A 70,166-nucleotide genomic window follows, 5' to 3' on the forward strand; every position below is an offset into this window, starting at 1 on the left:
GTAGTGTCCCACGGGACAGGCACAGGAAGATCGATGGGAGCCATCACGCTCCACACACCTCGCCGCCGCCACCACTTGGCAAATAACAAATGGCTGGGATGTGCATGGTGGGGCTTAGCAATTGCTGAACTAGACTTCCGGGAGTGGGTCTCTAATGAATGGCACAGGGAGAGCTCAGAGGCGGTGGTGGGTGCAGCTCCTACAGTCTCCACACAGGGGCAGTTGAGATAAAACCCAGTTGGATGTGGAAGCAAGCACCTCGAAAAACAGCACCAAGGAGGACTTAAGTTCCAGGCCAGATGGGTACTCAGTGAGCACTTATCTTAAAAAAAAAAAAATGAGAAAAAGAAATAAAAGGTGGGCTGGGAGTGTGAGTGTGTCTAGTATGCCCAGCCGCTAGGTTCAGTCCCGAGCAGCACAAAAATCAACCACCTAGCACACAAGGAAAACTTTTCAGGTACTTGGGCAAGCGCACCACACGATGGCGGCAGAGGACAGTAACAGCCTTTGCGGCACTCACCAAGTTACAGAAGTAAAGCTCTTGGGGTTTCCTGGCCTCCATGGCAGGGATGGGAATTCTCAGCAAACCTCTGAGAGGCTGCTTCGGAGGAAAGGGGGACCTAGACTCTTTGCAAGTGAAAATGTTCCTCTTTCTGTTTTCTTCAGTAGCCGTAGTGGTACAAAACAGGGAGGGGGTTGGAGGGAACCGCACATCCAGGGAGCTGACAGGGAAGTATGAAGTCCCGTCTCCACAGCAGTCCTAAACTCCAAGAGGACAAAAGTGACTCTCGGAAGAAGTCATCATAATTTAGTAAGGAGTCACCAAGGAAGACGAACTGAAGGAGGAACCTTGGTAGGTGGACACTATTCAGTTTCTGTTACAGTTCATTATTTGTTTATTTGTGGGAGGGGGGAGCTTGAAGATGTGCAGGAGTCTTGCCATCTCGTGGGTCTTTGGGATCAAACCCAGGCTTGACAACAAGCACCCTTACCTGCTGGGCCGTCTCACCAGACCCAGTGTAAAGTAAGAGGCACGGGTGTAGAGGCCTTTCTGGAAAACGTACCTTACTCACTTTTATAAATTGAGTTTAGACACATCAAACTTGGCTCCAAGCTAGAGGCCTCCTGTTAAGACTGCAAGTCTGAGCACAGACAGTGTAAGTCACACCTGTGACCTCAGCACTTAGCAAACTAGTGCAGGAGGATCGTGAGTTTGATTCCAGCCTAGCCTACAGAGTGAGCGCCTTTCTCAGAGAGAAAGAACAAAAGTTCAGTTGTGGTGATATTTTGTTTGCGCTGTAACAAATAAAGCTTGCCTGGAGATCAGAGTGCAGAGCTAGTCACTAGAGGCCAGGCAGTGGTGGCGCACGCCTTTGATCCCAGCACTTGGGATCTCATGCCTTTGATCTCAGGCCTTGGGCGGCTCACGCCTTTAATCCCAGCACTTTGAGAAGGAAACAGGAAGTGATATGGCTGGACAGAGAGAGGAATATAAGGTGGGAGGAGACAGGAGCTCAGCCCCTTTCAGCTGAGGAGTTGGTGGGGTGAGAGGTGTCTGTGGCTTGTTCCTTTGTCTCTCTGATCTTTCAGCGTTTACCCCGATATCTGGCTCTGGGTTTTTATTATTAAGACCATTTAGGATTTGCACTACATTCAATGGCTGAGGATATAACTCTGTCTACAGAGCTTGAAGATGCTGTTTTCTTGCAGTCATTCACCTCTAGCTCTTTTGATCTTTCCTCTCCCTCTGCCTTAGCTGGGTCAGTGGGCAAAGGTGCCCGCCACACAAGTCTGGTGTCCTGTGCTTAGTTCCCAGGATCCACCTGAAGGGAGAAGGAGAGAACAAAGCTGCCCGTCCCCGGAACTCCACACAGTGCTGTCATGTATGTGCACACACCCTGTAATACAAAATAAAATAAAGACAAGGACTGAACTCAGCGGAAGGAAGTAGATCAGCATTGGCTCAGGATCCCGAGACCAAGTTCTCAGCGCAAAGATTTACTTGCCCCAGAGGGACAGAGGCCAGGGACAAGAGACAAAGACGGGAGAGCGAGGATGAGGGAGGGAACAAGGGAGAGCGGGAAGGGCATTTGTCCCCCTAGGAGACAGAGGACTGCCTCTGGATAGAGAGGAGACAGACGTGGCCCACAGGAAAATGGCGGTTTATAAAGGTAAAATGGGAAACCCCGTGTTACGATGAGGTGTTTAACTTTAATTAGCCGTGTTAATTAGGTGAGCCAAAGGGGGCTTTTGATTGCTGGACTTCAATTCTTTGATATCTGGACCTGGGTAGTCAGCCTCAGGAGGACGAATTGGCCAAATAAGGGAATAGAGCTTGGTGTCTGGCTTTAGGAATGTAAGGTAAGGGTTTTTAACTAGGCAGAGGGAATTGGGGAGAAAAGAGCGTGTTTGTCAGGCCTGGGCTGGCTAGAGTCCTTTCAGGAAAAGCATTTAATTACCATGCACATAGCCCGGGGATGCAATTTCCCCACACTAATAAATATTTTTAATGGGCACTTCATTAATTTTATCCATATTCCATGCCTACTCTGTGCTAGCCATTGAGATCAGAATATTAAGTAAAATCATTCCCCACCACTATGAAAAAGAGTAGTATATTTTTAATTATTTAGAGAGTCTAGTGTAGCCCAGGCTAGCTTTGACCTTGGCCTGTAGTCTAGGATGGCCTTGAACTCCTGATCCTCCTGCCTCCATATCTCAAGTGCTGGCATTAAAGGTATGTATGTGCCACTACACTGGGCTTATGTAGCTCTGGGCACAGAACACAGGCCATCGTGGGTACTAAGCAGGCAGACACTTCAGGCATTCTACCAACTAAACTCCGTTCTCCTCACCCTCCCACCCCCCATTTGTTGTTGTTGTCTTTGTGAGTCAGGGTTTCTCTGTGTAGTCCTGGCTGTCCTGGAGCTTGCTCTGTTGACCAGAACTCAGAGATCTGCTTGCCTCTGCCTCCTGCGTGCTGGGATCAAAGGCATGCACCACCACTGCCCAGCTTTTATTTTATTTTAAAAACAGGGTCTTATGCCACCCAAGCTGTGCTCAGACTCACTAAGTAGACAAAGGCAGGCCTTGAACTCTGGTCCTCCTGCCTTCACAGCTCAAAGTGCTGGGGTGACAGACTTGTATCACCAAATCGGGCCTGTATTTCACCTCAGATGTTCTCTTGCCAAAATGGAAGGCACGTTGCATCAGCTGCCTGGAGAGGAGCTCCTGCCAGTCAACCCCACTTTAGATAGAGAAAGCCCCTAAAAATAGCCATCTGTGTTCCAGCTCAACAGGTGATTGGCTCAGAGAGGGGAGGAGATCCTCTAGGCTGGGTGAAGGAGAGAGAAAAGGACACTGCCATTCCCAGCTTCTCCTCAGCGATGGCTCTGCCTCTTAAGGTCCTGAGTCGGGGCTTGGCCAGTGCAGCCAAAGGAGACCATGGAGGGGCTGGAGGTAAGTGGGGCTAAATCAGGCCTGACTCTGATTTAGCAGCCTAGCCCATCTGTTCTCTTGTCCTCCTCTTTCCCTCTCCCTCTCCTGGCTACCCTCTCCTGATCCACCCAGCACTGATCTCTCAGGCCTCTAGGCCCAGGGATAGCTTCACCCTCACCTCTGCTTCCCCCAGCCAACACCTGGCGCATCCTGACCTTCGTGCTAGCCCTGCCCAGTGTGGCCCTCTGCACCCTCAACTGCTGGATGCATGCTGGCCACCACCAGCGCCAAGAGTTCATCCCCTACCACCACCTCCGCATCCGCACCAAGGTACACCAGAGGCTGAGGGAGGGCCGGCAGGGGAATCCCAGGGGAGGCATTGGAGTGACCTGTCTGCTTTCTCCCCACAGCCCTTCTCCTGGGGGGATGGCAACCACACACTTTTCCACAATCCCCATGTCAATCCTTTGCCCACGGGCTATGAGCACCCTTGAAGTCCCAGCAGACACACTTGTTCACAGTCTCCAAATTGACCTTCTGCATCCCGGCTATGAGAGCCCCTGAAGTCCCGGTGGACGGTCCTAAGTGCAATAAAGGTGTGGAACTTCTGTGTCCTGTGGCTCTTTGGGAACGGCATGGCGAAGGGAGCTGGGCAGACTCCAGAAGGGAAGTTGGTATCTGGGCTCAAGCTCTTCCATACAAGGAAAATGTGGAATTTCCCTTGCATTTTCGTTTTATTAAAAAACATTTCATCCAAGCAATACATTGTATGTCGAGCATATTCTCTTCACTCTGTGTTGCACGGTAATTCTTATCCATATGAAAATGTATGCTGACCCTGTGCCTGCTCCTGGATCAGCACTGAAGTCTAATACATGGGCAAAAGCATAAAAATCTCCCGGCTCAGAAGTATGGCATCACACCTGGGAAGTTGCCCAGGCTAGTCTTGAGCCGTAGAGAGCTTGTTCCCATGCCAGTAGATTCATAGGCAGAAACAAGACCAACCCCTCCTGGCAGAGATACATGGGAACGCGGATTCCTAGGACTGAAGCAGGTGTGGAGTCTCAGCGCTGCAATCGGCCTCACCGGCTGTGGGAGGCGCCGCAGGCTGGCCGTCCAGCATTTCTTTGTACTGACGTTTGAAGAAGCCAAGCTGTGAAATGCAGTCAGAAAACTGGGTAAGAGGGCGGGGAGGAAGGTCGAGAAGAAGAAGTTGAAGCCAGGAGAACTAAACTAACTTCCAGCTGTGTGCCAGAACACGCACGTAAACAGCTGTCCCGGGGTGGGACAGATGGCGTGCCAAGCAGTTAGACCCTAAGCCGCAGGAGAAAAGCACAGGTTAATTGGCAGGTAGATTCGCACGCACACCCTGACTTTCTGTTTCACTTCAGCCGATCTGTGATGTGAGTCTTATTGTTACTTCAAAAAACAAGAAGCAAAAAAAAAAAAAAAAAAGAGACCCCAAAAGGAGAAGCAACTTGCCTAAAATTAGAGTGTAGTGACAGAGATGGATATGTTCCCAAGCCCGCCCCGCAACCATGATCCGAGTTTCTACTATCCTATCTGTGCGTGGCAGAGCCGGGGGTGAGCACTGGGAGTGTTAGGAAAATGACGGGAAAACAGCTCACCTTGTACAGTGCGGCCGTGATGAGGGCCAGGAGCAGCAGGCCTCCCACGGAGCTGCCCACTAGGAGGGGGAGGGGATCGTAGACCTCATATTCTTCAAGCATTGTCTCTACCTGATTTGAAAACCAAAGAGTGCTCTCTCTGTCTCTCTCTCTGTCTGTCTCTGTCTGTCTGTCTGTCTCTCTCTCTCTTTCTCTCTCTTTCTCTCTCTCTCTCTCTCTCTCTCTCTCTCTCTCTCTCTCTCTCTCTCACACACACACACACACACACACACACACACACACACACACACACCAGGCTCCCAGCCGTTAACCTTCCCTCTTCTTTGCCAATGCCCTATGCCAAGCATTGAGCTGCAGCGGCACTTGCGCACCGAGTGCCTGAGGACCTTCATCCATCCTCCCCCCAGGCTGGCAAATCCCCCAGCCATCACTGCAGACTGAGCATCAGGAGCCCCCTCGCCAGCCTGGCCACCACCCGCCACACAGTCACTACCTGGGCTCTCAGAAAGGCCTCCTGTCCTGGCAGCTGGGAGTACACAGATGTGTTGAATGTGATCTCAGCCGCACTCGTGACCACCACCTTTTTCTGCAATGTCTGCAAAAGAGAGGGTGGAGCAGAGCTGAAGTTTGGACCTGTGAGGAGCTCAGGGTTCGAGAACTGCCCTGACCCAAGGGTGCTCCAGACCCATCAGGTGCTGTGGATATCGCTCTATATAAATAAAACACTGATGGCCAGTGACCAGATAGGAAGCATAGGTGGGACAAGGAGAGAGGAGAATTGGGGAAACAGGAAGAAGGAGGGGGAGACACACTGCAGCCACCACCAGGACAAGCAGCATGTAAAGACGCCAGTAAGCCACCAGCCATGTGGCAAGGTATAGATTTATAGAAATGGGTTAATTTAAGATAAAAGAACAGTTAGCAAGAAGCCTGCCACAGCCATACAGTTTATAAGTAATATAAGCGTCTGAGTGATTATTTTATACGTGGATTGTGGGACTGCGGGGCTTGGTGGAACCTGGAGAGAAGCTCTCCAGCAACAATCAGGCACACATGGACGGGGTGGGGGGGGACGGGGAGGACGGACACACCTCTGCTATTGGCCACACACCTGGCTGACCCAGCCGAAGCTGAGGTTGCCCTTCAGGATGAAGTCAAGCTCGTCCTGGATGCCCAAGGAGGGGATGTCACAGCGGAAGTGCAGGCAGTCGGCAATAGAGCAGTCCTGGGGCCAGAGAGGAATAAAGGTGAGGAGAGGAGCGGGGAAAGGCTCTCCAAGATGGGGTGGGGGATATAAAAGTACAGGCTGACAGCACAGCCCTGATTGACAGTACTTCCCTCTGTGTCCCCCAGTGCACAGGCTTTTCTCACCAGCACAGAGTGCCTTCGAATCCGGGTCAGAACATCAGAATGCTGAGGTTCCCTCTGCGACGATGCACAGGAGACACCCTGGGAGGTGGGGGGACATTTTCCTGATAAGAGCGTGGTGTCGTTATAGACAAGAATTCGAGAGAGAGAAAAACTTCAGGCTGGTACCTGTGCTGAGGTCCTCACAGCCACATCCCACACAGCCACACCGTTCAGGAGGATGGGGACCCGGAAGTTAACGCTGATGGCCAGCTTCCGCTGACTCAAGTTAGTCACCTGCAGGAAATGGAGACCCGATGTTGACATGATCCCTAGGACGCCCCATTTATCTCTTACCCCTAGCTCTCCAGTCTCCCCCACCCTCAGCCGAGACAGACATGCATATCCTTTAGCTTCTCACACGATATCGATGTTCTGCCTCTTTCCCTCTGTCCCCGTCGAAAGATGAAAAGTTGAAATGCTTCGTGGAATCTTCCTGCCTGGAGAAAATGGCGTGTTGGTGAAAAACAGCTCTGGCGTCATCTCCGTCCAAGCCATGGCTTGCTGCAAAGGACTGGGCCCAGCAGATGATGCAGGAAAATAACAGCCGTCTCCATGTGCATCTGCAGTCTCAGCGTTCATGCTACTCCTCTCCCTGCAGTGTCCTTTGCCGGGTACTGTACTTACAGCTCTTCCCTTGGTGGCCTGGCTTCTTTATACCGCCATGGATTGTTTCACTTCTTTCTTTGGCATGAAATGTTCTTAGTCAAGTTCCAGGAATTTTCACCTAAAGACCCAACTTCTGCATATCTCTTGTAATGTTCAACATTACAGTGGAGAGAAAGCATTGATATATTTCCTGTAGCTGATAGAGTCTAGCAGATAGGGAGTAGCCCCAGGAACTCCTAGGAAATCTTCTGCCAGAACAAATTATCCCATGGGGGTTCTAGGGAGTGGAGGTTAGATTACTTGGGACAAATGGAGCAAGAGCCTATCTCTGATGGCGGTAATGAAAGCAGATATGGTCGTGCTGGAGCAAGTGAGCACATATGAAAGCGGGTGGCCCAGGAGCTCAAGCCAGGAGGGGCCCCCTACGCTGACAGAGGTTTCTGTCTACTGGTTCTTTGTTTTTGCTTTTGTGAGACAGGCCTCCAACTGTATCCCAGACCAGCCTTAGATTTGCAGCCAACTTCCTGCCCCTGCCTTCCAAATGCAAGGATTACAGCTGGGAGCCAACACATCTGTCTTATCCATGACTTTCAGTTGGCATTTACTGTCACCAAAGAGAGGAGGGAGGGAGGGCCACAGGGGGAGTAGGAAGAGGGAGAGAGAGGAATGGAGGCCATGTAACTATGTCACTCATGCATGAAAGTATTGAAAATAAAAATTTAAATGAAAAAATAAGGAACACATTTACTTTTGAAAATGTGTTTATGGTATACCAATGCTGATATAAATAAAAGCATCACACACAAAAGTTTTCTCCAGGGTATTTGGATTGTCCTGATGATTTCATTAGTTAAGTTGTAATTCCAGCCTTCCCAATGCTGGCTGTCTCAGAGCTCAACAGAATTAAGCAGGCTGGGCATAGTGATGCCCATCTGTAATCCCAGCACTTGGGAGGCAGAGGCAGATGGACCTCTGTGAATCTGAGGCTAGCTTGATCTATATAGAGAGTTACAGAACAGCCAGGACCACATAGTGAGAGCCTAATTTAAAAAGAAGAAGAAAGAGGAGAGGAGGAAGAGGAGGAGGAGGGGGAGGGGGAAGAGGAGGAGGAAGAGGAGGAGAAGGAGGAGGAGGAGGAGGAGGAGGAGGAGGAGGAGGAGGAGGAGGAGGAAGAAGAAGAAGAAGAAGAAGAAGAAGAAGAAGAAGAAGAAGAAGAAGAAGAAGAAGAAGAAGAAGAAGAAGAAGAATTAGAATTAGAATTGAAGGGCCAACATGCTTCACCACCCAGAAGCCAGATCATCTGCCCAGAACCTCTGCATACCCCACCCAACAGTTTTCATGCTATCAGCTTGACATTTAAGAGCCCCTGGAATAGACTGAGGTTGTGGCTTTGTGGTAGGGTGCTTGCTTAGCATGCACTAGGCCCCAGGTTCGAGCCTCAGAACTGAGGCACTGGGGACAAATTTCATGAGTTCCCATGTCAGACACACTACTTCCTACCCAACGATTTAACCTCACTAGAGTCTTGCACTTTTTCTCCCTAATGAGGGCCGTAGCAGCACCTAGCACTCGTGAGCTCTCCATAAACGCTGGGGTTTTTCTCGTGCTAGCTGGGATTCCTCTGTGCTTCCCAAACCTATTTTCTCTGTGCATCCATTTTCTTACTTTTAAATCTCTAGTTCTAAAGGTCTTTTCTTTTTAAAAATTTTACATTGATTTGTTTATCTGGGGGGAGGGTGTGTGCCACCAAGCTCATTTAGCAGACAAAGGACAACATACAGAAGTCTGTTCTCTACCTCTGCCATGTGGGTCTCAGACATCAGGCTTGGCAGCTGGTGACTTTACCCACAGAGCCTTCTTCCTGGCCTTAAACCTCTCTTCAAACCGAAGCAAAACACTCAGCCTTCCTTCCTCAGTCTTGAGAGGTGTGTAGCACGTGAGCATCGGCACAGAGCCGCTCTGGAAGAAGCCTCGGGGCTTCACCTACTTGCTTTGGACCACATAAGCAACCCTGTTATGCAAGCTGACTTTGTGTGAGGCATTCAGTGGTGCTTACCTGGTCAGTACAGGGGTGAGCTATTTAACCTCCAGATTTTTTTATTTGGTAAAAATAGGGATAGCAATATGGTTGTCCAGATGATTAAATGGATATAATTTAAAAAAAAAAAACTATATTACTCTTCCCAAACCCCACAATAACCAAAAATGCTTCAGATATCCCCAGTATGGTTGACTGTAAGCTGTGTTGTGTTTTCCTAGGGATAAAAGAGAAAACTCACGCATGTCGTCCATGGGTCATGTCATTGACAACGACGCATTTGATCCTGACCCCCTCCGGTTCTGCTACATCCTCAGCAGCCACGGCAGCAAACCCTGTCCTTGGTGTTCTCACAGGCTTCCACCCAGTTCTCTGCTGCCTGCCCCTGCCCCTGCTCACCTACCCACCTTCAAAACCCATAGCAGCAGCTTCACACTCGACTCTCCCGCCAGCTCTACCCTTCTCTGGCCTTGTCTCGCCTCTGTGTGGTGACAGACCTGTCCTGTGAGGTCACGCTCCCAGCCCACGATGCCCAGAAAAGCCTTAACCTCAAGCTAGTAACATCACTTGGTGTGTTCATGTCTAGCAGCAAAGCTTCATGGGAAAGAGGGACCAAACACTGGAGGAAGGAGAGGTCAATAATGGCGCCGAGGTGCGCGAGTCCCCTCAAGGCCCTTTGTAAGGATCCTGCCTCAGTCCACCACCATAAAACAGGCTGATTCAGATGCCAATTGCACAAAGAGCCAGCTGAGGAAGAAGCAGCTGGCTTGGAGGAAGGTCGAAGGGCCAAGGGAAGGGCTAAGGATTTAGTACCTCCGGATCACTGTATACACAGTGTACTTCACCGGGAGCTCCAGCTGGAAGGCAGTCCTGTTGGTTTCCCGCTTGTTATTCTCACTGGAGAAAAAGAGTGGAAGACGACTGTGAAGGAATCTGGGTAAATAGTAGCCAGCTGGGGTATAAGACCGGAGGAGGCGTGGCACCAACACTCTCCTGGGCTCACCTGCTTGCATTGGCCCTCATAAGCAACCTGTCTCCCAGGAAGGCCTTGTAGGAGACATCAAATGTGATTATGAAGGTGCTCTGGGGGGAGAAGGAAAAAAAGAGACGGAAATGGAGAAGGTCGTGGAAAAGTAAGGGAAGGGAATGTGTTGGGACAATGAGGCCGGAGCTGAGGATCTGGGGGTGGGGGCGGCACATAGCACTGACCTTCGAGCCTTCTCGGAAGATGGGGTGATTGATGCTACAGCTGCTGCTCCTCAGGCCCTCCGTGTCAGTGGGCTCAGCCTCACATGCCAAGCGGAGTGGGTGCTGGTGAGGTTGCTTATAGGAGAACAGATGAGTTCAAGTTACCACATTGGTTACTTTTCTGTGGCTGGGATAAAACACCATGGCCAAGGCAACTTAAACATAGAGGACTTTATTTGGCTTCCAGCTCCTGAGAGACAAGAGTCCATCATGTCAGGGGAGAAGGGCAGCAAACAGCAAGCATGGCAGCCAGAGCAGAAAACTGAGAGCTCACACCCTCAACCACAGGATCAAGCAGGAAGTGTAAGCTGCAAGTGGCCCGAAGCTTTTACTCCTGACCCCAGCCCAACAGTGATGTACTTCCTCCAGCAAGGCCGCCCTCCCCCAAACCTCCCAGACAGTGCCACCAACTGAGGACCACGTGATAGCATTCCTAAGACTCTGGGCAACGTTCTTCATCCAGTGTCCACAGTTACCATCTCTGTATATATGGGACTCACTTATGGCTGGGGTAGCATTGAAGAGCAGGGAGAAAAGGCAGACTTTTCAATAAGTGGTGCCAAGAGAATTCATCCCATATTGAAAAGGAAAGGTCCAGAGAAAAATGAAATTAGATCCCTACCTAATTTTATACATTAAAATACATTCTAGTTGTTTAAAGACTTTTATGTACAAAAGTAAAACCAAAAAGATTTTTAAAGGGAGTATAGTTTATCATAACCTTGGGGTAGGGAACCTCACTCAAGCATGTTAGGCAAATTCTCTACCACTGAGCTACATCTCTTCCCTAGGAAATACTTGTTTTTTTTTTAAATTAAATTAATGCTTCTCTCTCTCTCTCTCTCTCTCTCTCTCTCTCTCTCTCTGTGTGTGTGTGTGTGTGTGTGTGTGTGTGTGTGTGTGTGTGTGTGTGTGTGTGAAGTCAGGGGACACTTTGCAGGAGCTTGGTCTCTCCTTCCACGATGCCAGTCTTGGGGACTGAGCTCAGGTCATCAGTCTTGGTGAAAAGTGCCCTTAACCACCTTTTTCGACTGGGGGTGTGGTGTAGTTGTTTCATGCCTGATTCATGGAACCTCATAAATTGGGCATGAGGGCACATGCCCGCACTTGAACTCAGAAGTTCAAGGCTAGCCTGTGACCACTTTGTCATTACTGAGTTTGATTTCCATACAAGTCCTGATTGGGATCAGATCTTGCTGGAGTTGGCCATGACATTGCCTCAGGGGTGGCAGGAAATGGGTAGACACCGAGTGGCTGTAGGCAGGGAAGCAGTGACCCTTGGTGTACAAGTCTGAGAGATAGTATGGACTTGGGGAGAGGGACAAAGAGAAAAGGCCCCCTGAGGTCTATGGGTAGGTGGAAAGACATACACACTGGGATGTTAGGATGTGAGGAAGTATTTCTTAAACAAGGTTAATATACAAAAATACTGAGAATAGAGGAAAAGATTGATAAACTCAATTGCAATTGAATTAAGACACCTTTTATAGTATTAAAAGACACAAGGGAGAGACTGAAAGGGAGTATGTAGAGAACTCCTGCAAATCACTGTTTGAGACTAGGTCTCCCTAGGTAGTCCTTAATGGCCTAGAACTCACTATGTCCACCAGGCTACCCTCAAACTCACAGAGATCCTCCCGCCTCTGCCCCCCAAGAGTTCTGGTATTAAAAGTGAATGCCACCACACTGGGGTTTTTGTCCCTTTCTTTCTTTCTTTGTTGTTTTTGTTTTTTCAAGACAGGGTTTCTCTGTGTAGTTTTGGCTGTCCTGTAACTCACTCTGTAGATCAGCCTAGCCCCGAACTCACAGAGATCCGCCTGTCTCTGACTCCTGAGTGCTGGGATTAAAGGTGTGTACCACTGTGCTGGCTAATTATTAAAATCCAAGCACGAACAGGAGAAAAAAATGTAGATAGACACATCCCCCTACAGAAGACCCAAAGGACCACAATATGAAACTGCAAGGAAATGTGTGATCATATTGACAGTTGAAAAGTCTGATAGCATCAAGAGTTGAGAGACAGGCACAGGAACTCTCACATGCTACCCATAGAAGTGTAAATAGACAAAAAACAATTCTGAAGATGGTCAGTTTATAGAATCCATGTGTGGTATAAATCTTCCGAAGTATTATGCATCATGCGCCAGGATACCAGCTCGAGAACAGTCATGGCTCAAATCAGGAAAGCAACCATTGTAGTATGTACTGTTACATTAGGGTGTGAATGTGAAGGGTTGCTCACAGGCTCATCTGTCCTCAGAATACAAACGGGGGGGGGGTGTTGTAGAACTTTGGGGGAGGTACAGCCTAGCTGGGATGATCCAGGCTACTCTGAATGGGTCTTGAGGTATACAGAAACCTGCTTGAGTTCTGTCTATTCTTCGCTGCTGAGGCATAGTCAGCATCCTTACACTACAGAGACCATGCTGCAGCCACTGTGCCTCCCATGACATGACAGACCTCACCTTCTGCGATGGCTGCTAATCTTGGTTGTCAACTTGACTACATCTGGAATCAACTAAACCCCAAGCTGATGGACTCATTAATTTGGTCATTTGATGAGGGAAGACACACCCTAAATCTGGGCCACATCTCTGGTAGCAGTCCACAGAAAAGGACATTAAAGAAGGAAATGTTGTCCTTTGTCTGCTCTCATTGTAGTGTGACAGGCCCTGGGTTCTTAGCATACCTGACACTGTGTTAGGGGCCACATTCTGATCTTAAAACCCAGCACAGAGGCTCCAACACCCGCGAAATGAGAACAAAGACCTAATCCGTGGTTTCAGGACCCAGACCAGTCCCTAAATGTACTAACCTTGCTTTAGGGCTCCTGTAGCTTTGCTTCTTGCTAACTGCTCCTGCCAACTAAAGTGTGTCAATCAGGATGTGGTTTTTGTTCAAAAAAAAACAAAAACAGTAACACTCAGGGCTACATGATTTGGGCAAGTTCCCTATGCAGCTGCTAGCCAGCAATAGAGCTCAGCTTTAAAGGTCTCCGTGTGTTCTCTGGTAGAATTACCACACATCAGCTGGCAAGTTCATCTATCCTGTTGCTGTGGCCAGTATTAAATCCATCTTTTTCAGGATTTCAACACAGACTGAAGACAGGCGGCTTTCCGAGGGTCCCCCACGACTCTATCAGCAGACTGAGAGTGCTGAGATGTCAGCTTCATGACTGACAGCTGCCATATCCTCTGCCTTCCTGTCCGGAGTCAGCCATTACTGGACCGCCCTGACAACATCCTAGAAGCTAGCCTAATCCGTCCCCTTTTAATATATGTCCATTATTTCAGTTCCATTCCTTTAAAAACCCTTACTAACATACATTTTAAATTGTGTACCTCCCCTTTTAATATTTATTCACTCTAGCTCTGTCCCTTAGCAGACCTGACTAACACACTTTCTAAACTGTGAGCCAAATATGCCTGTCCTCTTTTAGGTTGTTGCTGGCAGATATTCTGTCACAATGGTGTAGCTACCACAAGCCCCCTGCCGCGGCATGGAGGGGTCTCACAGACAACACAGGAGGAAAGGGTCAAGACATAGAAGAGTACATATACCATGTTTCCATCCACATAAAGTTCAAGAACCAATGAAACTGAACACTGATTTAGGGACACACTCATGGATGGCGAACATACAAATACCTGGGAGTGATTCTCAGGAAGTTAAAAATCTGATTATCATATGAGAGAATGGGGTTATGAAAGGGAGAGATACAGAGTGGGGGAAGGTGAGGATGCTAGTAGTTTTTTTTTTTTAACTTTTGACTAGGTATTGATTTTTATGGCTATTTGCTCAATATTATTTATTAATTGACACATAGGCTTAATATACTTTTATCTGTGTAGTTTTCTAAGATTTTGTGTGTGACGTTTAATCCCCATTATGAGATATTAAGAACATAAAAATTTAACCAGACTGTGGCATTTAGAAGTGGGGCATTTGGGAAGTGATTAAAATTAGATAAGGTCATCAATGTGGGACCTCACGATAGAAGAGGAGAGAACACCCCCCCCCCCACACACACACATACACATATCTTTGCCATATTATTCCTTGGACTGCCTTGAGACTCTGCCAGCAAGGCCACCACCAGATGTATCTCTTAAGTTTACACTTCCGAATCATGAGCCAAAATGATTATAATTTCTTTATAATTAATCCAGCCTGTAGTATTTTGGTACCAGGGACAGAAGAGGCCCTAGATGTCTAATAGAGTCCAAGGGGCCTGCTTACCTGTATTTCCGTTATCCGTCGATAGGACAACCCTTCTGGGTAGTAGAATTTGACTAAAGTCCCATAGCTGTCCTCACCCTCATTCCACACAGTTGCTGTCACGGTGAGCTCTGGGGAGCTTCCCACCACCAAGATCTGCAGGCTGAGGAGGGAAGGTCAGGCCTGAAGGAGGGACTCCATGGAGAGAAGTCGAATGTGGATCAAGGGCAGAGGCAAGACAGTGGGAACTCATGAACTTTGCGCTGATAGTATTTCAACAGACTTCATTTTTTTAGAAAGACACTCAAGGGGGGTGGGCGGTCACAAGTGGTTCACCACATGGAAGGAGACAGCACTTACCCTGAGAAGTTAAAGCTGATGCCCAGGTCCCCTTCACACAGGAGTTCTTGCTTACAGTTCTTCTCAAATGGGAGCTGCCACAAAACGGTTTGCTCCTTTCTCATCCATGTTCAAATCAGTCTCTAACCCCTCACTGGACTATTAGCAAACCTCTGTCCCCAGCCCTCAGAGAGACACTAGCAAGGAATGGGCCTAGGGCTGAAGGTTGGGATGACAGCATAAGATCTTGGCTTCAGCACATCCAAGTCTAGTCGGGTCAAGTCTCATATGCAGCGCAGCAGCTATTCGGCCAACACTATTAGATGGTAGCAATAGGACGGGAGATTCCAACTGGTGGAAGTTTGGGGAAGCGAAAATGACAGGCGAATTAGATATGGCTGCAATGCTCAAGAAATGTGTGTCCAAGACAGTCCCCAATGCACACACAGAGTGTTTCAGTTTCCAGGACGTCACTTGAAAATGGGATGGTCAGCCATTTAGGAGCCAGACTTAGGAGCCACAGGAAAAGTGGGAGCTGGGGCCGAGTGTGGTCAGAGATGAGGTGGGCACTTTCTTCGCACAGAAAGAAGGAGATGTTTTTCAAATGAGAGCTACAGCAGACGAGAGAAGAGGGGCAGTGTGCAGAATGTGGTTACGTCAGGGCATAGCAGGACTGGCTGGGCACATGCAAGGGTACCAGCTAGGCCAACCTAAGAAGCTGAGGGGAACATGTGGGATTTGCTGCCAGTGTTAGACAATTAGGACCTGTTGTGAGTTCTTAAGCACAGAGAGACACAATGAAGCCCTCCTGTCCTTGGACTCCATTGGACGGCTACTCACAGAAGCTGTCGTGTGGTCTTGGGAGCCCACAGCCAGCACAGGACGAAGATTCCTGGATGAAGTAGAGTCTCCCACCAGGGAAAAGTTGAGGCGCAGGATGATAGGACTCACCACATCCTCCACACAGTCCTGAGAAAGAAGGAACTTTGGAGAACCACCATTCTTCCTCCTTCCCATCACCGGGCTCTTCCTCTGCCTCCAGGCAGTGCCACATCCAGGCTAAGCAGACCATACTCCCAGCCTTTCTCCTCTCTGGTCTCAATGTCCTCCTTCTGCCCACTTCACACAGTAGATAGCAAGGGACCTGGCAAGCTAGTCTTGGCTCTTTCCCCTTTCCCCCTCTTTCCCCCAAATCCCCAAATCCTCACTGGCAAAAGCAGCTTTATTGTTTCACAGTGAATGCCGAGCCCCAAAGTCTTTCTTCGAGCCAAAGTCCAGTTCTTGGTCTCATCAAAAACAGCACGAGAAATCAGACGGCCTGGGTCCAAGGCCAAATCATACCGGATGGAGCTTTGGACGTCACCTGGAGTGAAAAGGAAAAATGCAAAAGCAAAGAAACGGAGAATTTCCTGCTGCCATTTAGTTTTTAAACCTGTTGAGTACTTTCCATGACTGCACCAAGTTTGGGGAATACACACGGAGACAATGATAGGTGGATGGACGGATAGATAGATAGATAGATAGATAGATAGATAGATAGATAGATGAATAGATAGATAGAAAGATAGATAGATAGATAGATAGATAGATAGATATAGAGAGATAGATATAGATAGATAATTGATAGATAGATAGATAGATAGATAGATATAGAGAGATAGATAGAGAGATAGATAATTGATAGATAGATGATAGATAGATAATAGACAGATAGATAATTAATAGATGATAGGTAGACAGACAGATAGATAGATAAATGATAGATAGATAATAGACAGATAGATAATTAATAGATGATAGGTAGATAGATGATAGACAGACAGATAGATAAATGATAGATAGATAGATAGATAGATAGATAGATAGATAGATAGATAGACAGATAGACAGACCACTCATGAATCTCATCTAGTAAAGGAGCTAAACACATGGACCATGAATGAAGCCCAGGGAAAGAACGGCTCCAAGTTTTGGTATTCCTAAGACTCTGGGGGAGATAGAGGTTGGTACATTCCCAAAAGTACACGGAGGAGGAGAGCTGGGATAAGGGGGGTGGATGTTTCAAGGAGGGACCAAAGCAGGAGGGAATTGTACGAAAGGATTGGAGTCTCCATGATTGTAAGAGAAAGCGGTTTAAGGGTGTTTAGGGCTGGGGCAAGGAGCCTAGTTTCACATTTTGGGATCAATCAAGTCTAGTTTCTCACTGGACAGTGGGTGAGGGGGTGTAAGGACAGGCGTGAGAGCCACCGAGAGAGTCTCTGCTTCTGTGTAGGTAACCAGAGATGTGGTAGCTTAAGCAGGGGCAGAGACTGAGGTAGGGAGGAGAGGAAACGGGCTGTGGGTCTTCCTGGACAGGAGGCCTGGGGGCATGAGGAAGGGGAAGAAAAGAACTCAGGCCCCTGAGGAAAAGTCAAGAGATTTGTGTTCCTAGGATTGCTCTGCCCTGTACATAGCTTTAGAGGCCTCTAATGGGACAATGTGGGACCCAATTTTAGGAAAATACTCACCCAACTGGTCAGGTGAGGCTTTGTGGATAGTGAGACAGACAATGGCCTTCCCAGCTTCAAGGGCAGTGGGAAGCCTTCTCCAGCACTGGTACACAGCTTTTGCCACCTCCGCAGGGACAAATCTTATGGCAATCCCCACTTTCAGCAAAGGCAGACTCCTGGGGACATTAACAAGGGTTGAGGACGTGATGCTGACCTCTGGGAGAAGGACCAGCACAAGTGACTTGGACACAGTGGACAAGGGTGAGGTAAGGGTGAGTTCTCACCTAAGCAGCAGCACGTGCCCCAGGGCTCCCACAGCCAGGTCCACCAGGCCATCTTGGGTAAGGTCCTGACCCCCACTTAGTGACTGCCCAAAATATTGGAGCCTCAGGGAGAGTTGGGAACCAGCGACCCGCTGATCAAGAAGAAAAAAGAAAATAAAAACCAATAGATGACGGTACAGGGATTATGAAAGGGGAAACGAAGGGTTAAGAGTTGAGAGCAAGCAGTACGGGGGTCTTAGAAGACCCTCACAAAGAGAAAAGGGGGCCCTCTTACAACTCCAGCTTGCCCTGCAGATATAAGCTGCTGTGAAATAAAAATACAGCCGCAGGATTAAAGTAGACGTATTTGTTCATCATTTGTATGTTCATCCAGAAAATACATGATATATGGAGTACTTAATGCACTCACTGTATTATCTTTACAGGAAGGAGTCGGCTGGATCGTTTCTGTTTCACAGGAAAAGACTAAAGCTTGCAGAATCTAAGTCAATCATTTATACAAAGAACATAAAGCACATGATGGCTGCTGTTGCCATGGATTTGACTCAAGAGTTTAAGTTCCAAGCTTGGTCTCTTAGTCAGAATGCTGTTCACAACAGAGTGGAGGCTGTATCCACGCAAGGATGCACGGTGCTCAGTTCAGAGGAACAGACTACTGAGAAACTGAAAAGCGACCACGCCTGTCACCAGCAACCAGAGGCTGCCTTTAGCCAACCCCTGACATGGAGACAGGGAAGGAACTAGAAGAGACAGGTGACAAGGCCTCACCTGGCTGGGCGAGGGGTTGATGTCCAGTTTCGAGGCTCCATGAAATAGGTACACAGCACCCCTGTTCTCTTCCTCTCCAGGTGCACCAATAGCCACATCTGTCACACTGTCCCCATTCACGTCCCCTAGCACTGTCAGGGCTGCCCCAAAGCGGCCCCAAGGATGGCCCTGCTCCCCATGGAGAGTGGCCTCACACTGCCACCTGATCCTCTGCAGAGTAAAGTCAGTGTCAGAACCAACCTGGGCGGCCCTCCACCCACACCCACACCACCAGCCGGGACCCTTCACCACTTACCCCGCTGGGCATTGGGCACACAGATACCTGCCCCCCTCGGGTCTGCTCATAGTAATGGGGGGCTCCGATCAAGACCAGGTCAGTGCTGCCGTCTCTATCCATGTCCACAGAGCAGAGGGAGGCCCCAAAGTAGGAGCCGATCTGGTGGGCCGAGCCTGAAGTCATCTTACAGACGCCCCCTCTGCGCCAGGTCCTGCCCCCCTCCCAGCACCACAGCCTCCCCCATGGGCCCCAAAGTCCCTTCGTCTCCTCCTTCTCCACACTGCCCACTCTCAGACTCCACTCTGGCTTCTTCCATACCCACCTGTGTCCCACTGACTTCAGACTTGGGCCTCCATCGCCTGGATTCCTGGGTAAAGATGACAACCTTCCCCGTGTGCTGGTGGCGAGGGGCCCCCAGGACCAGGCTGTGGACCCCCTTCCAAAAGGCCAGTGCGGTGGAGTAACCTGAGGGGCCCAGACCTCAGTGCCAAGGTTTTTCCTGTCTTCAGGCAGCTCACCCCGCCCCTTCTCCTCCCACAGCCTCTTCTTACCCAGGTAAGCGTCCCTCATGTCCACATTCTCCTGAGACATGTTGATGAAGGTGGGTCTCATATTTGGGGGGTATAAGAAGGCACCTCCAGACCACCCGAAGCTTCCCACAGCTCCCAGAACTGGCCCATCCTGGGAGGAAAGGATCCCAGGGCTCAGCAGGCTGGATCAGGATGCCAGCCTAATCCAAAGAAGCCTGCCTCCAAACATCATTTTGATTTTTTTTCACTGGCTGTCTCTGCACCTTAACTCCTCAGTCTCTTGATACATTGTCATCCAGTCACTTCTCTGCCTTTCTGCCTCCTAGGTGCCTGGCATCTGTCCTGCCTCCTCCCACCCCTGCATCAGGCCTCCACAAACCCAGTAAGTAGGTAGCATTATGCTAGGAGACCATCCCCGGTCCCCTTGGAATGCCAATATGGGTTGCATCTCAGTCGAACCTGGGCAGTTAATCTCTGTTCCCAAACATACGGGAGCTTTGTCCTGACCACCCCCTGTCCCTCTCTCAGCTCCTCTGTGACAGAGTCAATCTCCTTGTCACATCCTCACGAGGTCTTTGTCAGCGCCCTCAGGTAGCAAAGCTTCATGCTCCCCAGCATTCCTCATTCGTTTTCACACTTTCGAACTTACGATATTGGAGAGCTTAGAAATATAAAAACACCGAAGGAAGTGTCTAATGGCCCTCCCAGCACCTTTGACGTCGTTCCAGGGACCAGTTCAAAACCAACCTGCTTCCATTCCTGTCACACTCTACTCAATCCAGTAACTAGGAGAAAATCTCTTCAGACATCTACTCTCAAACAAGTCTTGTTGCACTGTTTTCTCTCTGGTCCGTGTGGTCTGGGCCCTCCTACCCTCCAGCTGCTCGCTGTCCCTAACTCACTCTGCGCCCGCTGTGTCCACACCCCCTCCTCCCTCTCCTCCTCCTCCTTCTTCCTCTCCTGTTTGTAGCACAACAGCTGTATTTCTTCCCGGAACCATTCCAGTAGCTTTTCCCTCTAACTGCAGAAACCGTTCCTCAGATTTTCTCAGGACCGGCCCTTTCTCATGACTCAGTATCACCTGACCATCTTTCTTTTTCTATCCTGACACCCGGGAGAGTCGGAGGGTGCTTTGTGTTTGGTCTCTACCCACTAGAATCGTGCTCCAGGAAAGTTCAGGCTTTGGCTGTCTCCTGCCTTTCTTGGTCCCCAGCACCTTAAGAACCAGGGATGACACTCTTCACTCAGTCAGAGGACTTAAGGACAAATCTGCTCCTAGTCCCTTCTGGGTCCCATCCCACCCACAGAAGGCCCAGAGTTGACATCTGTTCATCAATTGCACATTCCACCCACCATTGTGAGAGCCGAACTGAAACCTTCTTGTGACATCTCGTGCTGAAAGGAGCTGCTTGTCGTTGATTGAGTTCCTGTGGGGAAACATGTCACTTAGATTCTCCAAAGCTAGGGGAGCATGAGGACTCAGGTCAGGGATGGGGTCTGGGGCCTGAGTTCTATGGGGCATTTTGGGGTGACTTGTGAATAAGGATGAGCATCAAGACAACATGGGCAATTGGTAGCCATCCCTTCACCTCCAAGGCTGGAGCTTGTTCTCACTTACCCTCAATGGCAAAGATTTTCTCCTGAAGCTGCTTCTGGATGCTACCCAGGGCTATGAAGTTGCCCACCTTGAAAACGTGGTCCTGTGGGGGAGCTGAGCCAATGGTGTTCAGCTCCTGCAGGGCAGTGGGTTCCTGGAAGGCATCTCCCACCTGCAGCAGAGTGGCATCTGAGCAGTAGAAGCCCACTGGACCTTCTCTGGGTGTAGAGAGGGCTGGGTCTGTGCAGGCAAGAGGGAAGAGACTATACCCCAATAGCATAGCGAGTGATGTTAGCTTTCTCTGCCTGGGGGATGACGTCACTGTACTTCAGAGGGTCTCTGTATTTCTGCCCATCGGTGATGACAATTAGGATCTTCTTGGCATTTTTGCGGGCCCCATTCTTGCTATGAAATAGCTCTTTCCTGTCCGAGAATAAAGGGAAATGACTATCGAGACTTAATTGATTCTGGAAAGACAGTTTACGAAGGCCGAAGCTCATCTGGATACACTAGAAAGACTGTGCTGGGCATGCTATAAAATTATCCAGAGTTGGCAATGGTGATGCAGGTCCACCACCATCTCAACCTTTGGAGGCTGAGGCAGGAGGAGCATGGTTTTCGGCCTGGCTAGGCTACATAGTGAGATCTTGGACACACACACCCTCACCCTGACTCTCACACCTATTTCCTTACCTCTTACCCACTCCACTAACACCTGTGCCCCCCAAAAAAAGGGGGGAAGAAAGGAAGGAAACAACAAAGGCTCCCTTTTAGAGTGCTATACTAGAAACAAAAAATAGTAAAGGTATTCATATGAGATATTTGCTGAAGTCTCTCTGGCCCTGAACTTCATCCCTAGGAGGCAGTATGGGTTGGGGCACCTTTGGAGTCAGAGATCCTTTGTGTTCTCTAACCTCTCTGAGCCTCTGAATCTCTCCAAGCAAAATGATAGTGATTGTACCGTAAGCATGCTCTAAAGATGGCTCCATGGGTCTCCCACAGAGAACCTGGTCTGCCCTGTGACTCACTTTCATCCGGATCAATGCAGTGGCTTATTTTTGCATTGCTGGGCAAGTACTCTCAACCCAGATCTAGATTCGTGGCTATCCTTTTCAGCCACAGTGAGAGAAGTCTGGCTAGTTTGTTAGAGGTACCAGGAGCAGCCCCTGGAGAGAGACCACATGGAGATAAAGCCCAGCCATGCCAGCTGAGCCCATCCCCTCCAGTCAGCCCTTGACGAGCACCAGGTAGATGAAGGAGCTCTCTGGGTTCTGGCTGTGTGAAAGAACATCTGCAGAAACAGCTGGACCCGCCATCCTCACCTGGATTAGGAAAAAAAGAATATGTGCTGTTGAAGCCACCAGATTTGGTGACTGGCACAAATGGTGCCTGATTATGGGAAAGATTATTTGTGACAGTGATGGCCTGTGGGAGAGTGTCAGGCAGGTGGCAGCCCTAACAGATGTTTAAAAAGTACCTGTGTACCTTCACACTCAAGTCCAGAACGTACCAAAAACACCTGCCAAATATAACTGCTAGAAACTACCCAACCGCCCAGCATCAGGGAGGGAATTTGACAAATCATAACTCGGTTTCTTCAGCTCCTTTGTCGAAAAGTAAAAGTCAAAACTGTAGCAAAATATGGAACATGCTATAAATTTAAGATTTCCTTTAAAAACAGAGGAACATTCACTTTGCCCTGTTGTGATCATGTACCATCAGTCTACATAACGGCAAGTGATAGAATTTGGACGGTGCCAGGCAGCTGGAACTGGCTGATTCATTAGCATGCACCGCTTTTTGGTTCTAACATTCTGTATGGTAGAATACCTAGAGGGGTTATGGGTAACCCTTAGTCCTGTAATCTTGTTGCCATCGTTTTGGGGTTTGTGAGTTGTTGTTTGACACAAGGTCCTATGTATGACAGGCTGAACTGGTCTCAGATATCCCAAGCGGATCTCAAAGTCGGCCTAGGACAACCCTGATCTTTAATCCTCCTGTCTCCACCCCGCAAGTGCTAGAACAAGAGGACCACCCACTCCCTACTAAATGCAAAGACTAAGATAAATCACCATTTTGTCTTTTTGAAATGAAATGTCTTAAGGGAGAGAAGGGAAGGAGGAGGGAGGAGGGGGGGAAGGGAAGGAAGAAGGGAAAGAAAATTAACTCAGCACTAGAAAGAACCTAGCAGTAGCTGAGTTGAGGGCGAAGACGAGATTGGCTCTGGGATACGGGCTGCTGGAGAGATGCAGCACACTCTGGATGTGGGCGACGGGCCTGGGGTTGTGAACCACTGTCACTCTGCTTCAAATGCTTTCTCTTCCAAGGCCCACGAGTGGGGAAGCACTGAGTGCTTAGGGAAGGACTCCAGGACGTGTGCTACAGCATGGCTTTGAACCCTTCGGGTCTTCCATCTTGTGTTCAAGGTGCGAGAGTCACCACAAAGTAGAGGGAGTGTATTTAGCCAGAGAACTTCTTGTTTGGGATGACCCTATCACGTTTCAGCGCAGCACCCAAGGGTGTGCAGGAAGCCAGGGACCCCAGGCACTCAGCCTCACGCCCTCACAGGAGAGCCACACCCTCGGCCAGACCCACCACCTTAAGTGAGTTTTGTAGTGACCACCTGGCTCTAGGGCTGGCCAGATGTCTAGAAGAAAGGGCTTGTTGAGGTCCCTAGAGCCAGGCACAGGGAGAGCAGCTGCAGAGGAGTCTAGTCTCGCACACGGGAACTGGGCGCTGGGACGCATTGTGCCCACAGCCTGTCCATCCTCTCCCCAACAGTCCTCCAGAGCCTCCCACGGCCCCCAGAGAAGAGCCAAGAACTAGGCTGACTCGGCATTAAGCAGTGGCGTGGGTCCTGCCTCTGAGGCGGCGGCAGGCTGGAGGGACTCACACCACTTCCTGGATGCCTGTGGCTGTGAACGTCAGGCCCTGCAGCTGGACGATGGGATCCACCAGGCTCTGGGGGTTAGGGGTGCTCCAGAATTTGGTGAAGGTAAAATGGGTCTTCAGGATGTTTGAGTACTGCATCAGCGAGAACTGCAAAAGCCAAGGGAGCCCTGGGCTCAGGACCCTCTACAGTCCCTTCCCTGCGCCACCCATTTCCCCTCCTCCTTTTCCCTCACCCCTCCTCTGTAGTGTAGCGTGTGTGTGTGTGTGTGTGTGTGTGTGTGTGTGTGTGTGTGTGTGTGTGTGCAGGTATACACATGCCACGATGTGCATGTAGAAGTCAGAGAACAATGCCGGGCGGTGGTGGCGCACACCCTTAATCCCAGCACTCAGAGGCAGAGCCAGGCAGATCTCTGTGAGTTCGAGGCCAGCATGGGCTACAGAGCGAGATCCAGGACAGGCACCAAACTACACAGAGAAACCCTGTCTCCAAAAAACAAACAAAAAAGAAGTCAGAGAACAACTTTAGGAGTTGGTGCTCTCCTTCCGGTTCCAGGGACAGACCTCCGGTCCTCGGGCTGGTGTGGCAGGCGCCTTTACCCACTGAGCCGTCTCTCCAGTGGCCCTGCCGTTATTGTCAATCGGCCTTTTCTTTTGGAATAGTTTTTGATTTACAATGCATTTCCCATATACCTTAGGATAAAGATATTGGTCGGCCAGTGGTGGCGCACGGCTTTAATCCCAGCACTCAGGAGACAGAGGCAGGCGGATCTCTGTGAGTTCGAGGCCAAGTCTGGCTTACAGAGTGAGTTCCAGGACAGCCAAGGCTACACAGAGAAACCCTGTCTTGAAAAAACCAAAACCAAACAAACAGAGAAGATAAAGATATTGTGGATTATACAGAAAATACAAGAAAGAAACCACTCACTTGCTTGAGTTACCGACAGTGAGGTTTCACAGCTAAATTGTCTTAAAATCCTTTGCTGTTGTTGCATGTTTATTTATTTTTTTTTTTTTTGATTGGTTGTTCTTTTGGTCTGGAAAGGGCCGTGTTTTATGGTCCAGCCGAACCTGAAGTCACATGACCCTGCTGCCTCAGTCTCCCAGGTGGGAGGATATCCAGCATGCACTATCATCCTCCGCTCCTTCAGTGTTTTTCAACAGCATGGAACATGTGGATACATACAAAATGCCATAGGAGAACTTCCAGGTTAGGACTTAAATGAGCCCTGAACTAGCACCTTGCCCTTGGCTCATAGCCCCGCCGAGAGCTCTTCCACTGGACTCTCTCTCCCACCAGCTGTGTGAGGCCGCCCTCCGACATCTGTGCCGCCCTTCCACAGGCCACCATGTCCTCTACTCACCGAGGTGCTGGTGCTCGCGAACTGGCCCATCAAAGCTTTGACAAAGGCCTTCATCTGGCTAAAATCACTTTGATCGATGCTGCCGGAGCCATCAATCAGGAAAGCAATGTCCATGTCTTGTGTTGGACACTCTGCAGTGAAAAAGAGAGGAATCAGATGCCTGCATGGGCCGCAACCACCTCCTGGGGCCCAGAATTCCGTCTTACTCAACAGAGCCAGGAGCGCAGTCTTGGGTTTCCCAGGCAGAGTGGGCCCTTGCCTCTTCTTCCCACAGGCAGCAGAAGCCCTGTCCTCACTCACCCCCAAAGAGGCCGGGAAAGTGGGGAGGGAGAAGTAAAGGCCAGGGACCAAGCAGACTCTGCAGTAATTCAGTCAAATCCTCGTTACACACATCCCCTCGGGCGTTATAAAGCACAGGAGGTAATTTAGCAAGGTGGTTCAAGGTCACATTCTGGCACCAAAGAGCCTGTCCTTGAACCCCAGCTCTGCTTCTTCCAAGCTGACGGATTTAGGCAAGTTGTTTAATATCTCTGCACGTCGGCTTCCCTAGCTCTAAGATGGGGAAAACAGTAAGTGCCTACCACATCAACAAACACATTTAAATTAATACAGGGCATGGCCCCGTGTGAGGATTCCCGTCACCGTTATCACATGTGCCAGGGATTCTCTAGGCTTGCAGAACACACCTGCAAGTGAATAATGGGTGTGCCCCCCAGGTCCATCCCCTTGCAGCGAAGGCACTCACTACCAGCTACGTAGAGTTGGCCGGCAATCGCTCTCAGTGTCCCGAGAATCCCTCTGGACCAAAGGTGTGTTACCTAAGGTTACGCCTACAGATGGGGCCAACTAGTGCCCAAGCTCCCGGGTCAGGGAAGCGTCTAAAGAACTGCCTCACCGTTTATCTTGCTGTTGTGTGACAGACTTCCTGGTAACACACAGAATCACGCCAGAAAGTGAGCCCCAAACAGACCAAAGTAACAACTGCATCAACGTCCAGCTCAGGGTTACTAGCAGGAGTATGGTGAGGGGTGACTCAAGGGCCACTGTATCCCCAGCCCAGGTGACTGACTGCACATGGAAACTGCCATCCTGGAGCTCTCTGCAGCTTGGAGGCAGCTCGATCCATCGAGTCAATGCACCTCTTCCCAGGAACTCAGTGTCCCTCCCCAGCCGTTTCCTAAGCTTTCACAGCCCTAGGGAGGGTTCCTGGGGAATCTTGGAAGTTTCTGCTCTCTCAAGGTGACATTTGGTCACTTCCACAGCCACAGGGGCCTCGCTCCTCCCTGGAGAGGATGCTTCCATAGGAAGGGAAGTGCTGGTTAACCAGCACTCGCCTTCTGCCCAAATCGCCTTCCTCTTGCTTACCAGCAATACTCTCAAGAACATTCTCAAGCCTCCGAATCTGTTCCTGGGAAAATCAGGCTGCACAGCCCTAACTTTCAAAAAGACACTTATTGCTGGCCTCCTGGAGGCCACACTGTAAGAGGAAAGACATGCCGCATGCGCGTAAATAAACAGGGACTTTCAGATTGTCCCCATATTCACAGTGGAGTTGTGGGCTCTGTGCAGGACCCTGTCGTTGCCTCCACCAGCACCCACATCCTGTGTTAGCCACGGGGTGGTGAGCGAGCTGACCAGCACACCCCTGAGATGTCACATGCCTTTCCTCCCCCACACCGTTAACGTAGAAAGACTTTTTCCTCTCCGCACTCTCCTCCCCCACTTCATCTGCTCCACTCACCAGGACTTCAGGGGTGCCTGTTGGGAACTGTGAGGTCTGGTTTCTGACCAGTATATGAGTGCTTGTTCAATGGGTCCCAGGTGGTCAGTCTCAGTAAGTAAGGTCCAGTGGACTTCAGTAGAGCACAGAATACTGGGGGGATAGCGTGGCCTGCACCCTCTCTTCTCTCTCATAATACTGATGATTCTCTTGGCGGTTTTTAGTGCCACTTTGTCAGTCATGCATGGGACAGATGTGATCATTCCCGGAAACCCCATTTTTTTTTCTTAAATATTTCCCCCTAAAATTCTTCGGGAGCGATGCTTCTCAAGTTTCTTGTCTGGGGATGTCAGCTGTCACTCCAGACCCTGGGAGCTGTTCTGATTCAGGGCTGACAGGATCAGAGGCAGATCACCCCTATTTCTGTAAATATGCTTTGTTAAGTTTTAAATGATATTATTGTTCTTGAGAATGAATGCCTATGTGTATCACCTTTTAGCTTTGTCAAGACAGGATGTACCTGGCTCGATATTTGGCCAACCTAGCAAAATGATAAGCATTGTTTTTGGTTTAAAAGATGTTTTGATGTAAAAGTTGGGAAAAACGTATTTGACATATTTGTTTTTGCTAGGGAAAAACATGTTTGTTAGTATGGGAAAACATGCTTGTTTTTGAAGTATAAATAAAGATGGCTGGAGCTATTCGGGGCCGGCCACTCGTGTGAAATTCATCTGGTGGTCGGGCAGGTGCTGGGGAGAAGGATCACCACTTCCCCTTACTTCTGCAGTGACCACAGTCCAGCCTTCCACACAGAAGCCTCTGGAATCCTCTGTCTGCAGACCTAGATATTTCTGCTGCATCTGATGATGGTGACCCCAGCCAAGCGTTACAAAGAGGCAGACAGACCCTGTATTCATCATCTATATACATATTGATTAATTTTATTGTTGCAATAAGGGCTGGAGAGATGGCTCAGCCGTTAAAGGCTAGGCTCACAACCAAAAATATTGTTGCAATAACAACACAGTAAGCAGGACAGCCACCCTCATGACCCTGCACACACCAGAGTAGTCGCCAGCCTGGAATTTTGTCTGTCTTTTCAGCCTTATAACAAAACAACCATCCTCGTTTTCTATCAGGCCAGGTAGGTCTATGTCAAGTTCTATCAACTGTTTCCTGTTTCTTTCCCTTTATAGTATATCCACCAGGCTTCCAACAGCAAGTTCCTGAGTAGAGCTGAGTATCTCACAGCAAGCAATAAACCAACCGGACAAAGGTTGGCTGAGCTGTGGCCTCTTTTTATCAGTAGGGCCTCTCTGATTATGGTTTTCTCACCAGCTAAATAGAAATAATCCTGCCCACAACCCAGAGGCCTTATAGAGCGCTGGTCCTCAGATGGCAGACACTTCTCTCTACCTCTGCCAAACTGGCAGAGTTTATGCACCTATGTTCTTTACCTTCAGGCATCCAACCTTGTGACTTCCTAGGACACCTGTGAGGAGACATTGACCTCCTCGGGCTGGACACAGTCTCACCAACTCCCAAAGTCCTAGAAACTGCTTCTCTGTTCTTTCTGTTCCCCAAAGAGATTCTGATCTCACAGTTTAGTCTGGGGGTATTCTTACTGCTGCTTGAACATGGACTAAATGTTCACTGTTAATGGCGTTGTGGCCTCTCCAATCTAAAGCCTTGCTCTCATTTAGCATCCTGTGTGACTCCTGGCTTCCACTCTTAGGCTACAGATGAAGCATTTATCCATGCCCTCCCCTTAATGCAAATACACAGTTGTTTGACAGAATGTTACTAATAAAGGTTATCACATGTTATGTGCCAGACAGGGATCTAAACACTTTGTATACCTCAAATCCTTTCATCTTAAACCTACATGAATCCTAATCCCATTTTACCAACGAGGGAGCTAAAGTCCAGAGAAAGGTGTTATTACCTGAATACATGAGAAGACTTAAACCTAGATAAACCTAAATATATCGCTGTTACACAGACTGACTCTCAACGAGACAGCACCCAGGTCCCGTCCTCCGTGGACAACATTGACGCTCACACAACTGTACATCACATCTTCTGCAGCTCCGTCATTTGCCCCCTTAGAAAGAGAGTTTGAAGAGTCCTGGCAGCTCAGTCATGAGCCATCCACACTGTCTCCCTCACGGGTTTCTCTTTCTTAAGACATGTGTTTGCCATCAAAGGAAAACCAAGGAGTGTCTAGATACCTGGAGCAACTGTAAGATTTCCACACCCTGCTTGGCTAGCATCCAGGCTCTCCTCTGATCCAATCATAACCAACTGAGGGTTGCTGTCCTTGTCGCCAGGCCAAAGTGGGCTCCCACCCACCTCTTTGGGGGCAGAGAAGAAGGCCTCATTCTCTCTGACCACACAATGCAAGCTGTGCTCCCCAGAAGCCTTGTCTCCAACAAACCCACCTGGCAGGGCAGCAGGGATCGCTTGGATGAACTGCAAGCGGGCGCCGAGAACGAGGCAGAAACCTTTTGCATACATGTTCTTCGCACAAGCTCTCTGCGCAGTTGGACCACAGGCCTGAAGACAGAGACCGCCTCCATGAGCAGTGCTTCCCAGACACGCTCTTCCACCCGACTCCCATCTCTACCCTCAGCCTCCTCCAGCCCCTGCCATGCCTCTCATGACCCTCTGGGGACTCACCAGCAACTGGGAGTGATTGGTGGCAGCCACCAGGGACAGGCCCAGGGACATGTTCACAACCTCGAGGGGAACTGAGAAGGCAGACACACATAGTCACACTCAACCACACAACTTCACTGAGGGGGGTTAGTCTTAGCTGGGATCCACTGAAGGAACACACTAGGAGGGCTGGGAGTGCTCGTCCCTGGGTCCAGTCACTCACTGGGCAGGAAGATGGGTTGGCACGTGCCAGTGGCAGGTGCACAGTCATACAGCTGTCCTGTTTGGTTGACTGCCACCAGCTCCAGGGGGGCTCCCACCACGAGTCTAGAAGAACAACCACAACGCACAGTCAGAGAAGGACCAGGAGCACCCTGGGTACAAGGAACTATCTTGCCACGAGGAAGTAAGACTGTGGGAAAGTTTGGGGCATTTTCTACCTGAGAGGCAGTTTAGAAGTCAGTCTTGTGTTTTATCCACATGCGTGTAAGGGGTGCTCACTGGCTTGTTTTTCATGTGCACGCAGGTGTATAGCTGCGTGAATAAATACTTTGGTTTTTTTTACCAAAAAAAAAAAAATTGCACCAAAAATGACATTTCCCAGTCATGGGAACACATTAGGAATCTGCCATTCTGAGCCACCTGAGAAACAGTCACCTTGAGTTCAATGGTACAACTTTTTGAGACCATAAGCTTTTCAAACAAAGGTGATTATAGTTAACTGGAAATTTTCAATATAATGTAAGCAGTTTAAATTGGACAAGTTAACATGGTTATATCAGATCTGTATCTAAACTTCATAGTAGAAATGTAAATAGTTTTCTTGAAAAACACCTCAAGGGGATATTTTTTAATTGGAAACATTTTATCACTACCAACTGTCTCCTCATCCAGACAAGAAAAGCAAACAAATATTGATATCTTTTCATCAACCAAGCCGGTCTTAATCCAATGGACTTTTAAAGGTTCTTTCCTCAAGAGGTTGCTTTACAGAAAGTTACAATTCTGTGTGTCATGTATGATTCAAGGGGCGTCCAAGAGCTTCCTGAGGAAAACCTAATGGCTAGCTACAGGGTTTGGGACTTGGTGGCAATAATGAAGAGCAAACTTGATTTTGCTTTGTCAAACCCATTTTTTTCTAAAGAAATTCAATCTTTTTAGTGTTTCCATTATTAAATTTTTTTTCAGGACAAACTGTAGCTTTGTAGCAATCAGGAAACTACTAATGGAACCTAAAAACAAATTTCTGGTGAGAGATGTGGGGATGATGGCTATCTTCTGATTTATTGGGTGTTGGTGCCCATCAGGGGTAGGATGGCATGGACAATGAACTGATCTGAACAACAGCTACCCTGGCATATATGTATGTAAACACATCAGTGATTTGGACCCTTTAGATTTGTGCACCAGTCTATGCATTAAAAACAAAACGAAACGAAAACCCAAGTCCCTGGAACCTAGAGTCTGCAGCTGATGCTTTTTCCCATCTCCCCAGCTTGCCGGCTGGGTGAAGGGGTGGCTATACAGAATTCAGGGGCCTCTGCAGCTCCCTGTTGGCCTGTGAAACCTGGTGGTCTCAGGCTCACTACCACCTCCCCTGTGGAGCAGTCTGGAATTCCCTCCTGGGTTCGCTCCCTTCCTCCCTGGGCCTCCCACACTTTGATTTATACCCATGTGGCATGTGACTTGAAATCATTTGGTCCTCGTTTCTGGGACAAGAGAAGAGGAGTGCAGGGGAGGGGCAAGGGGAGCAGGTATATCATTTGTGGCTATCGATTCAAAATAAAAATGTGGGGCCTCCTGGGGTTGGGGCGAGATTTTCCCCTGTCTCCTAGTCTCTTGGTAGTTTCTAAGCAGCCCCTCAATCCCTCAAGCTTTTGGGGTAATTTTCTCAACCCCGACCATGCCCAGCTCGTGGCCACTGGGCAGAAATGGAGTATCTGCAGAGAGGTGCCGGAGCTAAGTGGGCCAAGGACCTCCAACCCCAGCGTGCTTCTCTGCTTCCATCCTTCCTTCCAAAACACAAAAGCCAGGGTAAAACCACCAGCAATCCAGGAGTCTCAGAGTAGAACAGTAGACTGCAAGTGTAATGAGTGTGGGTTTGGGGCAGTTTCCCTGGCCACACCCAGAGAAGCCCCGGATGGAGGGAGCTTCAGAGGCTCCTGGGCAAAGCTAGGCCTTACCTCCAGTTTTGCCGTCCTTCCTGGGCCCAAATGGTGTCAGGGGCCTCAGAAGAGACAGGAGAGGCCTTCTCTCTCACCCAAGGCACATTTCTCCCGTGTGCCGCCAGCAGCTACCTGCCTGCAGGACCCGAAAGGGGTTGGCATAGGAGAGCAGGCAGGGTCTTCTTACCGAGATGCACCAAACTGGACCACAGTCTGCCCAAAGCCGGCGGCATTCTCTCTGAACACGATGGGCTTCTCCACATCCAGGTTGGACCCCTCACAGGAAGCCAGGACTAAGGAATACAGGGAGTAGGGGGGTTGGAAGTCCTCGAAGACGCCAAACGCCCAAGGGCCTCCCGGTCTCTTGGTACTCCACCCCGCTCCTGTTTTAGGTGTCGCAAGAGAGCCAAGCCCCCTCCTCCCGCTGTGTTTCCATTGCGGTTCCAGGCTAGCCATCTGGGTGTTCCTCATCCTTTCCCTCTCCCTCAGAAACAGCCAAACCCAGGCCAGTGAGGTGGCTCAGCTGGCCTATCACCACGCCTGATGACCTACCTGAATCTGATCCCTAGGATTCCCATGGCGGAAGGAGCAAACTAACTCCTATAAGTTGTCCTCTGACCCTCACCCGCACGCCATGGTACTCTCACACCCACACCCCTGCACCCACACCCCTGCACCCACACCCCTGCACCCACACCCACACCCCTGCACCCACACCCACACCCCTGCACCCACACCCACACACCTGCACCCACACCCACACACCTGCACCCACACTCACACACCTGCACCCACACTCACACCCCTGCACCCACACCCACACCCCTGCACCCACACACACACACCTGCACCCACACCCACACACCTGCACCCACACCCACACACCTGCACCCACACACACACCCCTGCACCCACACCCCTGCACCCACACACCTGCACCCACACCCACACACCTGCACCCACACCCACATTCACACCCCTGTACCCACACCCACACACCTGCACCCACACCCCTGTACCCACATCCACACTCACACCCCTGTACCCACACCCCTGCACCCATATTCCCAACTCTGTACCCACACCCACACACCTGTACCCACACCCACACCACTGCACCCACACCCACACACCTGCACCCACACCCACACACCTGTACCCACACCCACACTCCTGTACCCACACCCACCCACCTGCACCCACACCCACACACCTGCACCCACACCCACACACCTGCACCCACACCCACACACCTGCACCCACACCCACACACCTGCACCCACACCCACACTCCTGTACCCACACTCACACCCCTGTACCCACACCCACACCCCTGTACCCACACCCACACTCACACTCCTGTACCCACACTCACACCCCTGTACCCATACTCACACCCCTGTACCCACACCCACACCCCTGCACCCACACACCTGCACCCACACCCACACTCACACTCCTGTACCCACACTCACACCCCTGTACCCATACTCACACCCCTGTACCCACACCCACACCCCTGTACCCACACCCACACCACTGCACCCACACCCATACCCCTGTACCCCCAAGCACATATATGCACACAAAATAAAGATGCAACACTTTAAAAAAATAAACCAATAGCCAAACCTAACAGATGTGGTGATGCATGCCTCCGATCTCAGCCCTTGGGAGGCGGGGGGCATGAAGATACTGCAAAGTCCATGCTGGCCTGGTCTACAGTAGAGTGAGTTCCAGGCCAACCAGGGCAACGTGCAGAAGTCTCAGCCGGTAAAGACCGGGCTCACAACCAAAAATGTAAGAAAGGAACAAAACAAAGAACAAGCCCGATGCAAATGGCAGCAGTTCAGGAGCACGTCCCCTCCAGGCCACCAAAGGACATCGGGATCTGGAATTAGCCATCTACTGTGTTAGCCGAGGAATACCTCACTCCCGGTTTTAGTACTGGAGTCTGAGTTTCGGGCCTCGGACTTGCTAGGCTGTATCCCCAGCTCCCCTCACAGTACAGCCATTAGCTAGTGCACACAAGATCCCAGCATGTTCCCCCAGTCCTTATCAGACACCCCTTGTTGATGGCTAAGCCCAAACCCTCAGGGGGTCTCTACCTTTTAAAAGCCTTTCTGCTCCCTCATATCCCTAAGCAATCATCTTCCTCCCCCACTCCACTAGAATCCCCAGCTGTCTCTGGATTCTGGATTCCTCGCCACAACATCAGGAGCAAGGACACTCCAAAATGGTTATTTGTCTGAGTCCGTGCCAGAGAAACGTCTGAACTTGGGGTTCAGATATTCAGAGAGCTGGAACTCTAGGGTCACATGCTCAGGAGCTTCCCACACTTACACTTCTGCCTTAAGTGGTTCCCCTTCTTAGCAGGCTCAAACCCTCAGGTGCAGCAGAAAGTGAAATGGTGTGGTTGGCAGGCACCAAGGAACGGAGACTCCACAGAGCTCCTTCTAACAGGGCAGCCATGAACAGGCTCCGTACCCAGACCTGCCGTCTCTAAAGAGAGGCTGCAAATCTGCAAATCCAGGCTTTTGTATGAATCTGATCCACGAATGAGGTCCCACTACAGACTTCAAATTGTAGACTATTCTCTTGATAGTGGTGGGACCTGCCTACCTGAAGTCAAGACTTGGAGAACACCCGGGCCCAGAGAGGTGGAATCTAGCCTTTTCTCCTACCTGGTGTGTGGTGGTATTGTGTTTCCCAAAATATTGTGCATGCTAATAAACTTATCTGGGGCCAGAGACAGAACAGCCGCAATATTAAACATAATGATAGGCAGTGGTAGCACATGCCTTTAATCCTAACATTCCAGAGGCAGAAATCCATGTGTTCAAGGATACAGCCAAGCATGGTGACTCACGCCTTTAATCCCAGGGAGTGGTGGTAGAAAGCAGAAAGGTATATAAGGTGTGAGGACCAGAAACTAGAAGCATTTGGCCTGGTTAAGCATTTGGCTGGTTAAGCATTTGGCTGGTTAAGCTTTTAGGTTTTGAGCAGCACAGTTCAGCTGAGACCCATTCTGGATGAGGACTCAGAGGCCTCCAGTCTGAGGAAACAAGACCAGCTGAGGATCTGGCGAGGTGAGATAGCTGTGGCTTGTTCTGGCTCTCTGACCTTCCAGCATTCACCCCAATACTGGCTCAGGTTTGATTTTATTAATAAGAACTTCTAAGATTCATGCTACACTGGTGGCGTCTGTGGCCTCCCCTCTACACCCCTGTATATGGGCCTCTGAAAATGGGAAGCCTTGGAGAACGTGACTCTTTAGAAAACCCTGTTCGCTCTGCATACAGGCATAGCTTATAAAATCACCTGCAAAGTCACCTGCCCTCCCTCCCTTCAATTCCAACCCCCACCCTGTCCTTGCTTCTTCCTAAGAACCATTGGAGATGATCTACAGTCCCCAGTTAGCCTGCCAGGCAGAAATGACCCACAGACCTCCTCCCCATCCCCAGCCTTACCCCAGCTGCACAGGAGGATCACGACCCCACAAGCCATCACTGAGCAGTGAGCTGGAAAGCAGAGAGCTATAAAGCTCTGAGGGTGCTAAACCTCCTTGGGGGTAGTTAAAATAATGACTCAGGACCTCAGGGGGCGGGAAGAGAGTCTCAGTGAGGGAAAGGGCTTTGGCTACTAGATCAGCTATGTAGGGCAGAGGCAGAAGTCACCCCACGAAGAAAGGTCTAATGCTTTTCTATTAGAAGCTGGCTTCCTTCTCCTGGTGACTACCTTTTTTCCAGTGTGGTTAGTCAGATGAAAGGGAGAGTTGGTACTGAAAGGACCAAGCAGACTCCATAGCAGGCTGTCAGTCTTCTCTCAGAGATCAGGCCTCAATTTCAGTTTCCTGAGACTTGAGCAAGCAGTCTCTGGGAGGGCCATGAACAAAAGTCATAGTCCTTGCAGTAGCTCCCTTTCTGCACATACTCTGACTGCTCAAGGTTCAGCCAGTTGTTTACTGTCTGGGACCCCTCACCAACCTTAGAGCTACATGCATGGGTCAGTGTGAATGTGCAAGGCCAGCCAGCCTCCATGGCAGCTTAAGGACAGAGCCTGGGACTTGTCCAGGCCTGCCCAAAAATGATAACTGTAACCCCCAACCAGTAAACTCAAAGGTTACGCACTCTCACCCAAGCATATGACGAACCTGCTTGCAGTTTTTCCCTTTAAAAACCTCTCACCCTGAGAGCTCAGGACCATCCTCCTCCTCCTGCTGTGTCGGACATGGACCAAGCCCTGTGTGTTTTGCATCGGATATCGGCTCTGTGGTGGTCTTGCTGGGGGGTGGGGGGGTCTTGTGACATGGGCATAACAGTACTAAGGGGGTTATAGGTCTCAGGGCCTTGGGGTTCTCTAAGGCTGCGTAAGAGTAGAAAGCAAAGAAGCTGGACAGCCAGCCAGAGAGGCTATGCAGCTCGTGAGTGGGAACTGGGAGGTCTCAAAAGGTCACGGGGCGAGGGCTGGAGGGAGTCTACCCTGAGTCCAGGTGTTGGTTAAAGAATCACACAGCAGCCCTTGCTGGCTGTGGTGGCCCAGCCTGTAATCCCAGCACTTGAGACGCTGGGGTGAGAAACTATCTAGAGCTCAGCCTGCTTACGCAGCAGAACCTGGGCCAACCTGGACCACACAAGAGGCTGATTAAAAAAAAAGTAAGTAAATAAGTGAACGGCAAGGAAGAAAGATAATGAGAATGTAAGCTGATGGGCACAAGAATAAGAAGAGCCCGCAGCTGTATAAGGGTCAGGTGGATGGACCCAATTTTCTCTGAAATGGAAGGAGCCAGACACTCCATTAATGTAGGATTCCTTTTGCTCGAAGATGAAGAGCGGGAAAAACTAACCTCTGGAACTGGAAATCAGAGAGCAGTCACCTCTGGAGACATGAGGAGGGGCGTTTCATCTTTTTTTTTTTATTAAAATTTTATTTATTTGACATACCAACCACAGTTTCCCCTCCCTGCTCCCTTCCCGTTCCCTCCCCTGACCACCTTTCTAACCACCACCACCACCACCACCCACCCCCGCCACCAAGACCTCCCAAGGGAGTCAACAAATCAAGTGAGGCAGGACTAAGCTCCTCCCCCCACCCTGCAGCAAGGCTGGGTGAAGTATCCCCACAGGGAATGGGGCTCAAAAAAGCCAGCTCATGCACCAGGAACAGATCCTGGTCTCACTGTGAGGGGTCACAAACAGACCAAGCTACACAACGGTCACCCACATGCAGAGGGCCTAGGCTGGTCCCATGCAGTCTCCCTAGCTGTCAGTCTAGAGTCTGTGAGCTCCCATGAGCTCAGGTCAGCTGTCTTGGGAATCAATCTGCCTCAAGACCCAGCGATGCCACTCTTGGGCATATACCCAAAGGATGCTCAATCATACCACAAGGACACATGCTCAGCTATGTTCATAGCAGCATTACTCATAATAGCCAGAACCTGGAAGCAACCTAGATGCCCCTCAACCAAAGAATGGATGAAGAAAATGTGGTACATTTACACAATGGAGTACTACTCAGCTGTAAAAAAAAAAAAAAAAAAAAAAAAAAAAAAAAACATTGACAGCATGAAATTTGCAGACAAATGGATGGAACTAGAAAAAAATCATCCTGAGTGAGGTAACTCAGACCCAGAAAGACTAACATGGTATGTACTCACTCCTAAGTGAATAGGAGATGTAAAGCAAGTGATAACCAGGCTACAATACACAGCCCTCAAGAAACGAGGTAACAAAGGGGTGCTTTATCTTCTTATCATAACATTTGTTAAATTTAACAATCAACACTTAACATTTTAACTTTTGTTAAATGGAGGAGAAGCCTGGCAGGCAGATAAGCGTGTGACTGTTCTTCATTCTCTTTCGTTTTCTGCATGTTTGAGGTGCTCTACAAATCAGCGTAAATAATCATCTTACAGAAACATGGGGCCAAGTCATATATGGAGAGGCTGGGGGCCAGACTGGGATGGTTTGAGCACATGACAAAGTCTCTGCCCGTAGCATACGTTACTCTTTGTGTGCATAGGTGACAGTTATTTAAGTGTCAAGTATAAACAGCATAAAACTGTTTTCCTTTGCTTTGCTTTTGGTTTTGCAGTGCAGGAGACAGAACCCAGGTCCTCACAAAATGTGAGCCAAGTATTCTACCAACAGAGCATACATCCAGCCCCTAAAATCGGTTTCCTTTTTTTAAAAAACTTTATTTGAATCTATTATCATTATGTGTGATGAAGGGGTGCATGTGCCTCTGCATACCTGCGGAGGTCAGTGCGGAGGTCAGAGGATAACTGTGGGGTCAGCTCTCCTCCACCTTTATGTGGGCTCTAGGGATTGAACCCAGGTCATCAGGTTAGCATGGCAAGGGCCCTGAGCCACCTCACTCGACTCCCAAAATCATTTCTAAATAGAAACTTTACGTTAATTTACTTGGACTGATATGTAACTCCCAGGAGGTTGATGATTTTACTGTGTGGATGATTCCCTTACAGGAAACTGTGGGGTATGGCTGTGGGGGTCCTTTCCAGTCAAAGTATCAAGTGTCTCTCCTCACATTAAGTCTTCACAACAGTCACGCCTCATCATCGGTTCCATGGGTCACTGAACATCTGTGTTTGGAACTACAAAATAATTTTTATCATTGACCCCGGGGCCCCCCCCCGCCCCTTTTCTTGAGATAAGGTCTCTCTCTATGTAGCCCTGGCTGGCCTGGAATGTGCTATGTAGAACAGGCTGGCATCAAACTTACAGAGATTCACCTACCTCTGCCTCCCAAGTGATGGTGTTAAAGGCATGAGCCACCATACCAAGTCAATGTTCTCTTTTATGTAAAAATATAAAAAGATTCTAATCGCCTCCCTTTCCTCCACATCTTTTATACACAGTCTGGAATGCTGCTCATTTCACACATGAACTTTTATTCTGGACTTCCCTCTATAAGCAGTGCTTGAGGCCCCCACATTTTGCTGATTTCAACAACTGTACAAATTTCTAACTTCTCCTTGATTAGATTATTGTTTGTCTCAGCAAAAGTGTTCTGTTTTCTAGCATTTTTAGAGAACCAGAGTGCCTTAGGGTTTCTGTTGCTGTGATAAAACACCGTAACTAAAAGCAACTTGGGGAGGAAAGGGTTCACTACAGCTTACACTTCCACATCTCACTACGTCACTGAAGGAAGTCATTGCAGAAACTATGGGCAGGAACAGGAAGCGGAGACCGAAGCCGAAGCCATGGAGGGGTGCTGCTTACGGACTTGCTTCTCACAGCTTGCTCAGTCTCCTTTCTCACACAACTCAGAACCACCAACCCAGGAATGACACCACCCACAGTGAGCTGGGCCCTCCCACGTCAATCATTCATTTAAAAAAAAAAAAATGCACCGTAGACTCGCCCACGGGCCACTCTGGTGAGGCCATTTTCTCAACTGAGGTTCCCTCTTCCACATGACTCTCGCCTGTGTCAAGTCCACACGAACGAAGAGTGAGATATAATATCCAAATGCTGTTGGGTACCACATCCCGCTATGAAGCGATCTCCCTCTCAGACACAGTGCAAAAGCTGCCAGCACTGACTCCTACCACAGCTACAGAGTCACTGCTCAAACCCAGCACCCTCGGGGACCTCAGGGGGCACCGTAACTGGGAGAGCCACCGACTGCCGCAGGGAAGTGGCACATACCTGTAATCCCAGCACTCAGAAGCTGAGGCAGGAGGATGGCAATTCAAGGCCAGCCTGAGTTACACCGAAGACTTCACAGAGAAACGAAGCCCTGGATGTAGCTCAGTCGAACAGCACTTGGCTGGCATTTGCCCTGAGTTCAAGCCCCAACGCACACAGATTGTTTTGGTTTTTTATTTTTGTTTGTTTTGTTCTGTTTTTGAGACAAGATTTCTCTATGTAACCCTGGATGTCCTAGAACTCACTTTGTAGACCAGGTTGGCCTCAAACTCACAGAAATCTGCCTGCCTCTGCTTCTTTAGTGCTAGGATTAAAGGCGTGCACCACCACCACCCAGCCACAAAAAATTGTTTTAATAGCACACTGCATGTTTAATAACCTTTGGGAGTGTTTTTGTAACCTTTCACCAAAGCCACCCAAGCCTGCCCCAGCCATGGGAAGTCTGACTCATGGGTTTCCCACAGCTTTAAGTGCCCCATTCAGAGCTTAATTCTTCTCTTTTGTTGGTTCACTTTTGCTCGGTTTCTGACACACAACATTCAAACAGTAGTCCCATCATGTACCTAACATGTGACCGTCGCATTAGACTAATCAATTGACTCAGTAAAAGTAAACGTTTACACCAGTGCTTCAGGTCTCCTGTTAATCACAGCCGATTCTTCAGCCCCAGCTAACCAGAAACCACAGATTCTTAATTCAAATATGCCACACAAAAGAAGACAAAAACGATGAGTAATATATGATGACTCTACTTGCTTTAAATAACAAAGATGCTGTCCAGGTTCAGCAGAGAGAGGCCATCCGTCTTTTAATGACACCAGTCACTTGCAGCAAGAGAAGCTGGCAGGTGGAGAGCCAGAACACAGAACCCTTATGTTATAGACTTTCGAGGGTGGAGCTTGGAGAAGAGCCTGTGAGCTCTGCAGAGCAGTGGAGGAATTAAATCAAGTATTAGGCAGGACTTGAGAGAATTCTCCCCCATCCCACTTTGAGGCTGGTCCATGCGGCTGGGAGGGGCTTCTAAATAAGGTGTGGCTGATTCCCTCTTCTGGAATAGCCTTTGTGATCCAAAACCACTAACGCAATTCCTAAAAAATAAGCGTTAATAGAGAGCCGTGGTTCTCAAACTGTGGATCGTGACCCTTTGGGGGTCACATATCGGATACCCTGCATATCAAATACATACACTATGATTTGTAACAGTAAATTACAGTTACGAAGTAGTAATGACATAATTTTACAGCTGGGGGGGGTCACCACAACATGAGGAACTGTAGTGAGGGTCACAGCTTTAGGAAGGTTGAGAACCACTGAGCCAGAGCAATAGAAGACACGTTAGTTGCCTGAGTATGTAGAATTAGAGGCAAGAGATTGAGAAGCTGGGCACCCACATGAAATATTAAAGTTGGATCCTTGCCTTACACCATACAGAAAATTGCTTCAAGGCAGATCAAAGATTTAAACACAACAAACAGCTTTTTAAAAGCTCAGAAATTCCTCAGGGATGTTGGATATGATAATAATTTCATGGCTAATACAACAAAAAATGCAGTAAAAGAAAAACTAGATAAATAAGAATACATCAAAACTAAAAATCTGTGTTTTAAAAAGCTATAATCAACAGAATGAGGGAAATATTTGCAAATTTTATATGTGTTAAAGTTTTCATATGCAGGACATTTAATGAAACCTCATAATACAGCAATTTAACAAAAATGACCTGATTAAAAACTGAACAAATGAGCCAGGCCGTGGCGGCGCACATCTTTAATCCCAGCGCCTGGGAGACAGAGGCAGGCAGATCTCTGAGTTCGAGGTCAGCCTGGTCTACAGAGTGAGTTCCAGGACAGCCAGGGATACACAGAGAAACCCTGTATCGGGGGGGAAAAAAAAAGGACAAATGACTTAGACATTTCTCCAAAGAAAATATACAAATAGCCAACAAGCCTACAGAAAGATACCAATCCTCATGAACCACTAGAGAAATACAGATCACAGCCACAGTGGCGTGTGTTCCTACGTGCTCACTACGATGACCACTGCCAAGGCAGCGGGAACACAGGCAGTAACGAAGCATTATGGAGCAGGTGGAGAGACGCAAGCTCCGTGAGAGAGAACGTGAAGTGGTGTGGCCTTTATGACCAACAGTATGCTTCCTCCTGTCAAATGGTCAAAATCGGTTTAACACGCTGCTCAACAGGTCTACTTCTGGATGTATGGTCATACTCCATACTTAACAACGTAAGCAGCCAACACACGCTCCAGTCTCACCACTTCTGGGCAGGTATCTGAATGAACTTAAGACACCTCACCGTCATGTTAACTGTGGCTCCATCCACGGTAGCCAAGGTGCAGACCAGCTAAGATGCCCACCAGCAGAAGAACGGACGAAGGCTGTTGGTATATATACACAGTGCCCAAAGGAAGAACATTATGTCCTTTGCTGGAAACAAGTGGAACTGGAGACTCTCCATTAAGCAGAATAAGCCAGACTGAGAAAGACACACATCGCATGTTTTCTATCATATGTGGAACCTCGTGTAACCCAGGATGGCCTCAAACTTGCTATATAGCCAAGGCTGGCCCTGAACGCCTGATCCTCTTGCTTCCATGGATATAATGAAAATAGAAGAGGGACTAGTTGGGGAAGGAAAGGGAAACGAGACAGTGAAAGGAGGAAAGCGACATCTGGTTCTTCTTACACATGTGCTATCTAGATGTGTCATATTTATACATATGAGTCGTCAGCTCAGAGGCCAGGAAGGCGACCAGCAGAAGGGAGGGGGTGTGAGCGGGTAGCAGGTGTGAGTGTGAGCAAAGCACAGGGCTATATACATTCGGGACAACCTCACCACGAAACCACTGTTTCCTATACTAACTGAAAGATTAATAAAATAAGACACACAGCCAGCCGGGCGGTGGTGGCGCACGCCTTTAATCCCAGCACTTGGGAGGCAGAGCCAGTCGGATCTCTGTGAGTTCGAGGCCAGCCTGGGCTACCAAGTGAGTTCCAGGAAAGGCGCAAAGCTACACAAGAGAAACCCTGTCTCGAAAAACCAAAAAAAAAAAAAAAAAAAAAAAAAAAAAAAAAAAAAAAAAAATAAGACACACAGCCAAGCCGACAAAGGGCCAATCTTTCCCAAACGGCCACCTTTCTCTTTGACATTAACGTGGAGAGCAGCCAGCTGCTTGTTTATTTCGCCAGGAAAACACGGAAAATGTGTCTAGTCAGCAGCCACCACTGTAACCCCCAACATTTCGGCATGGCAGAAAGCTTTGAGCAATAAAACATCAGACTTTGGCATAAAGCGACACATTTATTTACTGTCCCCCACACAAGAGTCAGTCATTGCTGTTTGGCTAACACGATACAAGCCTTTCCTGGTCAAGATGGGGTGTTGTGTTTTGTTTTGTTTTTGTTGTTGTTGTTTTGTTTTATCAAGACAAGGTTTCTCTGTGAGCTTTAGAGCCTGTCCTGGAACTCGCTCCATAGACCAGGCTGGCCTCGAACTCACAGAGATCTGCCTGGCTCTGCCTCCTGAATGCTGAGATTAAAGGTATGCGCCACCACCTCCCAGCTGGATGGGGTGTTTTTATTTAAGCATATTTGTAAACACTGCACCATCAGCTCAACCACCTTTTCCTGAAATGGCTTCCTCTCTTACTTTATTGTGTGTTTGTCAGTGTGTGTAAGTGTGTGTGTGTGTGTGTGTGAGAGAGAGAGAGAAAGAGAGAGAGAGAGAGAGAGAGAGAGAGAGAGAGAGAGAGAGAGAGAGAGAGAGAGAGATTGTATGTCTGTGTTCTTGTTAGGAGGGTACACATATGTGCATGTATGCAGAGGCCAGATGTTAGCCTAGGGTGCTGTTTCCTCAGGAGCCCTGAGACAGGGACCGGAGCACACTAAGGTCAGGCTGCCTGGCCAGCAAACCCAAGCTAGCCTCCCAATCGCTGTCTCTTGAGCCCTGGAATTATATTACCCAGTTGGTTGTTTTTTACTCTTTACTCTGTGGGGAGCCTGGCCGCCCACCCACCACCCAGCTCCCAAATAAATACACAGAGACTTAATTTTTCTCATGAATGCCCAGCCTTAGCTTGGCTTATTTCTAGCCAGTTGTTTCTTAACTTAAATTATCCCATCTACCTTTTGTCTCTGGGCTTTTACTTTTCTCTTTTCTATGTATTTTTTCTTTCCTTCTTATTCCATGGCTGGCTGTGTGGCTGTGTGGCTGTGTGGCTGTGTGGCTGTGTGGCTGTGTGGCTGTGTGGCTGAGTGGCTGGCCCCTAGCATCCTTCTCTTCCTCTCCTTTTCTCACTCTTCTCTCCTCTCTCTTCTTCTCCTTCTATTTATTCTCTCTGCCTGCCAGTCCCACCTATCCTTTCTCCTGTCTAGTTGTTGGCTGTTCAGCTCTTTATTAGACCATCAGGCATTTTAGACAGGCAAAGTAACATAGATTCACAGAGTTAAACAAATGCACCATAAAAGAATGCAACACATCTTTACATCATAAATGTTGTGGGATGTTCTGTATGGCAAATGTGTTGCTCTGATTGGTCAATAAATAAAACACTGATTGGCCAGTGGCTAGGCAGGAAGTATAGGAGGGAATAACAGAGAGGAGAAAAGAAAGAACAGGAAGGCAGAAAGAGTCACTGCCAGCCGCCGCCGAAGATGCCGGTAAGCCACAAGCCACATGGCATGGTATAGATTTATGGAAATAGATTCATTTAAGCTCTAAAAACAGCTAGCAAGAAGCCTGCCACGGCCATACAGTTTGTAAGCAATATAAGTCTCTGTGTTTATTTGGTTGGGTCTGAGTGGCTGTGGGACTGGTGGGTGACAAAGATTTGTCCTGACTGTGGGCAAGGCAGGAAAACTCTTGCTACAATTAAACAAATGTTCTACAGCATAAACAAATGTAACCCATCTTTAACTAATATTCCACAACAATATTATGCCTGGGTTTGTACATGATGCTAGAGATCAAACTCAGATCCTTGTGTGTACAGCAAGCATGTTACCACCATAAGCATCTGCCCAGAGACCTCCTCTAATTATCAGACTTCCAAAAAGCAGGTGATTAACTTCTCAGCATTCCACTTAGTAAGAGAATAAAATTAATACTGGTCAAGAGGCTATGAGAACATATTCGAACAAATTACCTCTTTGACAAAAGCAGGAGGAGGAGAAATCACTTTTCTTGCCAAGGGTAGAGTTTTCTGAGAATAAGTGCCTGGAACTATGGCAGTCCTTACGAGGTGAGAACAGAAGCACAGAAAGAAAGGTGGCTAAAAACTTGGGGATGAGACTAGAGAGGTGGCTCAGTGGTTAAGACCACTGGCTGCTCTTCCAGAGGACCCGCGTTCGATTCCCAGCCTCCACGAGGTGGCTCATGGTTACCATCTGTAACTCCAGTTCCAGGGGATCTGACACCCTCTTCTGGCTTCTGTGGGCATCAGGCACACACGCGGTGCACAGACACATGCAAGCAAAACACTCAAACACAAAACGTAACAAACAATTTTAAATATTGTTAGGTTGAAATGTGCTTTGTGTGTGTGAGAGAGAAGGCAATAGGGTTTCCGGTGGTGCCCAGCCTGGCCCCCGTATCGTGAGCTCACGCAACCTCCCTGCCTCAGCCTCCCACACATCTGGAACTACAGGCCCCTGGCGCAGTCTGCGTTTTAATGTCGTTCTTGAGTCCGTGCATGAATAGGTCTCTGTGTAGGACAGTTGTTTGTTCTACACTTTTTCCTCCTGGCGCTACAGCCGATCTTCCTGAGCTTCTCAAGACGCCTGTGACTTCTGCTTTTGCAGCAGGAACATCGCCGCTTTGGGCCGCTACAGGTTTGCTATTCCTTCCATGCCGCGTGCTACGCTAACTGAGCTCACGGCAACGTTTGTTTTTTTTTTTTTTTTTTTTTAACACGTTCCTGTTTCTTTCCCTGAGAGGTCATTTCTCTTACTTTGAAATGATTCACAAGTTTTACAGCTTCATGCTACAGTTTCAGACTGGGCAAAAGAGCCAAAAAATACACACAGGAATAAGATGAAATCTCAAAGTAGTTTTAAATTTGCATTTTCCTCATAGCTAAGGATGTTGAACATTTCTTAAGTTTTCTCAGCCATTTGTGTTTCATCTTTTGATAGCCTTTGCTTGATTCTGTACCCTATTTTTAATTGGGTTTTCTTTTTTGTTTGTTTGTTTGTTTTTTTGTTTTTTGAGACAGGGTTTCTCTGTGTAGCTTTGTACCTTTCCTGGAACTCACTCTGTAGCCCAGGCTGGCCTCAAACTCACAGAGATCTACCTGGCTCTGCCTCCCGAGTGCTGGATTAAAGGCGTGCGCCACCACCACCCGGCTAATTGGGGTTTCTTGATGTTCAGGATTTTTTTTTTTTTTTTAGTTCTTTGTATATTTTTAGATACTAACCCTCAGTCAGTTGTGCAATTGATGATGATCTTTTCCCATTCTGCAGACTGCTTCTTTGCCTGAATGTCGGCGTCCTTTGCTGTACAGAAGTTTTCAGTTCCATGAGGTCCCATTTATTAACTAACTGTTCATCTTGGTGTCTGTGCTAACAGTGTCCTGTTCACAAAGTCTTCTCCTGTGCCAACGAATTCAAGGCTATCCTCCACTTTCTGTTCCAACAGATTCAGGGTACCTGGTCTTCTGGTGAGGTCCTTGATCCATTTGGAGTTGAGTCTTGTGTAAGGGATAGATATGCATTCTTCTACATGCAGACATCCAGTTGGAACAGCATCATTTGTTGAAGATGCTGCTGTCTTTTTTCCAGTGTGTATTTTTGGTGTCCATATATGTATGGGCTTATGTCTGGGTCTTCAATTCAGTTCCACTGATCCACATATCTGTTTTTATTCCAACACCACGCTGTTATTATTATTATAGTTCAGTAGTATAGCTTGAAATTAGGGGTGGTGATACTTCCAGGAATTCTTTTATTATTTGGGATGGTTTTAGCTATCCTGGGTTCTTTGTGTTTCCAGATGAAGTTAAAGGTTGGTGTTCCAATTTCTGTGAAGAATTGGGTTGGAATTTTGGTGGGGATTACATTGAATCTGTAGATTGCTTTTGGTAGGATGACCATTTTCACTATATTAATCTGAGGGATCCATGAATTTGTGAGATCCATCTTCTGGTATCTTCTTCAATTTTTTAATGTCTTAAAGTTATTTTTATACAAGTCTTTCACTTGTTTGGTTAGTGATGGATTTTTTGTTGTTTTGGGGATTAGATTTGTTTTGTTTTGTTTGGGTTTGTTTGTTTGTTTTTTTGTGGGGGAGGGCATTCAAGACAGGGTTTCTCTGTGTAACAATCTGTTCTGGAACTTGATTTGTAGACCAGGCTGGCCTTGAACACACAGAGACCCGCCTGACTCTGCCACCCAAGTGCTGGGATTAAAGGCATGTGCCACCACTGCCCAGCAAGGTTAAATATTTTTTTGGCTATTATGAAACATACTATTTCCTTGATTTCTTTCTCAGTCTGTTTGGCATTTGCATATAAGAAGGCTACTGACTTTTGTGTGTTCATTTTGTATCCTGCTACTTTGCTGACAGTGCTTATCAGCTGTAGAAGTTTCCTGGTAGATTTTTTAGGGTCTTTAAGTATAAAACTATATGTCATCTGCATATAAAGATCCTTTGATATCTCCCTTTTCCATTTGTATCCCTTGATCACCTTCGGCTGTCTTACTGTTCTAAGACTATAGCTTATACCTATTGAATAGGTGTAGAGAAAATGAACATCCTTGTCTTGTTCCTGATTTTAGTAGAATTGCTTTCAGTTTCTCTCCATGTAGGTTGATATTGGCTGTGGTCTTATTGTAAACTCTTTTATTATGTTAAGGTATGACCCTTGCATCCCTAGTCTTTCCAGGATTTTTATCATGAAGGGATGTTGAATTTTGTCAAAGACCTTTAAGGAATTTAATGAGGTGACCATGTGTTTTGTTTTGTTTGTCTTTCGGTCTGTTTATATGGTGGATTGTGTTTATTGATTTATGTATGTTGAACCATCTCTGCATCTCTGGGATGAAGCCAACTTGATCATGATGGATAATCTTTTTGATGTGTTCTTGGATTCAGTTTGCAACTATTTTATTAAAGATTTTTGCATCTATATTCATGGGGATATTGGTCTATAATTTTTCTCTATTTTCAGGTCTGTTATGGTTTTGGTATCAGGGCAACAGTGACTTTGAAAAAAATAATTAGGCAATGTTTCTTCATTTTCTATTTTGTGGAATAATTTGAGGAGTATTGGCATTAGTTGGCTTTAATTCTTCTTTGAAAGTCTGTTAGAATTCTGGGCTTAATCCATCTGGCCCTAGACACTTTTTTAAATTACTGCTTCTATTTCATTAAGGGTTGTGAGTCTGCTTAAATTACTTATCTGATCTTGATTTTTTTTTCAGTAAGTGAGGTTAACCTCTTCAAAATTAAGTTTTCCTTCTAGTGCCTTTTGTAGAGCTGCATTAGTTGAGAGAGAGAGAGAGTTTGTATTTGGTTTTATTGGGGAATGTTTTTCTTTCTCTATCAATTGTGATTGATAGTTTTGCTAGGTATAATAGAGTGAGCTGGCATCTTCGGTCTCTCAGAGTTTGTAGACAACTTGTCCAGGCTTTCTTGGCTTTTAAAATCTCTATTGAGAAGTCAGGTGTTACTCCAATGAGTCTGCCTTCATATGTGACTTGGTCTTTTTCCCTTGAAGCTTTTAATTCCTTCATGTAGTGTTTTGATTATTATGTGTGATAGGGAATTTCTTTGGGTCTCGTGACAAATTGTTCTTATCTTAGGCCATCTCGGTGCCTATTCTCTTCCATATGCTATTTCTTCACCAAAACAGTGTAAACGTAACATTTGCATCAGCAGTCCTTCCTTCTTTAGGTTAAGGAAATTTTCTTCTGTGATTTGTTTATAGGGTTATCTATTCGTGTGGGTGCCCCTTTTTGGAAGCTCTTAGGGTCTGCGAGCTATCCACGAATTCCTCCGCTGTCGCTGTTATGTTTACTTCTGAACTTCTAGTTCAGGGAATCTTTCAGTGAATGTCCACAAGGAGCTTCTTTTGATGGTCCTCCCCGCTGGATTCCTGGACCTAGCTTAGCCAGACTTTTGTGCCTTGATTTATTTTTTATAGATTAACTATCTTCTTGTCTGTTTGCTGTGCAATATCTATCCACCTCGTTGTTACGCTTGTCTGTCAAACCTGAGAATTTCTTTGTTCCCTTGTCTTGTAGATATGTGGGTGAGGGTTTGCCTTGAGGTTTTTGCTTTGGACCACCTAAGTGTTTTTCATCCCATGGTTAAAGTTATCTTTAGTGTTCGGACTTTCCCTCAAGCAGTAATATCGTTTGTACTCTACTTCTCGGTTCCTTTGAAACCCGTGTCTTGTCAGATTCCATTTAAACTGCTCTGGCGTTATCTATTTACGTCATTCGTTCGTTTAAGAGATTTATTTCATTCCGTCTTCATATAGGTCCTTGATAAAATATTTCTTTTAATTGTGTTGTTGAAAGTACACATTGTACTATGTTAGCTTCGGGGCTGCCTACTCAGCCTTCCCTTTCTCTAGTGGGGACCCATACGGTTCTTGAGTATATTAGGACTACTGGGTCAGCACATTGCTAGAAAAGTCCACTATAAGTTTGTCTTAGCTGTTTCCGTTGTTTGTTTTTTGATTTGTGTGTCAACGTTACGTGAATGTGTGTTTGCGTGGTTGGTGGTCGTGTGTGTGTGTGTGCATGCACGGCCCTTTGCACTGTCATTAGCTTTCCATTAGAGCGCCACCTCCCGATGTGTCGAGTCTGTTGGCAAACACCACTGGGGCCAGTGCAGCTGAAGTATCGAAGTCTCGACATGAAGCAAGAAAGAAATTCCAGATCCTACCTTCTTTGTCAACACAACTCTAACAATAACCCGGTTGTGTCGGGACTCAACCTTTTTCTTAGAGTCGGACCACCTCCTAGGGAGTTTATTTTTCAGGAGCTGCCCTCCTCAGCCCTGAAAAGCTTTCCACTTTCTTTCTCCTGCCGAGGGATTTCTATGGATATAAGTGCAGGTATAATGACATGGAAGCACAGAGGCATCCCAGCTTGTCTGGAAGGTTCACTTTTTTCCTTGGGACAGAACTCAGTTCTAACACCTGGAATTAGGACTGGCCGCTATGCACTTACTTTTGAGGTACCGACAGCAAGCCGAGTGGTTAGAATGACTGAAACGCTGACACTAGGCACTGTGAAGTGGAATATGGAGCAGCCTAGCGTGTGCCACTCATTCTCACAGAAAGCTCATTAGTTTGATCAATAGGAGAGGAAGAGGCCCATATGACGACATATGCACCTTTATACTGGAGGCGGACACTCCGTGCCCATAGACCATCTGCTTCCTGGTAGTATATCCAGTGCTTAAGGACCAAATTTCCCTTCCATAAACAAACACCCAAAGAAGCAAAGGTTAGCTGCCGCTTGTAGCCTGGTCCGCATGCAAAGCAATGGTTTCCTCGAGGGCATATTTTGCAGGATGTTTTCTTCCCAGTGGCTAACGTGACCAGCCTTTTTGAGGCTGAACACGTAGGGGCTTCGAAGTTATTAGAACCTGGAACAGTTGGGACATACTTTTTTCACTCTAAGGACTCTGCTATATGAAAACAAACATTGGAGAGAGTGTGCGGCAGGGTGACCCTTCCATCCACCAGGACTAGGATCACTGAGCTCAAAGAATTAATTCTTATATAACTTGGTTCTCACCCTGTGTCGCCGCCTTGCTGATATGTTTACTTCAGCTATTCAGTAATCATTTTTATGAAAGAAAAAGAACTTGCCCTTGGATCGGTGTACGATGAATAGTGACAGGGGCCTGGAACAGACGTCTTGTTGTTCTTTGAGCAATTCTGCCCTATTTTTGCTTCCTCGCAGATCCTGTACTGACGGTTTGAAGAAGAAAACCAGCCTGCAGGAAGGAAGGGAAGGGAGGAGGAAACCTTCGAAGTGCGAGGTGACTTACCACGCGGCTTTTCTCGTCTAAGCTTCTGCTGCTCCTTGGAGATTAAGAACGTTAAGCTAGCCGTGAGGCCGGGGATGTAAGACGTTTACATTAGGCAGAGGAGCTAAGGCTCCACTATTCTGCGATTTGACATGGACACTTTTCTACAAGCTGTGGAAATAGAACTGGATAGTCCTTTACCGCCGGATGTGTTGACGTGTACTGATTGCCCAGGGACCCACCACAAAGGCTAGATGGCATTTCGTGCTCCTGGTGAAACTGGCTGGGTTTGGACCAATTTCCCAAAACTCTCAGAGTGGTGTGATACAGAAGCTCGCGCGCGTGAGTGTCTCGCTGTGCGTGTAGAGGCACAGAATGCTGACATAGGACCAGTCCCAATAACTGATCTCTAGTGTCAATGAGATGGCTCTGCTCAAGTATATAAAGTAGAGAGCATGGAGAACAGTATGACTCAACATCTACTGCCTAGCCTTCAATGCACACGGCACATATTGTGCATTTTGGCCCCACTGAAACTCCCTCCCAACTCGTTGTAGGTCGCCTCCACATGCGCACACTAGCTGTCCACACACAGCACCCGCCACACACACACTAGCACTACACACTCAGCATGTGCATGCATTCCAAGAAAGAATGACTACAAGGAGGAAGGGAACCATTTTTGGGATCACTTGCATCTACTGTTCCAGATTAATCCTCTGGTATACCCCATTTTCATCTCTATGTTCCGTTGCGGCGAGAAGCATATGGCTAAATCGCTACGTCCTTATTTTGAGAAAACTGATACTCACTGAACCGCTCACCACTATATCAACTATCGCTTGTGTCCGATCCAGACCCATGCTCTGAGCAGATCTATTCTTCTGTAAAGGACAACATAAAGGGTAAGAACCGAGGGACAACTGTCTAGGTGCAGCGCTTATCGGTATACCGAAAAGGTTTACGAGATCAGCGAATGTAACTGCGGGGATTCAGAAAACACACACCGGAAAGGACTCAGATCGACACACAAGTGAGACGGCAATCCATGGGAGTGGACAGGGTTTCTTCACGTTGGATCGGGTGTACTTGTGAAAGAGATTCAATGATTGTATTGCTCTTGCAGAGTCTGGTTTAACCAGTGGATTGAGCTCTTCGTTGCCCTAGTGATGTCAATGTAATTTCTTGGGCGGTATTAAGTTTTAAGGAACAGATCATCCACCTGGTCGCATCACCCACTGTAGTGACACAGATGCACAGAGCCTCTTGTGATGTGAGATATGAAGGTAAAAGCCGTGATGCATGGAGCACCAGGACCGATAAGGACCATCTACAACGGTGAAGACGGTGGAACCCACTATATGAAGATGGACCGGGGTTGTAAAGCGTTATACACATAAGGCATCATCCAGAGCAACTGTCTTCGTACTTAGGTGGGATAGGCCACCTCGTTGGAACGTGTCCATAGGCTATCCCAGCACGCTGGTGCCTCGAGCATTCTCCCCAGGCTTCTTAGCCTTATACGTAGCAGCCGCTCCTCTCGCCTTCGCCCATGAGCACATTGACTTCCAAGGGCTGAAACACTCGAGAGCGGCTGGCCACTTCCGCCCTGAGAGCGACGTGGGGGACGAACCCTTCACCATCCGTGCCCCCTCGTGAGCGCTTTCAGGCATGATCTCCAGCGCACGGCGATCCAGGGTACCTACTGCAGGACCTCCAGCCTTGAAGAAGTCAGCAGAGCCCCCCTGCACCAGGCCTGGCCCACGGCGCCCGCTACTCCCATAGCAAAGTCGAGCAGCTTACACCCATTGGATCCTAACTCAGAGAAAGTAGCCGTCTCGTGTAACCAGTGCACAGAGGTGGAGGGAAGAAGTACTCGAGAGGATTTACTGATGGGTCTAGGTAAGCCTCTATGAAATGGTGAATTGTCTCAGCCCACTTAGGTGCTCTGACCACACCTTTCTGCGACGGCTGCAAATTGAAGTACAAAAGGAAGGTCACTCGGGGTTTAGAGGAAATTACTTTGCCCAAAGTTATTAAGATATCGCTCGAGGCCACACACGGGGCCGGAGCAGAGTTTATTTCCATATGTGTTGTCGGTGTAACAAATAATAACATTCAACGGAGCCTTACTCTCTGACAGAGGAGTGAGAAAATGAGGAGAGGGTTTTAGGGTTCTCTCGACTGAGACCACATCCTTGTGGTCTCACTATATGCGACAGATGGTCCAAGAATGAGCCTCCATGAATACCACCACCTCGGTGAAGCGCCTTAATTCGCTCTGCACAAATTGATCGCACGATTTCTACCACACCTACCAGGACAGGTTCAGCGTGGGTTCTCAACTGTTCAGCCTGCACCACAGCGTTAAAACACTTTTGGCCAATTACGAATAATATTAGCTACGGGCCTGTTATTAACTCTAAGTCCTCACTAAAGTGCTGCTATAGTAGTGGATATCCCCCTTTACAGGATGAAGTGTTGCACATGCAGCTTTCGTGCCTGCTGGGTGACATAGGCGCTATGATCCGAAGCAAGTGATACTGTCTCACCCATAGCTGGAAGTCACGGCAGTCGGCACAACTACGCGAGAGACCTCATTCCTTGATGTTCCATGCGAGACTCAACAACACACGACAAGATCCTATTACCGACTCTAAAAGTAAGGTGGTTGAGTTAGGAGTGAAGAGACAGACCTACACTTGCGGTAGCTTTGACAGAAGCAGTCGACATTCTAGATCACCCCAGCTTGCTTGTTCAGCAGTCCATTTGGCCATTCAGAAAAGTGTGTAAAGTCGCCACTTACCTCTTCTGAGCCTGTATAATAGCTCTCTTTAATGCATCGATGTGTTGGGCAGCAATTCTGACCCTGTCTTCCTTTCCACTGTAGCAACGAGACGTCCCTCTTCATCATGTGTCATGTGTGCACTTATCTGGGATATGTTCCCTCTCCGCACCTAGGCATTAGCCAGATTAGCACATTAGCCTCGTCTAAATTGTTGTCTGCATAAGCTAGCAGATTTGCTGTGACGCCTCTCATCGACATCCTCGAGTCGCCATTCAGTTTTCCGGGTTTCTAGAGCAGAGACAATGCATGAGAGAGGACAACCCACACAGCTGCAGTTTCCTTCTTGTCCCTAGCGAGTCAATAACGGGGCATTTTGCCAGTGTGGTCCGACGTCAGATGCTATGTGGAAGTCATAGGGAAGTGTGAACGATCAGTGACTGGAGGAGCTGTCCAGCAGCTCTTCGTGTTCTGATCTACCATGAGCATGTGGGAGGACCATCACGGCCCACACAGGCTCTCCTTTCAGTCTTGCGTATCCGGCAGTCCCAGAACTAGAAATGCGCTGTGACGGCATCGTCCCTCTTCCATGCTGCAGAATTAGTCTCACCGCGTTACAAGAACAGACATCAGTGAGCCTAGCCCAATCGGTCTATGTCGATGTAGCGAGGTTTCTATCTCTCCTACTCTCACAATTCCCGTCTTATCCTCCTAAGTCCCCACGCTTGGTCCTGTGAATCTTTGTATGTGCGGAAGGCCACACTCAGCTCTTCTCCCTTTCTTGAGCCGAAAGTCTGATCTGGATTACTTGTAGACTTGTTCGTGCTGGAAGAGAAAAGAAAGAGGGTCCTATATGTGACTTGCAAGTCACTCACACCTGCTTCTCATGAGTGACGAAGCGCTACACCGAGTGTACTCAGTAGGTCTGGTGTACCCAGGGATGCTCCAGACCCATCAGGCACACACGGACCGGGGGTGAGGGGGACCTCTGAAATTGGCCACACACCTGGCTGACCCAGCCGAAGCTGAGGTTGCCCTTCAGGATGAAGTCAAGCTCGTCCTGGATGCCCAAGGAGGGGATGTCACAGCGGAAGTGCAGGCAGTCGGCAATGGAGCAGTCCTGGGGCCAGAGAGACAGAATCATACCACAGGAAAGTAAGTCTGAGGGGAGGAGACAGCCTCACGTGGGACTTGACAGAAGCAGCCACTTCTAGATACAGCTGCTTGTTCAGCAGGTGCCATTTGGCATTCAGAAAGTGAGCCCAGGTCCTCTGGTGGGTAACTTAACACGTTGCAACACCCGTCTTCCTCACCAGCACGGGACTCCTCTGCATGTGAGTCGGGAGGTCCGATGGCGTTGGCACTATTCTATTTTGATAGCACTGGGTGGGCCTCAGTTCCGGGTTCTAGAAGGCAAGCAGAGAACAGCGCTTTGGCTGCAGCATCGGGGCTTTGTAAGTGGCGCAGAGGATGGAAGTCAAGGAAGGACATCAGCTGAGGAGCCACAGCTGGTTCTGAATACCTGGGGGTGGGAGACCATCACGGCCCACACAGCTTCTCCCTTCAGCTCGACGGGCACCCAGAAGTTGATGGTGACCGGCATGTCCCTCTGTCCCAGATTATTCACCTGCGCAGAAGGCACTGAGGGTAGTCGGTGGCCAGCTCCTCCCTACTCACCAGTTCCCGCCCTCCTAAGTCCCCACGCTTGCCTGGTATCTGTGTTCGGCCACACTGCTCTTCTCCTTTCCTGAGGCCGAGAAGTTGAGATACTTGGTAGACTGGTCGTGGCTGGAGAGAGAAGAGTGTCATGAAGTCCCACCTGGCCTCCTGAGGAGGGCCTGACACGAGGGTCGGATGGGCCTTGGGGTAGCAGAGAATGGGGTACGTGGCAGGGTCAGAATAAGGGAAGGTTTAGGGAGTGGGACCAGCCTCAGGGTGGGTGTAAGGGAGCATTCAGGGGCCACTCAGAGGAGAGGGCTGGGGAAAGAACAGGTTGAGGTGTAGGGAAAAGACTTAAGAGCCACTGGCTCGCTGGAACTGCAGGGGCCACCACCCACCCCATCTCTTCACCTCAGCTTTCCTTGCAGTCTTTCGTGGACACATAGGCTACAGCAAATTTTGCTAACCATGTGCACTGCCTATCTTTAACTATTTCCACTCCTTCTTTTTCCTGTTTCCTTGCCTTTTATCACCATGAAGCTTTGAAAGGGCCAATGACAGACTCTTCCGTAGGTCTCAGTGTAACAAAACTTCATGAGACCTACTTGGTTCCAAGCCTGGAAGTGCAGTGGCCACAAGGTCTCTCACATATCGACTAATTCTACCTCTATCCCTTACCACGCTACTCCTCAGTTACCTAGCCTTTGCCTATATACTCCAAATTCTAGCCCACCACGCCTACTCTCAAGGCAAGCTAGCAAGGCACATCTTGAAAAATCTGCATGGTTACTTGAGACTGGTCTAACCGCAGAGCTACACTACTACAATGCATCACCATGTGCCTGCTCAAACAGTAAACGAGACCATCCCAAGCCAACCAGGACTCACATGGCTGACTGAAGGGATCATAACCAACTTTCCTTCGTTGTAATGTCATCTCCATGCCATTAGCATGCGAGATTAGCTGTTCCCATCATGCGTCTAAAGACAGCCCCATATAAGGATAGAAAAGATGAGTAAACCCCATTAGGGTTTTCTCTACTGCAGCTGGCCAATAAGACAAGCTCTCCGGATCCTGAGTGGCATCACTCTTCTTGAGAAGCTTGCACTTCCTCTCAAATGTGTACTTTTGCTCTGTAATAACTCCTCCTCCCAACTCCTTATTGTCTCCGGTCTGAATTCTTTCTCTGATGGTGATCTGGAAGCTCTTTGATACCTCCTACGTCTTTGCTCAATGGCAACCCTCTTAAGTTTCATTTCTCTGTTCAAAGGACTCCTCCCAAATGCTCCAGACTGCCCTGGGCACCTCTCTGAGTGGGACTGACCTGTAGGACCATCTAAGTCTACAGGTGCTATGCCCTATCTGTGGCTCCCTGCAAAATGCCATGAGAACCCCTGTGCATATATACTTAGAGCATGCTTCTCCTTACCTGGAGAACCCCAGACATGTGGGGCAATGAAAGTGTGAAATGCTATGCAAGAAGAGACCCTCAGACTAGGCAGGTCTCATAAGAGCAGGGATTTCAACACACAGGAGTTCAACAAATGTTTGCTCCTGTCAAATGAATTCATAGGAAGTAGCCACACTGTGCCCAACATGGAGCAAACACTAAGAAGGCCTCTGCTGAACATTCTCTGCTTCCTGGTCTCAGTATCTCCTCCCTCCCTTCTTGGTCCCCGCTAAGGCCCAGTCCTCAATCATCCTTCCCCGGTATCCATCCTCAGCAGGCATAGCTTTGGTCCGTATTTTCTACAAAAGGGGAGGAGAAGGCTCAAAAAGCCTATGGCAGTGGTCTCAACCCCCCAGTGCTGTGACCCTTTAATACAGTTCCTCACGTTGCGGTGACCCCAACCATAAAACTGTTTTGTTGCTGCTTCAGAACTGTAACCTTGCTACTGTTATGAATCATAATGTAAATATCCGATATTCAGGATAATCTGAGATGTGACCCACCCTATGGGATATGTCTGTTTCCTGTGAAAAAGAGGTCTTGCACAAATGCCAAAGGCCCCTTTGAGAATCACTCTGGTCAAGGCCAGTGCCATAGACCCACCAGTGTTCAGAGGAGCTCCCTCTTACTCCCTTTTTAGTACCCCACTGCTACAGTTTCACAGTGAAGCCTACCCTACCCACTCCCTACATTTAGGCTTAGTGCTCCGAGTGGCACAGTCAGGAGCGGTGGAGCCTTTGAAGAGTGGGGACATACTGGGAGGTTCCCAGGTCAGTGAGAGTGTGCCCCCAATGGAGACTACAACACCATAACTCCTTCCTCTGCATTCTCTGCTGCCTCCTTGCCATGAGATGAGAGCATCCACCATGATACATTCCATCACCACAGACCATCAGGCCAATAAGCCATGGACTAAACCCCTCAAACTGTGAGCCAGAACAAGCCTTTTCCGTTTCTAGGTTGCTTCAGATTCTTGCAGGGATGGAAAGCCAGTTGGGGAGATTGTGACTTACAGTAACCCTGTTCTCTAGTTAGGCTATAAGAATCTCAAAGACAAGGGTGTGTTTCATATATACTAGAGCACCCAAGAAAATCTTGTGGATTTTCAAAGACTTTTGAGACCTGTAACCTGCATTAAATATATGCTGTAATGATAAAGATTCAACAATTATTGTCATAACCAGCCCATAACAAGATTCAACAATTATTGTCATAACCAGCCCATAACAAACATCCACTGATGATGATGCACAGCTATCAGTATAATCTCCCACTGAAAGAAGGACAATAAAACCTGAAAGATCCCAGATGAGGGTGGTGACTCTTGCATACCCTCCTTCCAAGTAAAGAAGAACCATTCTGAGGTCCTAGGGAGCGTACCTGCTGATCACCGTGTACACAGCATACTTTACTGGGAGCTCCAGCTGGAAGGTGGTTTTTTTGGTCTCAGGTGTGTCATTCTCACTGGGGACAGAGGAGGAGTATGGGGTATGAGGATCAGAATGAGAAGGGCCCCCCGCTGGGCCTGGCCAGCTTACCTGCTCACTTTGGCTGTTAGAAGCAGCCGGTCCCCCAGCGCAGCTTTCGGGGAGACATCAAAAGTTACCAAGAAAGTCATCTGAGGAGGAGAAGGGAGGTGTCACAGAAGAGGGAGGCAGGATGGGGGCCGGGGATGGGGTAGGCTGTAGCCAGGCTGACCTGTGCACCTCCTCGGAAAATGATGTGGCTGATGCGGCAACTGGTCCTCCAGAGGCCCTGGCTCCTGCTTGGAGTGCTGTCACATGTGAGGTGCAGGGCACGCTGCCGCCGTTGGTTCTAGTTAAAAACAAGGCCAAGTGAGCACAGGAGGTGGGGGCTTATTCGTGTTCCAGAGACGCTGGGATTCAAGCACACAGTTCCCTGGAAAGCTTAGTGCTTGAGGTTCGATGTCTGGTCAAACTTCCAATGGTGTAGAAAGCTCTCGTCACAAGCCCTGACCCTTCACTTCTTGTTGGGTTTGGTTTTGTTTTTGTTTTGTTTTGTTGTTGTTTTGTAGCCCAAGCTGTCCTGGGATTCACTAGATATCCAAACCTAGCCTCAAACTCATGTTGATCCTCCTGCCTCAGGCTCAAAGCGTTAGGATTACAGGCATGAGAAAGCATGCCCAGCTTCTGGTTGCTGCTAAAGTCTTTTGACTGTGGATAGTTTCAAACACACTCCAAGTAGAGAGAGTGGACTATCAGCCTCTGTGTTTCCGCCACCCAGCAGAAGTTAGAAACACTTCCCCGTTCTTCCCTCCCGGCCCCCATAGATTATATTCCATTTTATCTTTTCTTAACAATTTAAAGCACTTCCTATGCATCATATTATTTTATCCCAATGTATTTCAGTGTCTACTCAAAACCAACAAGGTTATTTTTTAATATAACCACAAGACCTAACAAACCATACACAACAGAATTAACAAAAACTCCCCAATATAACAGTTGTGTTCTGTTTTCCTGGGTTGTCTCTTAACCATTTTGTTTTTGAACTGCTTGCTTGTTAAATAAATATCCAGCAAAGATCCACACACCACACTGGGCTGCTACTGTATCTAGGAACACTGTCTCTGCTCACACTCTGGAGGCTGCTTTTCCTGGTTCACTTTTCATAAGTAATTAAAATGTGCTCCCACGAAGGAATGCTAAATCTAGAGATACAACAGATGTGCAGAACAAATACATGAGCCCAGTTTAAACTCCCATTCCAATAAACCAGGTACAAAAAGATATTTGGGGGAGAATTAGGGGAATTTGACCATGCTCTAAACACCAAGACTCATTCATGTCATAGGGTGATATGATGACTCTGGGGTCACATAAGACATTGCTGCTGTTCAGAACTCCAGAGTAAAATGAAGAGGAAGCCATGACCCAATGTCTAATACTTGTGTGAAAATATTTCAGCAAATAAAGGCAAGGTCAGATGTGGTGATGTACACCTGTACTCCAAGCACAGTTAAGACAGGAGGATCAGGAGTTCAGAGCAAGCCTTGGCTACTTGAATTTGAGGCCAACTTGGGCTAAATGAGACATTGGCTCTGAGAGACAGAGAAACAGATGAAGCAAATGGATCAACATATCGATCGCTGTCCACGCTTGTTGATGGGGCCTTTAGGACATTTTGTTTAGTTCCAACTACTTTAGTAAAAGTTTAAAATTGTTTTAACAATAAAATTTTTGAAAAAATATGTTTCACCAGGAGGTGGTGGTGCACACCTTTAATGCCAGCATTCGAGAGGCAGGCAGATCTCTGTGAGTTCAAGGCCAGCCTGGTCTACAGAGTGAGTTCCAGGATCACCAGGGCTACTCAGAGAAACTCTGTCTCAAAAAACAAAACAAACAAGCAAACAAAATCTGTTTCTTTAAATCTCTTTATGGTCCAAGTTCTGTCTTCTAGAACAGAGATCGGCCTGCCACCTATGTGTGTAAACAAAGTTCTGTTATGCACACTTGTGTAGATGTGTGGCAGTGGCTGCTACCATTGTAAAAAGTAGAACCGAGAGGCTGGGACAGAAACAATATGGTCCATGCAGCTGAGGAGTTCCCGTCTAGCCTTCACAGAAAAACTTCTGGCAAGCCTCAAGCCAGAGTAGCCAATACATTCATTTTTTTTAAACAATATTTTTAAGTATTCTCCCAGTTCGGTTGTATGTGCCTATATTCCTAGCACTTTGGAGGCTGAGGCGGGAGGACTGTGAACTTAAAGACCAGTCTGAGCTACATGGTGAGTTTCAGGCCAGCAAGACTCTCTCAGGAAAAAAACAAATAGTACATGCACACAGACCAAAGACAGACAGGGGACAGCATGCCTGGGTTCCAAGCCCAGGTAGTAGCGTTAGGGAACCAGGCAGGACGGAAACCAATGACACCTTTCAGGTGTCATGTCTCTCCTTTTATCATGTGGGTTCTGGGTCATTAGGCTTGGTGGTAAGTACCCTTAGCTGCTGAGTCTTCTCACTGGCTCTGGAATTCCCTTCTGATATTTAGTATCTTCAAAATATGGTGCCGCCGGGCAGTGGTGGCGCACTCCTTTAATCCCAGCACTCGGGAGGCAGAGCCAGGTGAATCTCTGTGAGTTCGAGGCCAGCCTGGGCTACCAAGTGAGTTCCAGGAGAGGCACAAAGCTACACAGAAAAACCCTGTCTCGAAAAACCAAAAAAAAAAAAAAAAAAAAAAAAAATATGGTGCCAGAAGAACAAAACCCAGACAGTACAACCCCACCACCCAATCAAAACCAGCTAAGACCTCTTGACCCACCAGAGACTGCTAAGCAAGGGCCACCCAGCCTGAGCTTTGCACCCAGCACACAAGCCACTCACCTCTTCCGTCCCCCGGTAGAGTACTTGGCCTCCTGCGACTCGTCTGAAGGACAGGCCCACTGGGTAGAGCAAAGTGACTGTGGTTCCATAGGAGTCTTCCCCATCGTTAGACACTGTCACACCCACATCCAGCTCCAGGTCACTTCCCACCGCCAGGGTCTTCAAGCTGAGTGTCGGGAGGGAAGAGGAGCTGAGTCTGGGACTGAGGCTAGAAATGGTCCAGGGATGAAATGCAGGGTAGCAAGGTAAAAGGCAGACAGGAGAGGCCCAGGTTCCGAGCCCCAGGTGAGAGTGTGAGCCCCAGATGCTGGGAAGGAGGCTGGGCTCTGGGGAAGATGTAGGGGATGAAAGCTCACTCTGGGAAGCCAAAGATGATGCCAAGGTCATCCTGGCAGATGTGATCAGCTCCACAGTTCTTCTCAAAGGGAAGCTGAGGAAAGGGGGACATAGGAATTAGGTCTGCTTCTCAAGCCAGGCCCACATGCATCGGCCTCTTGCAAATAGCCAGAATGAAGGAAATGGCAGCCTCCCTACCGAGAGCCTCTCAGGGACTCTCCAGCTCCCTAACAGAGCCCAGGCTTCCAGGCTCCAGGAAAGTGACAGGTACCATTTTTACTTCCCCCAAGGAAGTTCACAGATTCGGGCTGCCAAACTCCAGGCCATCAGAGCACTACCAAGATGTGCCCCACCTCTCACTTCCCCCACAGCCTTGCAGGATCCCAGGTGTCCTCCCCAGGTGCCCAGGAATCAGGCACAGCATGGTTGCAGGCCCTGCTCACCAACCACAGAGCATGAAGCCTTGCTGTCCTCTGAGACCAATAAGAAGGGGCCCCCACTCTGCCTTGTGGGTCTGAACTCTCCTCAGAGACCCCTCCATGCTGATATCTGTCCCTGCTATCAACAGCTCTTCTAATAAATATTCTGCCCAAAAGGACAGCCTACCCCAATACCATAAATCAACTGACTCACAGAGGCCGTGAAGTACGTTTGCTCATCTACAGCCAGCATGGGTTGAAGGTTTCGGTAGGAAGGGATGGGCAAGCCAACAAGAGAGAAGTTGAGGCGCAAAGTGATGGGGGTCACTGAGTCCTCCACACAGGCCTAGAGAAGAGGCATTTGAGCGTGGTTTTAAAGGAAGTCCCTTGCGTAGTTACCGGCTGTACCCCATCTCTGTGTATGTAAGGGGGGTTAGAGCAATCCCATCCATGGCCAATAAGCTCCACCACCCCCCATACAGGTCTCCCACTTTCAGCGGCTCCTTATAAGACAGCTCTGTTCTCTTCTCTGGTTTCTCTCTCTCTCTCTGTAGAATTTATCCCTAACCTGACATTCACTGTCTAGAAATTTGTTGGTTTGGGGTCCCCCATCATCACTGGGGAACTCCCTACGGGCAATGACTGCTCTGTCCCCTGCTGTAGGCAGGTCTCCGGGGACGGCCTTAAGTATGTGCTCACTAAATGCCTGCATGGGTCAGTCTGAGGCCACACAGCTCTCCCGGGCAACCGTATTCTCTTCCCTAAAATCCATCTGGCTCTGGCAGCTGCAACTGGCCATAGTCTTTCATTCACTTACTTAGCTAACAGGTATTAACTATTGCCCGCAGGCCAGAGCCTGGGAGGACATTCAGAATATGCTATGTTCTTTCCCTGCTGAACCTGCTTCCAGTCCCTAAAAGGCCTCTACCCACAACCCCCACAACCCATCTGTCGTCATCTCACCGGGAGGAGCAACTTCACGGTTTCACAGTACTTGCTCAGACCAAGAGTTTTAACTCGGGTCAGAGCTTGGGTCTTTGTTTCCTTGAAGACGGCACGAGGACTCAGGCGGCCAGGGTCTAGGGTCAGGTCAAAGGTGACAGAGCTTTGGAGGTCACCTGTAAGGGAACGTGGAACACAAGGAAGATGGAGAGGGCCAGAAATTACTCATGTGGGTAAGGGGCACGTCATGAGACGGAAGTCCTAGGATGGAGGCTTCCAAAGGTCAGGGTCACAGGGAAGAAACTCACCCAGCTGGGTCTTGGGGCTTTCATAAACTTGAAGGCAGACAGTGGCATCTCCCAGTGTCTGGACAGAGGTCACCTGCTCCTGACACTCAAACACAGACCTGGCGATCTCTGCAGGTGAGAAGTGTATAGTCGATAACATTCGAAGGATCGGCCTGGTCCTGCAGGCAGAACGCTGAGCTGAGAAGAGGCTCCTGGCCACTGGGACCTCAACCTCCAGTTAGGAAGGAGGGTCCTAAGTCTAGGATGGCTGGGGAGGGTCTAAAGAAAGCTTCGCTCACCTGAGCAGCAGCACCCGTCCCTTAGATCCCACAGCCAGGTCCGCCAGTCCATCCTGGGTGAGGTCCTGACCCCCACTCAGTGACTGCCCAAAATGCTGGAGCCTGGGGAAGAGCTGGGATCCTGAAATCCTCTGTGCCGAAGAAAAGACGAGTCAGACTGCAGGAAGGGATGTGGTGGCTGAGCGGCAGTGTGTTTCCTAACTGCGTGGGACAGGTTGTGTTGAACCTTTCCAAGGAGTCTTGTGGAACTGCATTGTTGATGGCCTTACGCTCTCTGCTGACTAGTTTTTATGCCAAACTGACTACAAGCCAAAGTCATGTAGGAAGAAGGAAATTTAGAGAAAATGCCCCCCATATGATTGGCAAGTCTGTAGCGCATTTTCTTGGTTGGTGATAGATTGGGGGCCCGGCAGCACAATATGGGCGGTGCTACCTCTGGACTGGTGATCCTGAGTAGGCTGAGCAAGGCAGGGAGAGCAAGCCAGTTAGCAGCACCCCTCCATGGCCTCTGCATCAGCTCCTGCCCTGTTTCGGTTTCTACCTTGACCTCCCTCAGGGAGGGACTGTGATGCGGAGCTCCCAGCTGAAATAAACCCTTTCTCCCCCGCTCCAGTGGTTTTTGGTCATGTGTTTTATCACAGCAAGAGAACCCCTAACTAAGAAGCTGTCCAAGAGATTAAGTAGTATTAGACAAATCATCTAGTTCCTAGAAATATTGCAAAGGAGCATGACTTCTCCCTTGACTAGGCATGAGGACACAGGACGGTAATCCCAGCTCTCAGACGGCACACAGCAGACAGAGCTCGTGTAGGACCAGCCTGGGCTACGCAGTGAGACGCTGTATGGAAACAAGACTGGCCTTCTGAGCTCTCCCTGGCTTCCTAGCTTGCAATTTCTCCTTCTTACACACACCCCCACCGTCTGTTATGATGACAAAACACTCACACACAGGAAAAGTTCTTTTTAAAGCAACAGGAGAAAGAGCGAGGTAAGAATGTGAGAGGAAGGAAGGGCGAGCAGTGGAAAGAACTCATTAAAAAAGAGCCTAAAGGAGGCGTAGCAGTTGGGTGGCTGGAGTCCTCAGGGCTCGGAGACTGGAAAGCTGTCCTGGTGACCTCAGTTGCATTCATTCATTAGTCCCTGCTTCCCATTGATTCCTTCGCGAGCCAGGACCCAATCCTTCTGTGCCTCGGTCCCCTCATCTTTCACAGAGAGAGAACCTATGTTAGGATTTATGCTTACGGGTTATATTTATATTTTCACAGGTATTATGTCAATCCACTCATATGGTTATTAGAACAGTACATGTAGTGTGGTCAGCAGTCAACATTATTATGATGAATGATCAGGCTAAATCAGGTCTCAGAAGCTGGGGGGATGGCTCTGTGGTTAAGAGTGTTTGCTGTTCAAGCGTGAGAATCTGAGTTCAAATCCTCAGTACTCAGGAAAAAGCCCATCATAGTTGTGAGTGCCTGTGACCCCAGTTCTGGGGAGCAGAGACAGGGAGATTCTGGGAGTTAGTTGGCCAGCTAGCCTAGCTGAAACTTCAAGCTTCAGGTTCAATGAGAGACCCTGTCTCAAGGGAATAAGGTGAAGAATGATAAAGACATCTAACATCCTCCTCTGGCCTCTGCATACACATACAGGGCCCACACACATACCTGCACACACATGTGCATAAACCACCCACACACCACAAAAACTAAATAAAAAGGACTTCGGGACTCATCTAGTCCTCTGTCCCATTTCACAAACAAAACAGAAAGTTCAGAGGCTGTGTCAGAGTCACACAGATTTCAAAGTTTGACTCCAGCCTAAGACAGAATCTCTGGCTCTGAGCCTGTCGCCTATTTTTTTGCTTATTTTGAAAGGATGAAGAAGCACAGAGCTGGAGTGAGGAGGGTGGCTGCAGCTGGCCCAGATTCTCCCCTCATGGGCACCACCTCCTTGTGGCTTCCTTCTCTTTTATTTCCATCACTCTTAAGCTACCTAGTCCCTCTGAAGACACGTGACTTCATCTCTGACACTGTGGAGACCAAAGGTATTGGTGATAAGAATAAAATTGAAAGGCAAGAAATGCCAGTTACTAAGGGGACCTGGGAAGCCCGGGTGTGGTACCCAACACCAGGGGCCTCCCATTCCGGAAGGACGTCTCCGGTTTGGTACAGGAGCCTGTGGAGGACAATGTTAACCCTTTCCAGTCAAGTGTGTAACGGAATGAGAAGGGAGAGAAGTCTTGGGGGGGGGGGTCAGTGAACCCGGAAAGGGCTGTGGGTGGAACCCCAGGGACATTTGCAATCGGATGGAAACCTGCACGACATTTTGGCGAAGAGAGGCTACAAACTGGTGTGAACTGGATGGGCTTTCAGTTTGTCTCCCGAGCCACACGCCTTGTTTAGATCTCTGTCAGCAATTAGAACAAGAGCAGCTTCCAATAGCATGACATAGGAATGGGACAGGTAGCCATCCGAGTGCTCTGTAGGAGCAGGTGTGGCCAGTTCATTCCAGCGTGATCGCCATTCTGCAGATGAGCACAGACAGATGTCGGTCTCTTTTCCTGTCATGGTAACAAAATCCCTGACTAAACAACTAAACGGGGAGGGTTTATTTTGGTCCGTGGTTTCAGCTCATTCTGAGGGTAAGCGTGGAAGAGAAGCCGCTCACAAAATGACAGTCTGGAAGGAGGGGGGAGGAGGAGGGGCGAGGAGAAGGGGAGGAACAGGGACACAGAGGTTTTACTGATCTCTTAGTACTCGGAATTCAGTCTCAGCGTCACACAGGCACTGGCAGAACTCCAGGGCTCTTCCCTGTGCTCTTCTGGAGGACGGCACAAGTGCCTTTGAGAACAGTCACACACCACACAGTTCAGCTCACAGCTCCACAGCTTCCACATTTAAGTTTATCACCCCAAAAAGAGATTTGACACCTGTTAACAGCCACCCCAGGCCTGTCACTTCCCCTCACACCCAAACCTAGGCAACCAGTAATCTTGCTGTCTCTACAGATTTGCCTATTGGAGACGCTTCATATAAACGTAACCATACAACATATGACCTCCTTTCACTGGTTTCTTTCACTTATCATAGGATTTCAAAGTTCATCCACATAGCCCGTAACCAGCTCACAGTGCAGTAATGTGCCATTGCATGGATAAACGTCTAGTTTGCCTGCTAAAGGTAGATGGTCATATGGGTTGTTTCTACCTTTTGGCTATTAATTTTGAATAATGCTTCAAGCTGCATTCTATGCAGTCTTTTTTGTTCGGTTCTCTTGTGCTAGAGTTGTCTGATCATATGACAACTCTAAAATTAATCTTCTGAGAAATTAACACATTGTTTCAAAATAGCCATACCACTTTCCGACTCTCACTAGCAGGGCCTGGGAGTGCCTCGGGGTGCCTCATGTACCATGTCCTGACGATTAGCGGCCCTGTGATTCCAGCTGTGCTGATGAGCATGAGGTCACCCTTCCCCAGGGGTGATCTGTCGAAACCTCATCAATGGTGATGGCGAGCACTCAACTTTCCCTGCGTTTATTGCCCTTGTTCATCCTCTTTGGAGAACTGCCTGCTGAGATGTCTGCCTACTGGACTGCTTTGACATTTGCCAAGGAAAGCAGCCATCCCTTCTCAGGAAAGCCTGTTCCACCGTGTGGAGGGCTCCTATCCAGCTGGGCACCTGGAAGGGTCACTGGTTGCAGGATTGGAATAAAATCCAGCAGCGTTCACTGGACTGAAGGACTGAGAAGGCCGGCATAGTAAGGAAGCTAGACCTGAAGCCGGTGAGCAGGGGTGGGGGGTGGAGGTGCAGAGATGGAGGATGGGGTCGGGGGAGGGCAGTGGGAGAGCCACTGAGAGACTGAACGCTGAGTCAAAAGACCAGAACCTCCCCAGTTTACACTGAACCTCATACTTACCAAGTCACATCTATGAAAGAGGTTTCCTACCGCGCCATGTACCTAGCATGGGTGACTACCAGCTATGGTTCGGAAACTACTCAAGTACTGAGCCTCAAGACGAAGCAAAGAATGCAGTAGTTAGCCTTCCCATGTCTCCACTGCATGGGTTTTACATGCTGCAAAATGCTCAGTGCTTAGGCAAGAAATAAATGAGGTCATGGAAGAGCATCTTTGTGACAGAAAGAGAAACGAAGAGGAAGCTGTTGTAGTCTTGGGAGACAGTGATTTGGCCTCACCTGGCTGGGCGAGGGGTTGATGTCCAGTTTCGAGGCTCCATGAAATATGTACACAGCACCCCTGTTCTCTTCCTCTCCAGGTGCACCAATAGCCACATCTGTCACACTGTCCCCATTCACGTCCCCTAGCACTGTCAGGGCTGCCCCAAAGCGGCCCCAAGGATGGCCCTGCTCCCCATGGAGCGTGGCCTCACACTGCCACCTGATCCTCTGCAGAGCAAAGTCAGTGTCAGAACCAACCTGGGCGGCCCTCCACCCACACCCACACCACCAGCCGGGACCCTTCACCACTTACCCCGCTGGGCATTGGGCACACAGATACCTGCCCCCCTCGGGTCTGCTCATAGTAATGGGGGGCTCCGATCAAGACCAGGTCAGTGCTGCCATCTCTATCCATGTCCACAGAGCAGAGGGAGGCCCCAAAGTAGGAGCCGATCTGGTGGGCCGAGCCTGAAGTCATCTTACAGACGCCCCCTCTGGGCCAGGTCCTGCCCCCTCCCAGCACCACAGCCTCCCCTGTGGACCCCAAGATCCCTTCATCTCCTCTTTCTCCACCCTGCCCACTCTCAGACTCCACTCTGGCTTCTTCCATACCCACCTGTGTCCCACTGACTTCAGACTTGGGCCTCCATCGCCTGGATTTCCTGGGTAAAGATGACAACCTTCCCCGTGTGCTGGTGGCGAGGGGCCCCCAGGACCAGGCTGTGGACCCCCTTCCAAAAGGCCAGTGCGGTGGAGTAACCTGAGGGGCCCAGACCTCAGCGCCAAGGTTTTTCCTGTCTTCAGGCAGCTCACCCCGCCCCTTCTCCTCCCACAGCCTCTTCTTACCCAGGTAAGCGTCCCTCATGTCCACATTCTCCTGAGACATGTTGATGAAGGTGGGTCTCATATTTGGGGGGTATAAGAAGGCACCTCCAGACCACCCGAAGCTTCCCACAGCTCCCAGAACTGGCCCACCCTAGGAGGAAAGGATCCCAGGGCTCAGCAGGCTGGAGGAAGATGCCAGCCTAATCCAAAGGAGGACTTCCCCTGGCTCCGTATACCCATCTAGCATGTGCCTGCCCGATGCCCTCCTTTCCATCACCCTACATCACCAGCCCGAAGGAGCTCAACTTACAGGTGTAAATACAGCACTGAAGCCCTCCTGGGACATCTCCAGTTCAAAAGAACTGCTGCTTGCTGTCTCCGTACCTGCGGAAGGCACAAGGCTTGGCTTTCAGGAAGAAAGACAACGTTTCCCAGGGTCAAGGAGGCTTCTTAGGAGAATCTAAGACCAGAGACTAACCCCTCTAGCAAGGGTTAGTGCCTAGTTCATGAGGGTCTGGGTTCAGAAGGGAAAATCCCTATGGCTGAGGATTCCTGAACAAGTAGCTTCATTGCTGACTCACCCTCAATGGCAAAGATCTTCTCCTTCAGCTGCTTCTGAATGTCCTTCAAAGCGTCAAAGTTCTCCACGCTGAAGATGTGTTCTCGGGAAGGCTTCGACGCAATGTTCTCTAACTCTTGCTGGGATTGTACCGTGTGAAAGGCCCGTCCTACCTGTCCCCAGCAAAGACGGACCCAGAGAGAATCAAAAGTCTCGTAGGCCTACAGGCAATGCTACTGCTTGAGTCTGAAAACTCCCCTGTGGGTTCATGTTTTGAACAGTTTGCGGGGTGAGGCTTGGCTGGCAGAAGTCGATCCCTGGGGGTGAGCTTTGGAGTGGTATCCTACAACCACCCCACTTCCTCTTGCCTCCTTTCTGGTCCTCCACAACGTGAAGAGCTGTGGCCTCATACTCCCACCACCATGAATCCCACCCTTCCTTCTCCTCCATCATGGGTTGAGCCCCTCTGAAACTGTCAATCAAAATAAATCATTCCATTGCAGAAGAGGAGGTAGAAAGGGTGTAAGGGCCGGCGGATGAAGGGGGTTCTGGGAAGTACTGTCTTCTGGAAGGGCGTGGCTGGCTGTTGCCTTTGTGAACTTGTACCAGCTGTGGTTGCTTTCACAGGACACTCATAAGATCAAGCCAGCCAAAAGTCCCACGTAGATGGGAAAGATGACATTCATGCCCCATCCCACAGAGCCAGTGGTATTTCATAGCTGGCAGGGAGGCGTCGTCCATCTTTGGGAGTATGGTTACTAGTTGGGTTTCCAGTGCTCTGGCAGATGACCCCACAGCCATGCACATATGGACAGCAATAGTCGGACATAGTGGGTTATTTTTAAAAACACACAAAGTTAGGAAAGGGAGGAATTGGTGACAGGGTTGTCAAGGGAGGAGGAATAGGAAACGGAGAGTGTGTGTGACCACATGTTATTGCATACATGTGTGAACTCTCAAGGAATGAAAAATAAAACCTATTTCTCCCTTAAGTGTTTCTGCTGGATGCTTTACCACATGGACACGGAGGCAAGTGGTTAAGACACTTATGTGCTGCCATCCGCCAAAAACACTCCAGTCAGCCTTGGATCCTTTTGAAATGAGGCTCACATGGCATTAGAGAGTGGAAGCAATGAGGTCATAGGTCCCCATGCTGCAAGAGTCTTCCCCGACTCCACACACCTACAGCAAGAGATGAGAAAACTGGTTTCCGCCGGGCGGTGGTGGCGCACGCCTTTAATCCCAGCACTCGGGAGGCAGAGCCAGGCGGATCTCTCTGAGTTCAAGGCCAGCCTGATCTACAGAACAAGATCCAGGACAGGCACCAAAACTGCACAGAGAAACCCTGACTCAAAAAAAAACAAAAAAGAAGCAAACTGGTTTCTATTCTTTAGAGGAAGTTGCTTCAAGAGGAAGCAACCGGAGGAAGTGGTGGGTGACCACCTTTGTGTCCTACCCCAATTGCATAACGAATGATGCCCGCAGCATCTGCCAGGGGGATGACGTCACCATAATCCCGCTTGTCTCCTTCCTTCTTTCCATCAGTAATGACAACGAGGATCCTGGTGGCATCTTTCCGGGCCCCATTTCGGGCAGTGAACAGCTGCGTTCTATCAAGAAAGAGATTCCAGAGGTCTCTGAATAAAATTACATTGACTTCTGGGGGCTTTGTGAAAACCAGGGCTTTTCCTGTGAGAGCCCTGTTTCCACTCAGAAACCCCCAAGTGGCAAGAAGATCAACAGGATCTTCA

The 70,166-nt window shown here is 48.7% G+C and overlaps 3 protein-coding genes across 3 annotated transcripts in view; 1 reads left to right on the forward strand and 2 right to left on the reverse strand.

Moving 5' to 3' along the window:
* Positions 1–3,334: 3,334 nt before the first annotated feature.
* On the forward strand, positions 3,335–4,046 carry LOC114704407 (cytochrome c oxidase subunit 6A2, mitochondrial). Its single transcript, XM_028885651.2, has 3 exons — positions 3,335–3,459; positions 3,632–3,768; positions 3,849–4,046. Exons 1-3 carry the CDS (start codon positions 3,387–3,389, stop codon positions 3,930–3,932), a joined length of 294 nt encoding a protein of 97 aa, XP_028741484.1. The 5' UTR covers positions 3,335–3,386; the 3' UTR covers positions 3,933–4,046.
* Positions 4,047–4,130: 84 nt separating this feature from the next.
* On the reverse strand, positions 4,131–35,243 carry LOC114704406 (integrin alpha-D). The gene is made up of 30 exons (XM_028885650.2): positions 35,137–35,243; positions 31,854–31,959; positions 29,725–29,828; positions 29,523–29,593; positions 29,285–29,399; positions 25,124–25,254; positions 23,764–23,909; positions 21,140–21,293; positions 20,892–21,042; positions 20,627–20,700; positions 19,295–19,424; positions 19,066–19,208; positions 18,762–18,902; positions 18,467–18,676; positions 17,699–17,829; positions 17,433–17,590; positions 16,134–16,288; positions 15,766–15,894; positions 14,947–15,020; positions 14,608–14,749; positions 10,330–10,443; positions 10,124–10,203; positions 9,934–10,017; positions 6,835–6,913; positions 6,603–6,710; positions 6,438–6,515; positions 6,178–6,291; positions 5,560–5,661; positions 5,067–5,177; positions 4,131–4,591 (listed from the first exon to the last, which is right to left on the reverse strand). Exons 1-30 carry the CDS (start codon positions 35,171–35,173, stop codon positions 4,478–4,480), a joined length of 3,486 nt encoding a protein of 1,161 aa, XP_028741483.1. The 5' UTR covers positions 35,174–35,243; the 3' UTR covers positions 4,131–4,477.
* A 19,548-nt stretch (positions 35,244–54,791) lies between these two features.
* Positions 54,792–70,166, reverse strand: part of LOC114704405 (integrin alpha-X-like) — a 19,354-nt gene continuing 3,979 nt past the window's right edge. Inside the window, 18 exon segments of the mRNA XM_028885648.2 lie at positions 54,792–54,909; positions 57,612–57,695; positions 57,770–57,849; positions 57,930–58,046; positions 60,574–60,739; positions 60,930–61,003; positions 61,543–61,674; positions 62,292–62,446; positions 62,579–62,736; positions 62,857–62,987; positions 67,050–67,259; positions 67,345–67,485; positions 67,648–67,692; positions 67,694–67,791; positions 67,878–68,007; positions 68,167–68,240; positions 68,438–68,588; positions 69,872–70,025. Coding sequence (XP_028741481.2) covers positions 54,813–54,909; positions 57,612–57,695; positions 57,770–57,849; positions 57,930–58,046; positions 60,574–60,739; positions 60,930–61,003; positions 61,543–61,674; positions 62,292–62,446; positions 62,579–62,736; positions 62,857–62,987; positions 67,050–67,259; positions 67,345–67,485; positions 67,648–67,692; positions 67,694–67,791; positions 67,878–68,007; positions 68,167–68,240; positions 68,438–68,588; positions 69,872–70,025 — 2,197 coding nt within the window. The 3' untranslated portion in view covers positions 54,792–54,812.

The sequence above is a fragment of the Peromyscus leucopus genome, chromosome 1 (genome assembly GCF_004664715.2).
Source record: "Peromyscus leucopus breed LL Stock chromosome 1, UCI_PerLeu_2.1, whole genome shotgun sequence".
NCBI lineage: Eukaryota > Metazoa > Chordata > Mammalia > Rodentia > Cricetidae > Peromyscus > Peromyscus leucopus.

Bases quoted from the DNA above. Each gene is read 5' to 3' on its own strand.
- LOC114704407 (XM_028885651.2), top strand. From the start codon at position 3,387: ATGGCTCTGCCTCTTAAGGTCCTGAGTCGGGGCTTGGCCAGTGCAGCC. The intron at 3,460-3,631 runs GTAAGTGGGGCT...TGCTTCCCCCAG, and splicing joins AGACCATGGAGGGGCTGGAG to CCAACACCTGGCGCATCCTG. The intron at 3,769-3,848 runs GTACACCAGAGG...TTCTCCCCACAG, and splicing joins ACCTCCGCATCCGCACCAAG to CCCTTCTCCTGGGGGGATGG.
- LOC114704406 (XM_028885650.2), bottom strand. From the start codon at position 35,173: ATGGCTTGTGGGGTCGTGATCCTCCTGTGCAGCTGGG. The intron at 29,594-29,724 runs GTGAGTGACTGG...CTGCCTTCTCAG, and splicing joins CCAACCCATCTTCCTGCCCA to TTCCCCTCGAGGTTGTGAAC. The intron at 18,677-18,761 runs GTAAGTGGTGAA...TTTACTCTGCAG, and splicing joins TGTGCCCAATGCCCAGCGGG to AGGATCAGGTGGCAGTGTGA.